This window comes from Chenopodium quinoa, unplaced genomic scaffold, assembly GCF_001683475.1.
Source record: "Chenopodium quinoa cultivar QQ74 unplaced genomic scaffold, ASM168347v1, whole genome shotgun sequence".
NCBI classification, from domain to species: Eukaryota; Viridiplantae; Streptophyta; class Magnoliopsida; order Caryophyllales; family Amaranthaceae; genus Chenopodium; species Chenopodium quinoa.
The window spans coordinates 3,679,213-3,751,301 of NW_018745105.1; the positions used below are offsets into that span (position 1 = coordinate 3,679,213).

A 72,089-nucleotide genomic window follows, 5' to 3' on the forward strand; every position below is an offset into this window, starting at 1 on the left:
TGTGTTTGGGGCCATGTCTTTTTCTTATGGTGGTCGTGCGACGATCTATTTTGGAATTTGTCCTTAATGGTGAGCAGTCAAGTTTGTCTGAACAAGTTGGTCAAGTGGTCGTAGCTAAAGGAGCTCAAGTGTTTCGATTAGTTTGTTACAACAAGTTTAATTTATAAAGTTGTATAATAGCTCACTTAGATTATTGGGTTGTAATTATTGGGATTTTTGGAAGCCTTAACACTTGACAGGTTGTTGAGTGTGGCGGTAATACCTTCGATTTAGGTGTATGCTTCCGCAATTTTATTCAAAGGTTGTTTATTTTTTCTTTAATTCTTGTTAATTATTAGTTAGTAAATCGGGGGTGTTACATGGATACCGTAGGAGATCTTTGTGCTTGCAAGACTTGGCTTTGAAGTTAGAGCTCTGAGTTAGAGCAAAGCACGCGGCAAGGGTAAGAACGTCTTTTCTCTCTTTCTTGTTATTTATGTCGTTTTAGTTATATTAATTGTGAGCATGTCATGGGGTCGGATTTTGTTCCGCGGTGAGTTAGACTCATAGAAACCCAACATAACGCCGAATCAAATAGTTGCTTGTTTCTCTTAAGCTCAATGATAAGTCGAGCGTCAGAGATAGTCCTCTTGCTTCCATCCGGCTGAACATGTTGAATGAACTTCCTCTTCCCTGTCTTAGGGAGGCGGAATTTAGAAAGGTCTATCAAGGGCCATGTTGTCTCCTTTAGTTTAGGATGCAAAGTGGGTTCTTGGTCCTTGACGGACTTGTTCCTCTCATCACGATAATACTTCATGGCCAACTAACCTTTGCTGGAACCAGCCGTCTTTTTGGTCATCAATTCCTTGATTTCACCCTTGAAACTTGCCATGAATTTCATGAGCTCGTCTTGAGTGACAAGATTAGTCCCTCCTGCCGCCTAGGACTGAAGCTGGATGACTTGCCTAGGCCTGATTGATCATTATTTCGTTCCAATTTATCCTTGGAACATATGCATCTAGTTCTGAGTGACCTATCAAGGCCTCATACGTTTTGACATCAAAGTCCTTATCAATATCATGGTCTGAATGGACCTCAACTTCGGCCGTAGGCCATTTGAAATTAGGAGGCGGTACAGACTCTTGTGAAACCATATTAGAGGTACTATCCCCACAGATGGCGCCAAATGTTTCGGGGTTTTCCTAGTCCCTTAGGAGAGTTACGTCACTAATTTTTTATTTTGGCCGTTTGTACTTGAAAAATAACGGAAGCTCCGGTTGGTCAGAGTTCCGCCTCCGACGATAAAGTTAATGAGGATTCAGAGTAAAAAGGTGCAGAAAAATAAATATCTTCTCAGAATCCGAGATCAGGTATTTATCTGTTTTTTAGAATAATAAATGATGTAATGATTGAACGTATCCCCAAAATGGGGGGAATCTCCCTATTTACAGGGTCATTGGAAATTGTGCCCCTGTCTAGGTTACAAAAACCTAAGATTGCGGATTGTGCTGTTTTTTTGCTTCTTTGGGAATTGGGCCTTGAAAGCGCCATTCCCTTATAGGGAATCTGCCTGCCACGTGTCAAGCCTCATTCGGTCCACTTTGGGCTCTTCCTAGGGTGACACGTGTCAGGATCTGAGAAGTCCACGTGATAGGGTAAAAATACCCAAAACAGGAACAACCACTACTACAAAAAACCCCTAATAAGTCGGACTTTTAGAGTCACCTGTACATAAGGTGCGACTTATAAATTTATCGAGTCACCTCGTACTTATTTAGCGACTTGTTAAGTTGGGATTTAAATTAACAAAGCACATAACAAGTCGCCTAATATATATGAGGCGACTTTATAGGCTAACAAGTCGCCCCATATATGCATGCGACTCTATAACTCGACTTATTTGGTGGTTTAAATTAGATTTTCAAAGTCACCTGTACATAAGGTGCAACTCAAAAACCTGTCAAGTCGCTTTATACATATTAGGTGACTCAATAGGTGATTTTTGTTAGCTATGCTCTCACCTAATGAGTCGCCTAATATGTATAAGGCGACTTAATAGGTTAATGAGTCGGACCTTATATGCAGGTGACTTTGAAAATCTAATTTAAGCCACCGAATAAGTGAGGTTATAGAGTCACATGCATATATGATGCGACTTGTAAACCTATCAAGTCACCTCATGTATATTAGGTGACTCGTTAGGTGCTTAGTTGATTTTAACTCCAACTTAACAAGTCGCCTAAGTAGTTAAAAGTGATTCAATATGCTTACATGTTGCACCTTATATACAGGCGACTCTAAAAGTCCAACTTGTTAGGTGCTTTATTATATGACCACTATCTAATAAGTCGCCTAATACGTAAGACGCGACTCGATAGGTTTATTCTTACGATATATTTAAAATAGTTACAATGTCATATATATTTGTAAAGTAACTTTAGCACATGGCAAGAACTTCAACCTTTCAGGCAAAGAACTAGAGATCAAGCATGCTAAGTAGCATAAACATTAACATTATATGAGCTAAAAAAAAGTAGTTGGAAAAAGATGTTAATTTTTTTATGTGTCGCCTCTTTCAACACAAGTGACACCATAGGTTAGCCTATAAAGTTGGAAGCTATTGTATCGGTGGCTGTAAAGTCGCCTTTGAGGCGACTCGTTAGGTCATTTACAGGAGACTTGATATGGGTTTTTTGTAGTAGTGAATGTTCATACTATCAGTAACTAGTGACTAACTTTCACTACCCAATTTGTTGCAATATTGAACAACATTCAATGTCTAACATGTTAGCCTATAAAACTTCCTCCTTCCCTGATTACCTCACATGTGAACCAAAAATTTTTTGGTCCAATAAAAAGGTTGCAACATACTTTGTATATGTATCCTATTACTAATTACTATTCCATGCTTGGGTTGGGGGTAATACATTAAGGGGGTAATAAAAGTCAAACTAAGCAAAATGAATGTCATTGTCTTACATGCCAAAAGAACTGTTAATCTTTTGGCTCATAGCGTGGCTGCCATTGGAAGAGCTCAACCTATTTCGGTTCCCCTAAAGCTACACCACTTTGCTGCAAATGAAATATTTAATGTCTATGCTACTAAGATTCCTGAAGATAACTCTCCTTAGGACTTGCGACTAGTTTATTAGCTATCCTTTTGCGTTTTAAGATAGCTTCTATTTTGTTTTATGCATCGTATTATCTGGTTTTGTATAATTTAACTCTATCTTTTGTTGGATGCTACAAGCATTTCTATCATTAGTGTTAGTTGAAACGAACACTACAAGAGGGGGAGGTGAATTGTAGGTGAGTTCCTAGTGACTACTTTTGCAAAAAATATAAAAGAATATAAAGAAACTTTGCAATGCACACAGGATTTTACGAGGAAACCTTCCAGGGCCCAACTGGAAGTAAAACCTCGACCCTTCTCGGGGATTTCCAAACCGAACCAATCCATTATAATAGGACAAAAACCAAGTTACAAACCTATTATAAAACAGACCTTTACTCACAAGTTCCAGACTGAACTTGCTACATAGTAGGAACCTATCCTACCCAACCCAAGTTCCACACTTGGATTCACTCGTACTATCACAGTACTACATCACAGCTTTTCACTCAAAGCTCACACTCCTGTATGCAATATAAATTTCACACACACACCCAATAACCCAACCAATACAAAATATAGACACCTAAAATATGTTAGCCAAGCAATGCACGAAACCCGAAACTAATAAGACAAGATAAAAAGCTTGACAAACTTACACAAATTAAGCTCAAAGATTTCTTCACACAAAAACTCACAAAAACTTATGAAATGTGATCTCTACTATTTATACAAGATTAACTCGTATAGCAAGTAGGGTTTTTCAAAAGATAAATAAGTTAATTTAACTAAGTCACAAAATATAGTTTTATGTAAATCAATTTATAGAAAATCTTTTCGGAAAATAAGATAAAGAAAGTTATGGAAAACAGAATAATATCTTTTTGTTAAACCGATTTTAAGAAATAAAAACAATTAGAAAATCTTTTCTTAAAATCTATCTTTTATCTTTTCCATATCTATATCTATACTTAGTATTTAAAAACTATAACCAAGAAACTAAGAAGACACATGTCCCCATCCATTCTATTACACTTCTCTAACCATAGTGCCACATGTCATCTTACACTAATAATTTTTTATTACACCATTTTTTTTAATTCTTTCATTAAACTTATACTTCATCTTTTATACACACTTCATTTCTTCCCTTTAATTCAACCTTTTCCTATTCTCTCTTTAATTTTAGCCCTTCCACATTTTATTTAAGCCTCTTTTTCGATTTAAGTTCCAAAATTTTAATTTCTTTAATCATGTTTCCCATTACATATTATACCCTACAATGACTTACTGAATTTTCCTCACTTATCCCTCAATACAATTTTTCTGATTACATATTATACCCTATAATGACTTACTGATATTTTCTTACTTATCTCTCAATACAATTTTATATGAATAACCCGTGCATTGTACGGGCCAGAAGGCTAGTTCTAATTAAATTTGCCAAGCAACTTGTCACGCTTCTAATAAGTTTCGTGCATATCTACTTAACATATTTAACAATAAATCTAGAAGATAAAATCTTAACTACATAAATATTGATGTGCCGCGTTTCTGTAATTGTGGATTACTTGGGCTTCACGCAGACCAGAAGCAAGTTCTTGCTGTCACTTTTGCTCTAGTCTTCAACTGGAACTTCGCAGGCTAAGTTCTTTCCAGAACTTACTATCTTCAGCTTGCTTTCTCCAAGTTCCTGTTAGGGAACATTCCTGTTAAGGAACTCAGTCCTTGTTAGAGAACTCTTCTTCTACTTTGTTTGACTTTTCCTCAAAGGTCTCGTCATGTCTTCTTAGCTTGGGTTACTCTTTCACCACCAAAGTCTACTTCACCTATACTAATCAAACACTTGTAAACCTTTATGAGTTGAGTTTGCTTTAGTTTAAGTTCATCATCATCAAACCTTTAAGCTTCAACAATTAGGTTTGTTAAGTTTTGGGGTTTAAGCCCCCCGTAATGTTATATATGCTATTTCCATTTTGCGTAAACAAAAGATGGTGTGATTATAAAAAAGTTATGTAGTGATGGTATAGTGTGAGGTGAAGAAAGAGAAATCAATACTCTCATTATGGGGGTAATTGTCACACTAGAGGGAGGGTGGGTAACTATTACCTTTATTATAAGAGTAATAATTCCTTCATCTCTCTCTTTTCCTCATAGCACAACACCTTATATCATTTGTAAATACTATGTCTTCCACAACACCACCTCTAATTACTTTTGTTTTTTCAAGTTTGACTTTTATTACCCCCTTAATGTATTACCCCTAATCCAAGCATGCTTTTAGGGGTAATTGATAGCATTTATAAACTATAAATAAAAATTGAACAAGGCAACTGTGTTGATTTTCAACTTTTGCTATTCTTCTCCTATCTTACAAACAGTACATCTTACAAAGCCTGATAACTAAGTTCTTTGATAGTTCATAGTCTTCGTATTATTTATGCTGCAACTACAATATTTTGTTAGACATTGAATGTTGTTAGATTTTACATTTAACGTCGTCAATTACATTTACCTAACAGTACAACTCGAGTACTCAACAATCCTCACACATGTCCAATCACCAGAACAGTCATCAAACCATTCACCACAAAATTGCAATTTTGCCACTAGAGAAACCAAAAACGTTTCTCAATAAGAGAAACCGGGTGCGCCCGAGCCTGAGTGTTGATACTCTTGATTGGGAGGATGAGTGTTGAACCGACGAATATGTGAGCATTCTTTTATCCCACACTAAAAAAGACTAAAGGGGGAGTGTAGTGGGCGGTAATGGAATCCCATATTGAAAGAATTTAAGAGTGACCACTACAATATAAGGCTAAGGGACTACTTCCCTCATTGCCATATGGTTTTGAGGTGGAACCTCCTTGAACTAGTAAAGTGGTGGACTTGCACTCCCTCGTGACGAGTGTGGCTCATATCCGTATTTAACATGGTATCAGAGCTAGCTTCACGATCTCATGATTGGGGCCTTAATGGCTAAAGTATACATGGATAAAAATTATAGACAACTCACATGTGAGGGGGAGTGTTGAGCCTACGAACAACTCACATGTGAGCATTCTTTTATCCCGCACTAAAAAAGACTAATGGGGGAGTGTAGTATTAATGAAATCCCACATTGAAATAATTCAAGAGTGACCACCACAATATAAGGCTAAGGGGCTAATCCCCTCATTACCATATGGTCATGTAAAGTGGCGGACTTGCACTCTCCGATGATGGATGCGGCCCAGACCCATATTTGACAATGAGGGTCAAAACCCCTAAGAAAAATAAAATATTAGGAAGCTCTCTTCACGAGGGAAATTACTTATGCATCAGAAGAAAGTATAGAGATGAGACTATTACAAGGAACAACATTCATACTATCAGTAACTAGTGACTAACTTTCGCTACCCAATTTGCTTCAATGTTGAACAACATTTTTTTTTTTTGACAGAAGAACAACATTCAACGTCTAACATGTTAGCCTATAGGACTTACTCCTTCCCTGATTACGTCACATGTGAACCAAAATTTTTTGGCCAAACAAAAAGGTTACAACATACTTCGTATATGTATCCTCTTACTAATTACTATTAGGGGTAATTGATAGCATTTGCATACTATAAATATAAAATGAACAAGGCAACTGTGTTGATTTTCAACTTTTGCTATTCTTCTCCTATCTTACCAAACTGTACATCTTACAAAGCCTGATAACTAAGTTCTTTTGACAGTTCATACTATTTTATGCTGCAACTACAATATTTTGTTTGTATTCTTGTATGGTAAAAATCACGATTACAATTTCTTGCAATCTAGCTGATGTAATCAGGCATTGAGGCTCTTGTATAACACTGATGAATTGATGATAAACGGATCGAGCATCCAAAACTAACAGACTGCCTGTTGATACTTGTGACAAAAAACAGTATGTGTAGATGAGTTTAGCAAAATCTTTTGGTTGCTGTCTAAACCTTTATACTAAAAAAGCAGTTGCTCTGAATCTGTACATTTTATGCTTCAGTAATCTCTTCACAATACATCTTCCAAAATGTTGATTTTTTATATTTCTTCATGGACTCCATGCTGCTAAGATTTCCTTTTAGAAGCTGTAAAACCTGAAGAGAGAAGATCAATGGAATAGAGTACGAGTTAAAGTCCCTCACAACCATCCGACACTAATCAAGGATTCACTAGGATTTCACTAATGCTTGGGGGTATGTTTGGACTTGGGATCTCGGAAATTTAACAATTATCTAGCTATTGACAATTTGTTTCAAACACATCAAAGACACAATAGTACTAAAAGTCGACTATTATCTCCGGATAGAGGGAGTAAGTTACAAGCTCAGCATGTGTCTGAGTGCCAACAATGATGCGTATATTATCACACATTTATACAATTGTACTTGGTTCTCATAATCATAACTTCTTGTCTTTAACATCACCTTTCCTATTTGCATCATTTGGAGTAAGTTTCAAGCTCAACATGTATCTATGATGCCAACCTAACTGCCAACAATGATGCATATATTATTGTACTCTGATACAATTGTACTTAGTTTCAGCAATTATAATTTCTTGTCTTTAACATCAACTTTCCTCATTGCGTCATTTTGCTTTTGTCACTTTTTAAAGTTCTTATTTCCTTTTCTAAGTTGATTATGTCATGAAAGTTCCACAGTCTGAAAATACAACAAATAGTACCTGATTCATCTGAGGTCGTCTAATTGAAGAGCGTTGTACACACAAGGCAGCAGCTAAAAGCATAAGCTTCATCTGTTTTGAGTTGAAGCGGTTATCTAGAGCAGGATCAATAAGCTCTCTGATGTTATTCTTTCTTAATAACGGTTTGGCCTAGAACAACAGAACAACGAATGTAAAGAGCATCAGTTGATCAGCCTATACTTTACTACTAGTGAACTGAAGTTCAAGTAGATGACAGGGCTTACCCACAACACAAGGCTTTGCTGTGAGCAATCAAGAGCACGGCGACCAGTAACTAGCTCCAACAAGAGCACACCGAATGCAAAAACATCTGTTTTTTCATCAACTATGCCATGCATCATGAATTCAGGTGCAAGATAGCTGTACAAATAGATATCAGGAAATAAATTAACTAAACCACATTAGATGGAATAATTATGCAATAGATGATAAATCAAATAAGCTTTACATAGTTGATACAAATGAACCCAAACAGCTTATTCACTATACCCAAAAGTTCCTTCAAATTTCAGAACAATGTGATGAGTCCATTTATCCGGTAGCCATTTCGCAAGCCCAAAATCACAAATCTGCAACAATGTCATGCATATTTAGACCAACATAATTCTACCCTGACAAGAAAACACAAAATCACACTCGAATTTGTACCATCTCGGAAACATTACCTGGGGTTCAAAGTCTTTTCTGAGCAAAATATTTGCTGCTTTGATATCTCTATGAATAATTCGCCGTTGACAACCATAATGCAGGTACATTAGTCCCTCAGCAATCCCTAATGCAATCTTATACCTAGCACTCCAATTCAATTTTCCCTTTGAACCTATCATATAAATTACCCTTTAATCAAAACATAAATAATAACACACAATTATTAAACATGTAAAAACACAATGATAAGGACAAACCATGTAACAATGAAGCTAAACTGCCAAGATGTGAATATTCAAGAACAAGATGCATTCCTCCTTCAACACAATAACCAATCAACTTCGTCGTATTAGGGTGGCTAACATGAGCCATTATCCCTAGCTCAGTCAAAAAATCCGCGATCCTTTCTTCAGGCGTGCCACGAGCAAGTCGTTTCACAGCAACAACTTGCCCATCACTCAATACTCCTTTAAAAACTTCAGCATATCCACCCTTCCCAATGAAATTCTCTACACAATTACAACTAAACATATTTCAAAAACATACTTGTATATGACAATATAACACATAAAAAAAACACATACAATCTAATAAAAACTAATATTTAAACTCATTTATTAAACCTTGGCTAAAATTTTTTGTTGCCAATTGTAGCTCAAAAAGAGTGAAATTCCTAGAAGGTGAATCAGCATTGCCAAAATAACACCTGTTTGACATTGAAAACATCGAACTCGAATTCGAATTCTCCCTCATACTATTACTTCTCAACCCTGATAACTTGGGCACATTTAGAGACCCCAATGCAGGTAATTGCTTCTTGGATTTAGACCTTAACAAGTCCATAAAACCGCGAAAACGAGAACCCGTTTTCGGGTTTTTCTGGGTTTCATTTGCATCATTGGATGAATTTGTATCAGATTCTACACTTCGAAAATAGTCCTCTAGAACACCAACAGGGGAATTGGAATCCTGCCCTGTTTTTTCCATTTATTGGTTCAACTGAAACCAATATTATCAGTAATTTGAGTTGAGAAATACTGAAATACAGATTGAAATTAAAAATATGAAGAACATAGTAAATTTACCTTGGGATGAAACAGATTTTCAATGAAAGTGAGATCAAACCTACTACTTTGAAATTCAATGTGGTGGGGTACTGAAAATTGAAGAAAAGTTAAGATTATTGGTAGAGTAAAATTTAGACAATTTAATATGAATAAAAACAAACAAACATTAACAATATATAGCAACGTAATAAGTAATTTTGCAAAATTATGCAAGGTAAGAAACGTTATTCAAATAAACAAAACAATAAAATAAAAAAATCAATTGAAATATTTTTTTATCAAACCAAAATAAAGTACAAGAAAAAATGGCACTGTATCTTACGCTAAGAGTTTGGATTTACATTAAAAACAACCACATACAAACAAGAAAGACTTGAACGAATGTCAAGAGGAAAGGTTAACTGGCTTAGTTGATTAAAACGTGTCAGTAACACCAAAAACTTGAGATTGAACCCCGTTCATGCTAACAAGAAGCGGTATTAGTAAATGAATATTCAACCACCAAAATATATAGTTTACCAAAAAATATATGAAGAACAAAAGTCTAAGGATAATAATGAACCTTATTGAAGATGACTGTTTAAGAAGTTGCAATGTCAAGCGTAGTGTAAAAGGGGAAATGAATGGTTGGTTGGTTTATATAATGTATATATTATTATAGTATGATAAATAAAGTATTAAGATAACGGTTTTAGATCTTAAATGAAACTGGAATTCTAAGTTAATGTGGTGTCAAGTAATCGATTACATCAATAATTTTCATGATAGAGAAAAAGGTCCTAAATTATAAAGAAGGATAAAATTTTATAGTTTATGTTAGAGATAATGGAGGGAAATTATTACATAAGATTTGTGTATTTTTCAAGATTAATAGCACTCGAGTGGTCTGATTTTGTAAGATATACTAACACGTCCAAGTAACACCCATTAAATGAAAAAAAAAAAAAAACACCCATTAATTGAAAAAAGAAATGTATACTTTCTGATAAAGAAACATTAAATTTCATCAACAACTAATTAATGTTTGTGTTCTAACTTCTAACGCTTAGTATTAAGCCTAAAATATAATAAAGTTAGTTAAATATTTCCCGTCAAAAAAAAAAAATAGTTAAATATTACAAGATTTGTATTATCAGACTTATCACAAGTTTTATTAAATAATGTATAAATAAAAATTTATAATTGATTTTAGAAATTAAAAATTATGAAAATTTGTTAAAAAAAATAAAAACCTTTTAAATGCATCATTTTGCAGAAAAAAACATTTTAAAAACTTTATTGTAAAAGAAAACCTGAACTTAAAATTTTTTTGTTTAAAACAACCCAGTAACACTAATCCACATAATTAATATCTAATTTCTTCTAATCACTCCATAACTCTTACTTAACTATATAATAATTAAAGTAATTTATAAATATAATAATAAAATAGAAAACCATCACCCCACAACCAGACAACCACCCTTTCCTCCTCCCCTTGCAGCAGCCCCCACCCCCGGCAACCCAACTCCACCGCTGGTCGATCCCCCTCCTTTTCCCCTTTCCCCCGTTGCAACCCTCCCCCTCCCTAAACCCTAGCAGCAGCCACCAATCGCCATAATCATTATCGCATAACCCAATTCCATGTCTTCTACGCCGCAATCACCGCCACAAACAAAGTAGAAAATTGTCGAGGTGTTCTTATGCACTTATCTTCTCTCTCCTCGTGGTATGTTCTTACCCTTGACTATTCTAAAAATTTTGAGGCTCTAGATAATAGAGATGGTGGTTTTCGTGGTTGAGGAGGTGCATAATTGGAGGATTGGGGTTTACGGGTTTGGAAGAAACTCAAGATAGGGTTAGGAAAGGGGAGAATGAAGGGTTTGTGGAAAGCCACCATTGTTGAAGGCATTGAAGGCTAAGGATAGAGAAAAAGAGAGATTTAAAAAGAAGGGGGTTGCTGCCATGATTTAGGGAAGGAGGGAGGTGGTCGTCGGGGATAAGGGATGTTGCCTGGGGAGGGGAAAAGGTGGTTGACCGGTGGTGGGGTGGTGGTTTTCTATTTTTTTAATTATAAATTAATTTAATTATTAAATAGTTAATCAAGAGTTATAAGGTGATTAGAAGAAATTACACGTTAATTAAGTGAATTATTGCTACTAGGTTGTTTTAAACAAAAAAATAATAATTGTTTTGGGTGATTTTGTCCCTCGGGAGAGTTACGTCACAAAGATTGGTCCGGCTGAGCTGTACCTACAAAACAACGGAAACTTCGGATGGTTGGAGCTCCGCCTCCGAAGATCAAGTTAGTAAATTGAAAGGGAATAAAGAGTACGGAAATTTAGGTGGGGATCTGCTTGGATTCCAAGCTCAGGTGTTTCTCTGATGAGAGAGAATGTAGGTGTAATAAATGATTGAACGTGTCCCCAAAATGGGGAAATATCTCCCTATTTATAGGGTCTTTGGAGAATGTGCCCCTATCTAGGTAACTTGACCTAGATTTTAGTGGGATGCGCCGCTTTACGGCGCTCTTAGGGATTTGGGCCCTTGAAGGCCCCCACTTCAGAGGCTTGTCCAAGGGGGCCACGTGTCAAGAGGGTATTGGGCCACTTGGGCCATCCTGAACTCACCACGTGGCCTTCTCTCATTGGTCCACGTGTCTAGGGTATTTTTACCCTAAACATTTGCCCCTCACAGGGGTCACGTGCATATCACGTGGGGCCTGTGATACGTGTTCACCTATCAGAGGTGAACAGTAACGGATAGTAAAATTTGAATTTCAAACAGGGATTTCCCCCGTTTTCACCTTCTATAAATAGAAGTTTATCCCCCCTTTTTATCTCACCTTATTTTCATTTGACTTTTTAGAGAGAGAAAGAGAGAGATTTTAGAGAGAGATCCTCTGCCTCCGTCTGCGTCAGAGTTTTCAGGATTCCCGTGTGCTAGCGTTGTAACACTCGGTTCACCGACTGTAGCTGTTTTCAGATTAATCAGAGCTAAAGTAAGGTAACCTCCTATACCATTTTAGCTTTTCTCCTTTTTGACTTGTATACATTCTTTTCCGCCTGTATACATAGTTTTAGAAATAAAAATGAGTTCTCAATCCACACACTCGGCACTGCCTAGGACACTCAGCCGGTCCCCCGAAACGACTTAGTCTAGAACAGGGGGGTGCCTTTTATGGACTGTCAGAACCGATGTGCTCATCTTCGAATTCCTCTCTCTTTGTGTCTGTGCAGGACACAATGGCCAGAATGAAACAGACGACCAGAAGGTCTAGGAGCCGGCACACTATATTAGTTATAGCCAATGAGGTTGTTCTAGACGGGGAACAGAGGGATTTGGAGGAGAGCGGTTCTGAAAAGGCTCCCTCTACTTCCGGGAGCTCGGGGGTACGAGAGGAAGGCGCTGAGGAAGCCGCCTCCTCTAATGGAACCGGCGATGATGAGGCCGGTGAAGGGTCAAAGGTCGAATCTTCTAGCTCTGACCCGGATAACTTTGCGGCTGACTATCAGCAGCCGCCTAAAGTCGCTGACCACCCTAACCCCAAAAGGATTAGAATGTTGTCGGGTGACATTGCACTACTAAAGAGCGGCTTTAGGGCTTTTAAAGAGAAGCACCCCTTTGGAAAGGGGTGGGATATCATCGTCCCGCCTGTTGACGCGGTAATGGCGTGGGACGATGACATCGATAATGCAGACCATTATTTCGTCTGCTACGAGGCGGTCATAGAAGCCGGCCTCCAGTTCCCCCTCCATACCGGGATTAGGAAAATCCTGAAGGGGTATGATTTAGGAGTTTGGCAGCTCACCCCCAACTCGTGGGTGAACATTTTGAGTTACATCGCCGCCTGCGAGCTCTAGAATATAAATCCCAGTTTCTTCGCCTTCGCTCATATGCATTATTTGAGCAAGGCACCAGGCGGACATGGGGCATGGTACACTCTTTCCACCTTGCCCCAGTATCTGATGAGTTTGGACAAGGTGTCCAAATGGTCCGAGTGGAAAGATAAGTTTTATTTGATTTCTTCTCCAACTCTGAGACACAACCGGACTGTTGATGTTTAAAGGTTTTGATGATGAGGAACTTAAAATACAGCAAACTCATTTAATAAAGGTTTTTCAAGTGTTTGTTTAGTTTAGGTGAAATTGATCTTGGATATGGAAGAAGTAACTGTAGCTAAGAAGACTTGAAGAAGTTCTTTATTCAAGAAGGTTATTCGAAACAGAAGAAGTGTTCCCTCACAGGAACTGAGTTCCCTAACAGGAACGTTCCTTCACAGGAACTTGAAGATGGCTGGCTAAGATCTTTGGAGGAACTTAGTAAGCATGGAGCCCAAGTAAACCTACCAGTATAGGAGCGCAACGCAGCAATGACTTAGTTAAGATTTTATCTTCTAGATTCATTGTTAAATATGTTAAGTAGGATATGCATGAAGTCTATTAGAAGCGTGGCAAGTTAGCTTGGCAAATAAATTAAAATCGAAAAAGATAAAAGATAGAATTTGAGAAAGATTTTCTTTAAATGTTTATTTCTTAAAATCAGTTTGTTCAAAAGATATTATGCTTTTTAACTCAATCTTTCTATCTTATTTTTCTGGAAAAGATTTTCTTCTAATGATTTACATAAAAACCGTGTATAAAGATAAGTTAAGTTTAACTTATTTATCTTTAAGAAAACCTACTTTCTATACGAGTAATACTTGTATAAATAGTAGAGGACAAAAGGAGTTTAGTTTTTGTGTGATTTTATGCGTGAAGAATTTACAGAGCTTTAATTGTAAGTTTGCCAAGCTTATCATCTTGTCATATTAGTTTCGAGTTTCATGCATAGCTTGCCTATCATATACTAGGTGTCATTACTTGTAATTGGTTGAGGTTATTTGGGTGAGAGTGTTTTTGTTATCTTTGCATACAAAGAGAGAGCTTCTGGTGAGAAGTTGAGAAGAATTGTACTTAGGGAGTACAAGAGAAAGTCTAAGTGTGGGACTTAGACAAGGTAGGATAGAATCCTATTCTGTAGCAAGTTTGTTCAGGAACTTGTGAGTAGAGGTTTGATTATAATAGGTTGTAACTTGGTGTCTGCCCTATTATAGTGGAATTGTTTGTGTTCGAAATCCTTAAGGTAGGGTCGAGGTTTTACTTCTAGTTGGGCACTAGAAGGTTTCCTCGTAAAATCCTGTGTGCATTGCAAGTTCCTATTTTATTCTGTTTTATATTTGCAAAAAGTAGTCACTAGGAACTCAACTACAATTCACCCCCCTCTTGTAGTGTTCGTCTCAACTAACAATTGGTATCAGAGCAAGGTTCTCACGTGCAAGCAGATAACTTTGCTGAGTAAGTTCCTGGAGAGATGAATTATAAGGAGAAACTTGAAGAAGGGTACTCAACCCAACGTCCACCTATGTTCAATGGTAAGTTCTGTGCCTAATGGAAGAACAGGATGGAGATCTTCATCAAGGCTGAAAATTACCAGGTTTGGCGTGTTATTGAAACTGGTGATTTTGAAATAACTGCAACCAATGACAAACATGAGGTAGTTTCTAAATCTATTTCTGATTATGATAAAGAAGATTATCAGAAACTTGAACTGAATGCTTTAGCTATAAAGTATTTGCACTGTGGACTTGGACCTCATGAACATAATCGTATCATGGGATGCAAGTCTGCCAAACAGATTTGGGATTTGCTTCAGGTAACTCATGAAGGTACTAACGAGGTAAAACGTTCTAAAATAGATTTATTGATGTCTAGATATTAAAGGTTTGAAATGCAATCTAAAGAAACCATAGAAGAGATGTTTACTAGATTCAACGATATTATTAATGAACTAAACTCCCTTGGCAGGCATATTCCTATTGATGAACAGGCTAGGAAGATCTTAAGAAGCCTACCACAGGATGAACGCTGGAGATCCAAGGTTACTGCTATGCAGGAAGCTAAGGACTTCACCAAGTTTAATATGGAACAACTAGCTGGATCATTGATGACTCATGAACTTCATTTGAGTTCCAATACTGAAAGTTTCAGAAGTAAGAGTCTTGTACTCAAGGCTCAAGATTCAAAAGAATCAGAAGTTGATGAGGAAGAGATGGCTATGCTAGTGAGAAAATTTAAAAGGATGATGAATAACAAGAAGTTCGACAGGAACAAGAAGTACACAAGTTCCAGAAACACAACGTGCTTCAAGTGTGGGTCAAAAGATCACTTCATTAAGGATTGTCCTATACAGGATGGAGAGAAAGGAAAGACAAAAGGCAAGGAGCAATCCAAAGAGTCAAAAGTCTATAAGCCTTACTTTACCAAGGACAATGTGAAGAAAGCCATGCTAGTTTCTTGGGGAGATACAGATTCAAAAGAAGAGGAGGACCAACCATTAGAAGAAACTTCTCATTTATGTCTAATGGCAAAAACTGATGAAGCCGCCAAACTAAAGGAGCTTGAGTCTGAGGCATGGTTCTCTTACAATCAATTAAAACATCTGTCTAAAGAGAATCTAATAAATACTGTTTTGGAAATTCAAGAAGATTTAAAGGAATTATATAGATCCAAACAGAAAAGTGATAAAGCTTTAGTAACTTACAAAGAGAACAGTGAATGGGTTGATAACATGAAGTTTGACATTCAATACTGGTTCTTTAGTCTGTTTGATGATAATAAAAATTTAAAAGAGACTATTGAAAATCTGAAACATGATAACATTCTCCTGAATGTGGAATTGTCTTTATTAAAACTTAGTGTTGATACTCCTAACTCTGAAGTTCCTCCACCTACTGATTATCCGAATTTTGAAAAATTAAAATATGATTTGGAAGATTTAAAAACGGATAAGGCACGTCTTGAGGAGGAACTTGAGAGAGCTAGGAAAGGTAAGCAACCAATAAAGTATAGAGTTCCTGATTGGATTACTAAGGCTCAAACCAAGAGAACTGAAGGTTTAGGTTTTAAAAAGAAGTTCCAGAAAGAAAAGAAGTATGTCAACTTGCCTAGTAGCATTGTTTGTTATTTCTATGGCAATACAGGACATAAGCAGGTTAAGTGTCCTAAGAAAAAACAAAGCACTCAACAGAATGTCAAACATGTAGAACAAATCTGGGTCAAGAAAAATGAATCAACTCCTGTTACACAGGAACCCAAGGAAACCTGGGTTCCTGAATCTAACGTTTAATTCTTCTTGCAGGTTCCAGTGAGGGGGAACAACACTTAGTACCTCAAAAGTGGTTGTTCTAAGCACATGACTGGAGATAGATCTAGATTTCTCTCACTGGATGCCTACTATGGTGGAACAGTGACTTTTGGTGATAATATGAAAGGTGATATAATTGATATTGGAAAGATAGGAAGGTCACATTCCCATGCCATTGATAATGTATTTTTAGTCGAGGGCCTCAAACACAATTTGTTAAGTATTTCACAGTTTTGTGACAAAGGTAATTCTGTTAGCTTTACTTCTAATAAGTGTAGAATCATCCACAATGACACTGGGAACATTATTTTAGAAGGAACTCGTAAAGGGAACACATATGTTGTGGACCTTAACGAGGTTCCTAACAGCAGTTTAACATGTCTTAGTGTTATTGAGGATGATCCTCTTTTATGGCACAAAAGGTTTGGCCATGCAAGCTTTTCTCTACTTGATAAATTAAGATTTAAGAACTTAGTGGAAGGACTTCCTTGCATTAAGTTCCTGTATGACAAAGTGTGTGAAGCTTGTGCTAGAGGAAAACAGACCCAAATTTCCTTCAAGTCCAAAAAGATGGTAAGTACCAAAAGGCCTTTGGAACTCATTCATGTGGATCTCTGTGGTCCAATGAGAATCCAAAGTAGAAGTGGTAAGAAATATGTAATGGTTATTGTTGATGATTTTTCAAGGTTCACTTGGGTTTTCTTTCTTGTAAGCAAGGATGAAATGTTTGATGAGTTTGTTGCTTTTGTAAAGAAAGAACAGAGAAGAACAGGCAATCAATTGATACATCTTAGATCAGATCATGGAACAAAATTCGAGAATTCTAAATTTGATGAATTCTGTACTGAGTATGGCATGGATCATAACTTCTCTGCCCCAAGAACTCCACAACAAAATGGAGTGGTGGAGCGCAAGAATAGGAGCCTTGAAGACATGGCAAGGACAATGCTGATATCAAGCAGGCTGCCTAGGAACTTCTAGGCTGAAGCAGTAAACACAGCATGTTATATACTTAACAGAGTATCTGTTAGGGCCATCATCAACAAAACTCCCTATGAACTTATGAAAGGGAGAAAACCTAATATTTCCTACTTTAGATCTTTTGGATGCAAATGCTTTGTTCACAATAATGGTAAAAGAAACTTGGGAAAATTTGATAAACGTAGTGATGAGGCAATATTCCTAGGATATTCCTCGAACAGTAAAGCTTACAGAGTCTATAATAAAAGAACTATGTGTGTTGAGGAGTCTGTACATATTATATTTGATGAAACTGAACATTTGGTTGATGTACATGATTGTGATGATGATTTCGAAATTGGACTTGTGCGTAAGCAGAATCCAGATGAGGAACCAGCATCACTGTAGAAGCAGCAAGTTGAAATTGCTGAAGTAACGAATCCTGAAGCAAATACTGAACCAGAGATGGAGAATGCACCAGGAACTCCACTTCAAGAATAGACTGATGACCATAATGAAGACCAGAATGTGGAAACACCTGAAGAAGTCCAAACTGAGATCCATGAACAAGTTCCTACTGAAGAACCAGTCAACAATAATGAAGAAAGATTGTATCCAATCAAAGATTTCACTCCAAGGCCCTGGAAACATCAGAAATCACATCCAGTTGATGCAATCATGAGTGATATTACAAAAGGAACTCAAACCAGATCTCAACTTAGGAACTTCTGTGCATTCAATGCATTCCTTTCCTCCATGGAACCTAAGAATTATGTTGAGGCTTTAACTGATGCTGACTGGATTAATGTTATGCAAGCTGAACTAAATGAATTTGAAAGAAATAAAGTTTGGCATCTGGAACCTAGACCAAAAGACAAGAAGTCCATTGGACTAAAATGGGTATTCATAAACAAACTAGATGAACATGGTATTTTTGTCAGGAACAAAGCAAGACTAGTTGTACAAGGTTTCAACCAGCAGGAAGGAATAGACTATGAAGAGACATTTGCACCAGTAGCCAGGTTAGAGGCTATTCGTTTACTTATTGCTTTTGCTACTTATATGGGATTTAGGCTGTACCAGATGGATGTCAAATGTGCTTTCTTAAATGGATACTTGAATGAGGAAGTCTTTGTGGAACAGCCTCCTGGATTTGAAAATCCAGAGTTCCCAAACCATGTCTATAAGCTTGACAAAGCTCTTTATGGGTTAAAGCAAGCTCCTAGAGCATGGTAGAAAGATTATCTAAGTTCCTTTTGGCTAATGGTTTTAAACGTGGTAAAATTTATAAAACACTGTTTTTAAAGTCAAATGGAACTGATATCTTAGTTGTACAAATTTATGTTGATGATATTTTATTTGGTGCAACTAACGAATTTCTATGCAAGTATTTTGCTGACCTTATGAGTGGAGAATTTGAAATGAGCATGACTGGAGAATTAAATTTTTTCCTTGGTTTGCAAATCAAGCAAACTGAAGAGGGAATTATGATTCATCAGCAAAAATATATTAAGGAACTGATCAAGAAATACAAGTTGGAAAATGCCAAAACCAATAATACTCCTATGGGAATTTCTACTAGATTGGATGAAGATCCATCTGGAACTTGCATAGATCAATCTATGTATCGAGGTATGATAGGCTCACTACTCTACTTAACAGCTAGTAGACCTGACATATCTTTTAGTGTAGGTCTGTGAGCCAGGTTTCAAGCAAATCCAAAGGAGTCTCACCTGACAGCAATAAAAAGAATTCTAAGATACTTGAAAGGAACTGATGACTTGAGTCTCTTTTATCCCAGAAGTGATTCTTTTGATTTAAATAGTTTTACTGATGCTGACTATGCAGGTGATTTGGTTAATAGAAAAAGCACTTCAGGTATGGTACAATTTTTAGGTCCTTGTTTAGTTTCTTGGGGTTCCAAGAAGCAAAACACAGTTGCTTTATCTACTGCAGAAGCTGAATATGTGGCAGCGGCATCATGTTGCTCACAAGTTCTATGGATAAAACAACAGGTCAGAGATTTTGGTATTATTTTCAAATGTGTACCTATTTACTGTGATAATACTAGTGCTATATGTATTTCTAAGGATCCAGTTCAACACTCAAAGGTAAAACACATCCACATTAGGCATCACTTTCTAAAAGATAATGTGGAGCAAGGGAATATAAAGTTAGAATTTTGTCAAACTGAAAATCAAATTGCAGACATTCTAACCAAGCCCTTGAACAGAGAAAGCTTTGAGAAATTGAGACTGGAACTTGGGATGATCAAGCTGAAGTACTAGCCTCTGAAGTTCCAAGATATGGCAAAGTCAAAAATAATGTAAATAGAGCAAAAAGAGCATTTAACACAATTATGGTGTGCTAAACATAGCTGAAGTGTCACCGTTGTGAATCACTGAAGGTAAGTTCATTAAACGCTCAATTAATTTTGCCAGTAGTAATGTACATTGTATATGTGTAGAAAACGTGTTCCAATTGCGTATTTATAAACAGAAACTTCATTTTTGTAAATTAAGTGAATTTGGAAAGAAAAGGATTTTTGGTAAATTCATCCTGCGCATTTTATTTTCGAAAAATTAATTGAATTTGTTTAATTAATGACTGCACAGTAAACCCCTTAAAATTCCTTACACCACTTCATTAAATATAAAAGGCACTCACAACCACCTTACATCATCACGCTGCCAAATCAAATTTACTTCATTGTGAAAAAATTTCTACACTCTTCTAAAACCTCTTGAAGAAGAAAACATGGCCATAATCACATTCCTCAGAACATCTGAAAATTCACACAACAACCATCCCTCTGAGCAAGAAGAAGTTTCATCACTTCCGATTGTTTCTTGCACTGAAACTCAAATCATAAACCCGCCTTCATCCACCATGCAAAACCCTAACCCTGAACAGTTGGAGAACATTACCAAGTCGGTACTTGACAAATTGAAAGAATGGAAGGCAAAGAAAGGTCAAGAAAAGACTCTGGAGGATCACATTGTGGAAGTTGAGGAGTTTGCTCGCAACTTGGAAGAGGAGAGTTATGAAAAAGAGAAATCAGAGGACGAAGAAGAAATTGATCAAGCTGAGCTTGAATCACAAGCAGGAAGGTATGTTGTTGGTCATCGTATTGATTTAGATTGGTGTAGAAGTGCTAGGTTTCTAGAATTTGTTGATTTGATTAAGTTCCAAGGATGGGAGTATTTGTTGGTTAAAGTTTCTGATAATGTCATGTATCCGATTGCTATGACTGAGTTCTGTCAAATTTTTCAAGCAAAATTGGGAATAATTACTAGTAAGGTTGGTGGTATAAATATTGAATTAGATGTGGAGACATTTAGCAAAATTCTGAAAACCCCTATGGAAGGGTATGAGACTTACACTAAGGGTAAGTCAAGTGTTAAGGTTGGGAATTATTTAAGTGGGGACATAGTTGAAGCCCTTGGAGGAAAAAGGGGGAAGAACATTATGAGTCATAATGATCTGAGTCCTTTAAATAAGTTATTGTTCAATCTTGTCAAGAAAACCATCTTGCCAAGAACTGCAAAGAAGAGTGAAGCATTTTTAATGGACATGGCTGTGATTTTCTGTCTGTCAAGGAGAATTAAAGTTAATTTTCCCTCACTTATGTATCAGCACTTCGCACATTGTGTTCCAAGTGGAACAAAAGTAGGATATGGTGCTATTTTGTCCACTGTGTTTGAAAGTCTTGGAGTGCAGTTGAAAGGAAAGTATGGGGGCTTGGATGAGAAGCCAGAGGATGTGATTAATGCTGATACTCTAGCTGGTCTGAGCTTAGAGGTGGTTCAAGGAAAAATTCAGAAGTTAGAGAAGGGTGAAAAGTCTACAGGGAAGAGAAAACAGAAGGAAGTGAGTGACAAACCTGTAAGAAAAAGCAGGAGGCTATCTGCAAGTGTTTTGCTTCAGACCAGCATGGAGAAACCTTTGGAGCTGGATGCTAATGAGAAAGTACTTGAGGGGCAAGTGGCTGAACTGACGGATAGAATGGATAGGGTTGAAATTCAAGCCAAGGAATCAGCTGGAAAGGTTCAGCTTCAGAAGCTGGAGAAATTGGTGCAGGAGCAGGGCAAGGCACTAAAATAACAGAAGAAACTTGTGCAGGCACAAGACAAGGCTCTGAAGGAACAGAAGGAGGAGTTCCAACAGAAGCTACAGAGTCTTGAGAAAAGGCTGGAAGCTCTTATTGCACAACAAAAAGAAGACATCAAACAAATTCTGGACTTCTTGCAGAATTAGCCGTTTCCCTCTTAGCCTTTCTAAAACTAGCCTACCTTAACTTCCCTTAGCAGTCATGAACAATTTCAGTTTATGTTTTTAAATGCTTGAACTTTTTCTTTGGTTTGTAATAATTTTTATCTAGAAGGATGATAAATCTTTTGATTTTAATGAATGCTTTTGGAACTGTCTATACATGTGTGCTTTAGTATGTTATGAATGCTTAAACAGGAGAGTGGAACTTTCCTAAGGGAAGTTAGCAGCGCTGTCTTCAGTTTCCCACACTCGAAGAATTGCTTGTGGGGCTGTGGGTAGATGCTTAATAAACTTGAAAAAGCAGGACTTTTTGATAATGCCAAAAGGGGGAAAAGAAGTAGCAAACATGGAGGCTGAAGTTGTTCTGGGTTCCAGTTGATAAAGTATCTGAACTTTCTTCTGATATGATGCTGATAGATTAGTTTACTTTCTGTTTTAGTTATTTTTGTCTAGTTTTGCTTTTAGTTTCTGTTTTTAATTCAGTTGTGAGTTTACTTTTTGTTTATAAATAAAAAATACAAAAATAAGTCCTTCTATTTTGTTTTAACTTTCTCTAGAGTTTGCTTAAGTTTGTCATCATCAAAAACAGGGAAATTGTTGATGTTTAAAGGTTTTGATGATGAGGAACTTAAACTACAGCAAACTCATTTAATGAAGGTTTTTCAAGTGTTTGTTTAGTTTAGGTGAAATTGATCTTTGAGATGGAAGAAGTAACTGAAGCTAAGAAGACTTGAAGAAGTTATTTATTCAATAAGGTTATTCAAAATAGAAGAATTGTTCCCTCACAGGAACTGAGTTCCCTAACAAGAACGTTCCTTCACAGGAACTTGAAGATGGCTGGCTAAGATCTTTGGAGGAACTTAGTAAGCGTGGAGCCCAAGTAAACCTACCAGTACAGGAGCGCAGCGCAGCAATGACTTAGTTAAGATTTTATCTTCTAGATTCATTGTTAAATATGTTAAGTAGGATATGCATGAAGTCTATTAGAAGCGTGGCAAGTTAGCTTGGCAAATAAATTAAAATCGGAAAAGATAAAAGATAGAATTCGAAAAAGATTTTCTTTAAATGTTTATTTCTTAAAATCAGTTTGTTAAAAAGATATTATGCTTTTTAACTCAATCTTTCTATCTTATTTTTCGGAAAAGATTTTCTTCTAATGATTTACATAAAAACCGTGTATAAAGATAAGTTAAGTTTAACTTATTTATCTTTAAGAAAACCTACTTTCTATACGAGTAATACTTGTATAAATAGTAGAGGACAAAAGGAGTTTAGTTTTTGTGTGATTTTATGCGTGAAGAATTTACAGAGCTTTAATTGTAAGTTTGCCAAGCTTATCATCTTGTCATATTAGTTTCGAGTTTCATGCATAGCTTGCCTATCATGTACTAGGTGTCATTACTTGTAATTGCTTGAGGTTATTTGGGTGAGAGTGTTTTTTTTTATCTTTACATACAAAGAGAGAGCTTCTGGTGAGAAGTTGAGAAGAATTGTACTTAGGGAGTACAAGAGAAAGTCTAAGTGTGGGACTTAGACTAGGTAGGATAGAATCCTATTCTGTAGCAAGTTTGTTCAAGAACTTGTGAGTAGAGGTTTGATTATAATAGGTTGTAACTTGGTGTCTGCCCTATTATAATGGAATTGTTTGTGTTCGAAATCCCTAAGGTAGGGTCGAGGTTTTACTTCTAGTTGGGCACTAGAAGGTTTCCTCGTAAAATCCTGAGTGCATTGCAAGTTCCTATTTTATTCTGTTTTATATTTGCATAAAGTAGTCACTAGGAACTCAACTACAATTCACCCCCCCTCTTGTAGTGTTCGTCTCAACTAACACGGACACTCCGCCGGTACAACACAGAACCGACTCTTTTGGGAAGGAAATGCCCTCTCCCAGAGCTATCTACTAAGGCCCGGGAGCAAATAATAGAGTCGGGCTTCTTTGAGACCACAACTAAGCCCATGGGGGATGGGACTCACATTATAGTTCCCTAAAACTGGATCCCCCATTCGGACTATTTCAAGGACGAATGCTTCTTGTCCGCCTGTGGGTTAAGTCTCATGTTTCCCAAGGGTAGATCCACTTACATCCGGAGTGCTTGTTATTTTATTTTTATTACAATCTTTACACACTTTCTTCTAACTTGAATTCTATTCATGCAGCCGACGCCTTGAAAATGGTCGATCCGGCAAAAACTCCGGCTAAGTCGGCGGCGCTGCTGCGCAAGGAGGTTGCTCTTGCCAAGAAAGCAGCCGTTGACGCCAAAGAGTCTAAAAAAGGCAGGGTAAGACCGCCTGATTTTGTATTAATATATATATATATTTTTAAAAGGCAGTTTGCTGGTTGGGTATACTTAACCACTTTCATTTTGCAGGAATCTGCAAAGCGTGTACCACGATCCTTCTCCAAGCTTTTCAAAAGGCAAGGAGAAGATCTAGAAAAAAACTTCGGCTGCAAAGGTAGCCAGAAAAGACCCTCCCCGGTCAGACTCTTCTGCCAAAACTGATCGTCCCACGACCGGTGGAAAATCTCCTGCTGCGATGAATATTCTAAGCGAAGGCTCAGAGCGTTCGCAGCAGAAAGCGTCGGATGCCTACACAGCATCGAAGGGTGGCACGCCACCTAATGTTGCAGCCAGTGCGGCAACAACCAGGGAGGAGCAGAAGACTATGCCCCATCCGGATACTCAAGGTAAGGGAGAGATTGAAATACTTTGGCCACTTGACTTTATGAGAGTCAAGGCTAAGGTAGACCCTTCCGGGGGTTCAGTCAGCAGCTGGCAGCGAATGAATGCCAACTATGCTGCCTCTTACTCACAGAGTACTACTTTTGGTGCAGATCTAACATCCGACGAGCTGTATCTTGCTGGTTTCGCAAAACGGATGGTGAGGAGCCTCACCCGGTTAGAGAAGAACTCCATACGTGATCTGCAGGTAGTGGACTTTGACCGGATAATGGGACAGCTGGCTGAGGTAAAGGATCCCACAACCCTGATATCTTTTCTTTATTTTAACTAAGTATATCATAATCCGGCTGCTCTTTTCTCAGGTAATGCTGAGAGTGGACGGACTTCGGGGCCCCTTCAGGCCGAAACAGGAAGACGTAAATGACGCCAAACGGAGGGCCCTTGAAAACCTCAACTCTGCTGAATATGCTAATTATATGTGTGATTTAAAGATTAAAGCAATAGAGTTGAAACAGGATGAGCTGATCCGGAGCTTGACGGCTGCGAACGATGAAGCCACCAACCGGGCTGATGACCTTGAGCAAAAGCTGAAGGATGCCAAATTTGAGCTCAAGGCATTAGAGGATGCCGATAAGGAAAACTCCTAACTCCGGGCAGACGTTTCCCGCTTGGGGGTTGAGATTGTCACTCTGCGGAACAAGCAGTCGGACGAGCTCGCCCAAGAGCAAAAGCGGCTGATGGAGGAAAATGAGCGGGATAATGCAGCCCGCCTGAAAATCACTTGAAGCCTCCTCTACCCAGATATAGACTTTGAAGTCTATAAACTCAGGCATGATTACGCCACTGAGGTGTATGATGCCCAAGTGCTGGGTGAGGCTCCTCCCCCTCGCTTCCGAGATTGGGCTGCCGAGTAGGGATATGAAGTCTCTGATACTGAGGAGCCGGCGGCGGATGAGCGAAATGAAGGCCCAACTGGCCAAGATCAGCCGGAGCAGCAGCATCCACCTCATCCCTAGGCGAGCCTCCCCACATTCTGCGGCAGTATGCCAATTAGTTTCTTTGCCGGCTTGTATGTCGTGTAGTGTTGTATCTTTACCAACTATGGAGTTGGGTTAACAATTTATTTTTCTTTCTCTCTTCACCGGATCTGACTCAGGTTAACACTTATTCTGGCCTTTGTGCCATTTTGAATATTAATGAAGTATTCTGACTCAGTAGGTTGTTTATACATGTTTGCGTTTGAATTTTTCAATTTGAATTTCGCGTATATTTGCAATTCTTTAATATTTTGCCTAACTTAAAAAAGCATGCGGCAATTTGCGATCCGAGTGCTCTTGCCCCTGGATGGCTGTGTGGTTGGTTTTATTTCAAATTGATTGATTGGCTTGAAAACACTTTATACTTAGAGAAGTATGGAGTGTTTTTAGGCCAATCAATCACAATGGTGATTTCCCTAAACCAAGTGCACAGCCGGCCATTAGAGCGGGTGCTTTGAGCCTCTTACCCATGCGGTAATATTCCGTCTGGGGTTATTATATAGCCATTACACAAAATCATTTGCCCCAATTGGGAGAGAGAGTGCAACTTTGGAATAAATAATCTAAGTGAGAACTTCAGCCGGTAAACGACTAATGCCTCGGGGCATCCGGTATTTGGTAACTTAACAGTTCTCTGTAGATTATTCTGGTCAGACGGCTACGAGGTGACCAATTTGGTTGTTCGATTTTCGCTGTCTGCATAGGTACGTAGAACCGACAAACAATCTGTTCTCTGCGACGATTGCACCCAGAGGGGTGTCGCGGTACGCCATTGTCCATGTTGGGACAGACGGTTTTATAAAATAAGCAACCATCCGGCCATTTGGCCTTTGGTCTCGTTTGAGACCGGTTGTGTAGCCACTAAGCGTTTTTGTACTTAGTTTTCTTAAGTTGGCCATTGGCCACACGATATCATGTTTATATTAAGTGTCAATTAAGTTGGTTAAACAATTTGTCCGTCTGGGTATTACCCAGGCGGTAGGGTAAATATAACATTAAATTTCACTAAGTATCAAACTTTGTTGATTAAACTTGGTAATCCGTCTAAGTATTAACTAGGCGGATAGATAATTATATAATTGAATCTACACTAAGTGTCAAACTTAGACAGTCAAACATGAGTTCCGTCTGAGGATAACCCAGGCGGGTAAGTAAATATAAGAATAGAAAAACAATTTTGCAAACAAAGTCTGATTTCTCATTGATTGACTTACTGTTTACAAAAAATTTACATTTCTCAGAAGTAGTACTTTTTAAGTTATCTACATTCCAAGTTCTAGGCACACGTCGGTCGTCTGGAGTTTCCAGACGGTAGGTGCCATCCCTGACTTCTTCATAAATCCGGTAGGGGCCTTCCCAATTAGGAGTTAGCTTTCCAACCTCATTGGCCCTACCAGTTGCCTCCATTTTTCGTAACACAAAGTCGCTAAACTTTCAAAGGACGCTTGTATACTTTCTTGTTGTAGGTTCTCGTCATTCTCAGACGGTATATCTCATGGCGCAGGGCAGCATTGCCCCTGCGTTCCGGGAGGGAGTCCAATGACAGCCACATGGCCTCCCAATTTGCCTCTTCATCATAGAGGATGACTCTGAGATTCGGCTCGTAATGTTCAATGGGCAAGACGGATTCAGCACCGTATACCATAAGAAATAGGGTTTCACCGGTTGCCCCTTTGGCAGTAGTCCGGATGGCCCATAGAACATGAATTAGCTCTTATGCCCATAAGCCACCGGCTCTTTCAATTTTCTTCTTAATGCCGTCTGAGATGAGTTTGTTGAAGGCTTCAACTTCGCCGTTTGCTTGGGGTCTGCCGACTGATGAAAAACAATGTGAGATACCCTGATCTTCAAACCAAGTCTTAAGATGAGGTGTTTCAAACTGAGGGCCATTATCAAACACCATAGACATAGGTACCCTAAACCGGGTGATGATGTTCTTCCAAATGAAAAAGATGACATCCTTTGTCTTGATGTTCTTGACCGGCTCAGCTTTCACCCATTTGGTGAAATAATCCACAGCCACCAAAATGTAGCACTTTCCGCCTGGAGCAGGCGTATAAGGACCCAAGATATCCATGCCCCATTAAGCAAACGGGACTGGGCTGTGGATGGCCGTCAGATCAGTAGCCGGGCGGTGAATAAGCTTGCCAAACCTCTGGCATTTGTCACATCTCTTCACCAACTCTTTAGCGCCTGCTTCAAGAGTAGGCCAAAAGTAATGTCGCCTGGCTCTTACAGCTAGGGACCTGCCGCCTATATGAGAGGCACAGTACCCAGCATGCAATTCTTCAAGAACTTCTTTCCCCTTTTCTAGGGTAACACACTTCAATAGAGGTTTAAGGAAACCCGCCTTGAAGAGCTCTCCGTTTCTCAGCTCGAAGTTTGCTGCTCGCTTCTTCATGACGGCTGCTTCCTGTGGTGAATCAGGAAGTATGTCGTCTGCTAAATATGCCCGGATGCCATCCATCCAGGTAGAGCTTCGGTCCAGAATTCCAATGGGCTCTTCATATATACTTCTTTTTTCAAGAACTTCCCAAAAGACTGACCGAGGCGTATCACAGTAGGCGGATGAAGCCAATTAAGATAACGCATTCTCCTGGTTATTATCCGACCTGGGCACTTAAATCAGACGGAATTCCTCAAGTGCCCCGGCCTCCTCTTTGACTGACTGAAAGTATTTGATCGTAGCCGGATGAGTTCCCTCATATTTTCCCTCATACTGGCTAACGACAAACTGTGAATCAGAGTAGGCGTCAATTTTAGTTGCCCTTACTGCCTTACACATGCGAATTCCGGCTAGCAGGGCTTCATATTCCGCCTCGTTATTTGAGGCTTGAAACTTAAACCGCAGTGCATATTCAAATATGTCCCCCTCAGGGGACTCATATATAATTCGTGCACCGCAGCCGTTCTTCGTCGAGCTCCCATCTACATACACTTTCCAAACCTGATCTATGTTATCCGGTTGAACCGGTCGCGTCATTTCAACAATGAAGTCGGCAAACATCTGACCTTTCACTGCCTTTCTAGGTTCAAAAGTGATTTCAAGACTTTGCATTTCAATAGCCCATTTCAACATTCTACCGGATGATTCCAAGGTAGACATTGGCCACTTGAGGGGCTGGTCGGTGTAAATTACCACCGGATGGGCCAGAAAATACGGCTTCAATTTCTTGAAAGCCATATACAGAGCAAGGCCAAATTTTTCAACCATGGGATACCGGAGCTCAGTATTTTTTAGAACATGGCTAATGAAATAGACCGGGAGCTGAATGCCGTCTCTCTCAGCAAGGAGAACAACACTAAGGGCATGATTTGAGACGACTAGGGACATGTATAACGACTCGTTGCGCAGAGGGATAACAAGCCTTGGCAAAGAGTGCAGGTGCTCTTTCAGCTTTTGAAAGGCCGCCTCAGCATCATCCCCCTATTCAAATCTAGTCTTCTTCCTGATTTCTTGGAAGAAGTAAAGGCATTTGTCACCTGACCGGCTGAGGAACCTCCCCAAGGCCGCTAGGAAACCGGTTAGTCTTTGCGCTTCCTTGACAGTGAGGGGTGACTTCATGTCAATTACCGCCTGTATCTTCTCGGGGTTAGCCTCTATCCCCTTTGATCAATCAGGAATCCGAGAAACTTCCCAGACTCAACACCAAAGACGCATTTCTTAGGATTTAACATAACCTTATGTCGCCTGAGTGTGGTGAAGGTTTCTCAGAGATCAGCAAGGTGATCCGCCTGCTGCTTGGATTTGACTATCATGTCATCAATGTACGCCTCCACATTCCTCCCAATTTGATTAATGAAGACCGTATTAATCATCCGTTGGAATGTAGTCGGCGCATTTTTCAAGCCAAACGACATCACAGTGTAACAGAATAACCCCTGATCAGTGATGAAGGTCATCCTCTCTTGATCTTTCTTCCACAGGGGTATCTGATGGAATCTAGAGTAGGCGTCCATGAAACTCATCAAGGCATGCCCGACTGTCGAATCGACCAGACTGTCGATCTTTAGAAGTGGGTAACTGTCTTTAGGACATGCCTTGTTGAGGTCTGTGTAATCAACACACATACGCTAGGTACCATTCGGCTTCTTTACAAGCACAACATTCGCCACCCAGTCGGGGAAATAACATGGCCGAATGAACCCAGCGTCCAAAAGCTTTTTTACTTCGGCAGCTGCCGCCTGACTTATTTCCTCGCCGTGATTTATTTTCTTTTGTCGGATGGGCTTCTTTTTAGGATCCACGGAGAGTTTGTGGACATCAAGATCCGGGCTTACGCCTGGCATCTCTTCCACCTCAAAGGCAAAAATGTCTTCGAATTCCTGCAGCAGGAGGTGCAGATCTGCACCCAATTTAGCATGAGCAGCCGTCCCAACCTTAACCGTACGCTCCGGACGACTGTCGTCCAGAGGTATGTCAATATGGTCTCCAGCAGGTTGGGGACGGAGCTCCGCTGACCGCTCCCCGGTCAGTGATTGCTATTTTTTCTCTTTTTTCACCTCCGCCAGCAGCGGTGCCTTTCTTTTCTTTCCGGCTGATGATGGGACTGGGGCTGGGTTGACATCCTTGACATTGTTAAGGTCTATTGGTTCCTGCCCTTGGCTATCTGGAGCCATAGTATCCTTGACGGCTGAGAGGTAGCACTCCCGGGCCGTCTTCTGATCCCCATTCAAGGAACCAACAGAACCGTCATCCTTCTCATACTTGATGAGCATGAGAGAAGGGATGATACAGCCTTGGCTTCGTTGAGGGTGGGCCGGCCTAGAATAATGTTATAGGCGGTCAACTCCTCAACGACCAAGAACTTGACGACCAAGTGTTGTCCTTTTCCTTTCTCACCTAGCCGGATTGGTAAATCAACCCTTCCGACTAGGTAAACCATCCCACCCCCAAAGCCAACCAAGGGGTGGGTAACCGGATGCATGCTGCTGACGTTGTATTTCAGCTTTTGCAGGCACCGGAGACTGATGATGTCTGTTGAGCTGCCGGTGTAAATAAGGATTCGTCCAACCAGCTGGTTGGCAACCTTACATTCAATGACGACCGGGTCGTCATGCGGACGACGAACGCTGCCCCTGTCCTTCTCAGTGATTAAAACGTCTGGGAAGGAGGAGTTGGCAGACGCCTGCTCGTCATCATCTTTGTCCATCTTTCGAAGATGGACTTGGTGCCCCGGATGGTAGGGCCACCGCATGAGAACCCGCCTGCTATGGTGTAGACTTGCTCCTTATTAGTGTCCGAACTACTAGCAGGCTGGGGTGTCTTAGGCGACTGCCCTGGGTTCTTCTTATTAGACCCTTTGTACATGGAGGTATAGGACTTTAACATCCCTTTGTCAGCCAGACGGTCCAACGCCCGTTGAAGGCTGAAGCAGTCGTTGGTGTCATGGCCAACTTCCTCATGGTATTGGCAGAATTTATTTTTGTTCCTTGATTGAATGGAACTTTTCATTGGATTCGGCTTCTCTAGGGACAACCATTCCTTTATCTCCATGAGGATGGAGTTTCAGTCCTTGTTAAACTCGTACTTAGGGACGTACAGTTTAAATTCTTTCTTCTTCTTCTGAGACGGTTGGTCAGAATCACTAACCGCCCAGATTTCTTTTCTTTTCTTGCTCTCTTCTTTCTTCTTGGCCGGCTGAGCAGGCCGGCTGTCTTTCTGCTTGTCAGACTTCTTAGAGTCCGACTGGTTACCATGCGAGCAGAGGTCGGTTGCTTGAATATAGCTTTCCGCCTCCCTCAGGGCCGCCTGTAAAGTGAAAGCTCCTTTTCTGACTAGGTTGAACTTAAAAGTCGACCCGTCTCTCAGACCCTTGAAGAATTCTGTAAAATCCACCTCGTCATACAGTCCTTGGATCTGGATTCTGATCAGATTGAACCGCCTGACATAGGAGCGCAGTCCTTCTCTCTCCCCCTACTTAATGGTGCTCAAGTCAAGACTTGTTTTCTTCGCAGGGATGTTCATTGAGAAGTTGGAAGCAAACAGGAAGGCAAGCTTCTTGAAATTATCAATGGACCCGGCTGGCAGGTTGCCAAACCATTGTTGGGCAATGCCCTTCAATGTAGCCGGGATGCATCGACACCAAGTGGCATCATCCAACCCTTGCAAGTACATGAGGTTGGTGTATGCCATGAGGTGATCTTCCGGGTTGGTGGTACCATCATAGGTACCTACCAACACATTTTTAACCTTGGACGGCTGTGCCGCCTCGGTTATCTCCTGGGTGAAAGCAGAAGGTTGTTCACCCAGGCGGAGCAGACGAAGCTGCCAGTCTAAAGGTTGGACGTTGTTGTACGCCGCCTGTCCTCCAAAGAGGGCTGGCTGCATAAAATAAGGAGGATACTGCCCATAGGCCTGAGAAGGTACATACGGTACAGTCCCAATCATCTTAGGGCCAGAGTGGACGGTATTACCGCCTGTCTGGCTCTCATGCAAGGAAAGTGCATTCCCTGCAGAGGTGTTGTTGAAGTTGTCTGGAAAGTTCGATGTAGAAGCCGACTCAGACAACTGCTGGTTCCTCTTGCGGGTGATGATCTCTCGGGCATCATGAGTTGTTTTTTACTTCCCACCGGCTGTTGAGTCCGGCGAGGGTTGTTGGCATTCCTCTTAGGCAGTAGAATTTTGGACCAATCAATGGTCCCGGCTGCCTTCTCCTTTGGATGAGGAGTTGGCTGCCGATCTCTGACTGACTTCCCCTTCTCCAGAGGAGTCTTTTTTACCGCCTGACCCCTACTCGGGCCAGCCCGGCTCTTAGATATCAGTTCTTTGATTTCACCCTTGAAACTTGTCATGAACTTCATGAGTTTGTCTCGGGTGACGGGAGCTGATCCACTTGTCGTATGGGTTTCCCCTTCCGGCTACCCAGGGGGTCGATTTGTACCCGCCTGGCTAGCACCCCGCTCAAGAGTGTCTCTGGGCTGGATGCGCTTGGTTATCAGAGAGCCATCATCGGCTATATAAGTTTCAACCTGAGGATCTTCGTCCTCTTGATCAGTGAAAACTTCTGGGTCGTCGCCTAGACGCTTAGGGGTGGTACAGACTCTTGAACCATCTTCGAGGTACTCTCCCCACAGATGGCGCCAAATGTTTGGGTGATTTTGTCCCTCGGGAGAGTTACGTCACAAAGATTGGTCCGGCTGAGATGTACCTACAAAACAACGGAAACTCCGGATGGTTGGAGCTCTGCCTCCGAATATCAAGTTAGTAACTTGAAAGGGAATAAAGAGTACGTAAATTTAGGTGGGGATCTGCTTGGATTCCAAGATCAGGTGTTTCTCTGATGAGAGAGAATGTAGGTGTAATAAATGATTGAACGTGTCTCCAAAATGGGGAAATATCTCCCTATTTATAGGGTCTTTGGAGAATGTGCCCCTATCTAGGTCACTTGACCTAGATTTTAGTGGGCTACGCCTCTTTACGGCGCTCCTAGGGATTTAGGCCCTTGAAGGCCGCCATTTCAGAGGCTTGTCCAAGAGGGCCACGTGTCAAGAGGGTATTGGGCCACTTGGGCCATCCTGAACTCACCATGTGGCCTCCTCTCATTGGTCCACGTGTCTAGGGTATTTTTACAAGACTTAGTCTAGGGAATATTTCAAGCGTTAATCTCCTAGCTTGAACTCCACTGTGATCATACACTATAGTACGGTGGCGTCCAAAAGGGAAGAAGATAGAGCAAAAAAGTCGCCAAAAAGTTTTTTAGGAACTTGTAAACCGTTCACAGGGTGAAGGTTACACCCCTTAACGATCCAAGAGATCGTCAACTCCATAAGGTCTTGAACCAAAATAGGGTTCGGGGATGAAGGTACAAATCCAACCTAAAAGAGATTGAACCTGCCCTAATAATAGGCCTCTACTTTATTCTGATCGTATTCATGTGCGCTTTCTGAATAGGGTTTGTTTGGCCAAGCTTCTGAAAAACAACTTCTGTTTCCCAGAAGTAGTTTTCCAGAAACTATTTCTAGGGAAACACTTGTAAGAAACAAATTTGTTTGGCCCATAAAAAATCAGAAGTGATTCTTAGATTGAAAAACTATTTTACCTTGTTTGGCCCATATTAGTTTATTTTTTAAAAAAAAATTATTTGGGAGAATAAACTAGTATTAATTTCTTGTACATTATTGTTAATAGTAGGTTTTTTTTTATTTTATTTCTTCATTATATTTTTTTTAATTTTTGGTTAGCAAATTGTTTATAATTGCTTGTAAGATAAAATTTTAATTTAAAATTTTGAACAATTCATAAGTCTAAATACTTAGATTTTTAAATTTCATATTAATAATTCATATCCTAAAGTTTCATACGTTCATAATTACAAACATAATGTCTAATATAATTATTCCTAATAAAAGATCCAATAATGTTACAATCAACGACTCATTAGAGAAGTTGCAATATTGTAGCGAATAGACTCCATACTAAAATCATCCATTGATCCATCATGTTCTTCAAGAGTAGTTACCGGGTTGCCTCCAATATCCACATCCCCTTCAACTTCAGGTATATAATAAGGATCTGCATTACATTTATCAAATTCCCAATCTTCAAGCGCGTGTCTTCTTATACAGTTATGCATAGCCATAGTAGCTGCAACAAGTTTCTTTTGAGTTTCCAATGGAAAGCTGGGCATAATTGATAATATCCTCCATCTTTTTTTCCAGACACCAAATGTTCTCTCTATAACGTTTCTCAACGACGAATGTGAATAATTAAAAACTTCATATAAACCATTTGGAGGTTGTGTTGAATGACGAAAATCAGGAACATGGTATCGTTCACCTTTGAAAGGAGCCAAAAATCCTTTCATATTCGGATAACCCGCGTCAACAACGTAATATTTTCCTGTACATTGTATAATATTAGATAATCACACCATAGTATATAATAATGGTAACGATTATACACATAATAGTTTCATAAATATACACCTTCGGGTGGATGAGGGAAATATTTCTTGGGGTCTTCCATTGCATCCTTTATGATTCGATTATCATGAACAGATCCCGGCCATCTAGCAACAAAATATGTAATAACATGTCAAAGTCACAAATTGCTAACACATTTTGTGTAGGGATACCTTTGCGCCCTATGTAAGGGATTTTATCCTCCTCCGAAACAACACATGGAATATGAGTTCCGTCAATGGCACCAATACAATCCTTGAAATGTGGCCAATATTTATAATTATTTCGTATCTTGGTTGGAACCTCCTTGAAGTTTGGATCAGAAGGTCTTACAATATCTTTAGAAAATCTTCTCATTGCTTCAAGAACTTCATTGAATTTTCTACTTATCGTTTCACCAGAATGTTTAAAGCGATTTTGCGTATTACGATTAGATTGAAATTGTGCACATAAATATATGAATATTCTGAGTGCTTCTTCAGCAGGCATGGTTCTAGTTGACTTTAATCCATATTTATCCACTAATAATTTTGCAAGACTATAAAACACATGGGGTTCCATTCTTAATATCCTATAACTTTCACCTGATATAGATAAAACCTCTTGCAACCATTTCCATCCAGAACATAACGAAATCCTAGTAGCTTGTTTAATTAAATATTTAAGATAGTATTTGGTAAGTATCGTTACACCTATGGCAACATATAACATCATTTGTTTACCCCTCAGTTGTTCTTGAAGTACTAACTCTTCATCGTCTTCTTCGGAGGAGGAGGATTCATCCATTACATCATCATAAGCACTTCCATTTGAACTAATCTAATTAAAAAAACAAGGAACCAATTAAAATTGTTTACTTTAAATTAAACCTTATATAACAAAGCAACTATAAAAAGCTAATATTACTCAAGAAAGTATAATGATAATAATATATAACAAATACTAAGAAAATCAAAATAACTGACATAAATAAGAAAGTTAGTCTGTTACAACACGGTAATTAAAGAGAGTAGCAATAAAAGCATAAATACAATGTTTCATAACAAATAAAAAAAAAATAACGTTGAGAAGACTTTTTTTCTCCCTTTCCAATTCTTTCTCAAGCCAAACACTCCGTTATATTTTCATCAGGAATACCAACAAACATCTCTCTATATTCTCGTTTCACAAATAAACGAGTTCCTAACATATAAAGCTCACTTCCTATTTCAACCCCTGGTGTTGTAGCAAGCAATGTTAGAGACTCTCCAATGCTACAACGAGGAAGGTCAGTTCTTTTTGAAGTTATAGTAGCACTAGATTGAGAAAAATTCTCTATCGCACCAACAATACGTTTTAGCTCATTTTGCATGAGCTTAGCTGTGCTAACTTTAGATTTCTTTCCTTTTTGTGTTTTTTTTCCTCTTTCTTCCGATGTTGTATTGACTTTGGTCTTGTCAATGCTTTCACTTTCAAGTTGTTGAGATATTGTTTCATTGATACTACCATCCATAGTAATATCCACTTGCTCCTCATCTTCTATTTCTTCGTTTCCTATGGTAGACGAGTCTTCTATTTCAGTATCATCTTGTGAATAAGGGTTCCATGAAGTTGTAGCAGAAACGATTATTTTAGCAAACATGATCTCTAACTCTGTTAAATTTTGGGTTCCAGCTTCACGAAATTTAGCAACACCCGGACTGGCCTATACAAATAAATAAATGTAATTAGTTACGACTAACTACTTGAGAAAGGCAATGTAGAAATCAGATTATTGTTTTGCTCACCTGTTCTTTAAGTGCCCACCACTGATCGGATGCAACAATTGCATTTTTCTCATGATCCCATCCTAACCCTGTCTCCTTTCTATGAGATTCTTCCATGTAGTGTACTTCGTTTTTAATTTCTCCCACTTGTTTTTTAATTGTTTCTGGTCATACATTTTAACGGACCTTTGTTGAAACTTTATAACAACATTATTCCAACAAATTTTGCTAAAATGAATGTGTGGTCTATTCCCTGCATGGACCTCTTCAGCACAAACCTCACAAAAAATCTTAGTTGTTTCATCAGACCAAGTTGCTTTTGACCTCTTTACTTGTTCGTTAATCTAAAGACAAGAAAAACCATGAAATGTTGTGCATTACGCATAAGCTTCACCAACCATACACACAACATAACAATGTAATCTGCCTCCCAATGTCACGCTTTATAAATTCTACTAGCATTATATTGACAAACCTTACAACATACAAGCATTTCTCATAAAACAATAATTTAACTTAGACATCATATCAACCATTCCACTATCACCATCAAAAGTAATTTGGTACCAATACAAGCAATTTGAAAATGAAAGAATTCAATTCGAATAATGCTCTGTTTGGATACAAGAGTTTTATTTAAAATTCTAAAACAATTAAGAAAACTTCATAAAACAAAGAAATTGAAATAATTAGTCAAACCTGTTGAAGCTAAAAAAAGAAATAAAGAAGAGAAAATAGTTTTAGAGAAACCAAAATAAAATGATGGTCACATTCCACACACTTGCATAAACGGATACATTACATAATTTAGAATGCATAAACATAGCCTACCTAACCTCCCACTAACAACATACTCCTAATTAATTTATCCTTTATTGATGACTAAATACACGTAACAACTAATCCTAATAACTAGCCATAATTGATTTGAATCAATCATCCAACAAAACCATGTCATTTGAAATTCTCTACGGAACTACCCAAACACTTGTCATATTAATCCTAGTTCATCCAACTCAAATTTTTTTTTTTTTTTTGAAACTACCCAAACTAGTTTCATTTTTGTATACTGATTATTAGTTAAATTAATTAATTTGTTATTAAAGTTCCTAAGTATTGCCAAACACCATGGATACTTTGAAATTATGGATTTAAAAGTTTTGTTTTCCCAAACAAGTAAATTGGAATTGAAAGCATGGATTTCAATTTCCAGAATTGAAATACATAATTTGAAATGAAACGCCTAAATTGAATCAAAATTGAAAATTTCAAGATCTAAATTCTGGACCACTTCACTAACCTCATTGGCAGAACTTCTTGTTCTGACATATTGGGATGATTTGGATGAGGAGAACCACTGAGATTTATATCTTTCTCCTATTTCAAAATCAATGCAAAGAAATTAGAGTTCTACTCACAAAAGAGAAGAAATTTCCATAAGTAAAAAAATTAATACCTTATTATTGCTTGGTTGTGTCCTCTTGGGTGGACGAAATGGTGGCGCCGGTGGTCTAGGAGGACCAGATTGCATGTCATCGGTGATGATTTTTGGCCTTAAGGGTTGAGGGGTTTGTGTTTCAAGAGAGAGAAAGAGCTGATGTTTGTGAGAGAGGAGAAAAGAGAAGAGGGGTTTTTTTTTTTTAATGGGATATAAGAGGTCTTTTTGTGAAATATTAAGGATATTTTTGGCCAACAAAAAGTTTCATTAAATGGGAAAATAGCTCCCCGAGAAACTGATGTAGAGAAGCTCAAAATTGGTGCTTCTCATTTTGCCCACTCTAGAAGCTGTTTTGGGCTTCTTGAGAAAGTGTTTCTGTTTTTTAAAAAACCCTTGTTTGGCCCAATTTCTATTTCTTAGATAAAGAAACCCTTGTAGAAACTAGTCCAAACAGTTACTAACATGTAATCAGTAGGTTTACCCTAAACCTGTTTATCTATGTTGGTTGAATTTAATGCACAAATAAATCTATTATTGGCGATCACTTGAATTATAATCAAATCAACCCTAACAAGATTATTAATTATCTTATTAAAGCATGATTACAAGTACCAAATTCCCTTTAAACATGCATAAAAGGTGTGATCAAGCAATGACAATAAATATCAAGCAACATAATAATAACCATAATAATTATAATCATAATAATAAAATAATCATCATCAAAATAATTATAACAATTATCATAATCATAGAAATAAACATGTTCATGTTAAAGCATAATAATAGCAAGATCCTAGACATGATACTAACAAGATTAATAACAAACCCTAGCATGTCACTAAACAATAAAAATCAAATCTTTAACCCTAACATGATACTAACAATCATAAATATTAGGAAGAACATAAAATGCATCATACTTTTAATCATACTTGATATTAAATTTATCCTAGACATGATACTAGGAATTAAAATAACAATCTAAGCATAATTTCTACTTCATAATATCAATTAAACCATTAAAGTACTTACTTGGATGCCTCGTACCTCTTTCTAATAACAAAATACACACATTAGTAACTTCAAGGAAAATAATAATTAAAACAATTAAATTAAATAATGGAAAGAGAGATTAGGGATAAACCCTCATAAATTAAAACCTTTCACGTCTAGGGCGAAGGCAACTTCGAATATGGCTAGGTTTTTCTAGATCTAATGAGTGCAGAATTTTGTATTTGAGAGAAAACTAGTTTAGAAAAAGAGAGAGAGAGTAATCAAGAGAATCTTGATGAGAGTTGATGATAATACAGAGAATAAGAATTGATGAGAATTGATTATTGATGATGAATGTTGATGATTAAAACGAAGTTTTTACGTCGTTATTTATAAAGAAAATCATCGAAAAAGATAAAATATCAAAACAGAGTTTGGGCAAATAAAATCTGATTAGCGCCAACTCTGGCTATTGGCGCCAGACGCCAACATTAGCGCCAGGCGCCAATGCTAGCGCCAGACGCCAATGCTAGCGCCAGGCGCTACAGCTGGTGTTTGGCGCTGATCTGGAAATTCACGCGTTTTCTTAAAATCAGATAAAAATTGCCGTACAGGAAGATAAAATCGTATTTCCCTCAAAATATGTTCTTTGATTTTAATTAAAACTCTGAAAAGTCAACAAAAGTCAATTTATCAATGCTAATTGAATTAGGAATAAAAAGAACCTTCTAGAAGAATCTAGAAGACTAAAACCATTCCTAATTGCATTAGGAATGATAAATCATATTAGACCCTCCCCTAGATCACTGGGCAGCATATGAGGCTCAAACCGGGCCCAGTTCAGTAATTTGGTCATAACTTCCTCAATATTCATCGGAATTGGGCTTATAATATATCGTTGGAAAGGTCTTTTCAAGCCCCATCCAACTTCACTACTATTGGACCCATATCATGGACCACCCAAACTGGATTGGATGTTTTATTAAAATAAGTTTTCAAAAACAGAGAGAAGAGAAAAGAAATTAATACTTTCCGCAACACTAAACTTTCCACACTTTCGCTTCATTCGATTATGATTCGACGTGAGAGGTACTCATCACTGGGTTTGGTTTTGGGGAGACACAAATGGGTGTCTACAGAAGCCCCCACTTTAACTGAGTTTGGAGAAACGCAAGTTTCGAAAACAAAAGTCAAAGTATCGATAGGGACGGAGAATGATTTAGAACGTTCTGCGATCCTAAATCACTCTTGTAACGCCAATACCTGCAAAACTATCGTTAGTTAATCAGATAAAAGAGTTAAGAGACGCGTATCTTGCACCGTCGAGCACACGTCTCTGAAGTAACCGATTTTCTGCCGCTTTACTGTTTTGATGACATCCTACTAAGAGAATGTCATCCCGCTTGAAAATCGCTACGCTTGTAACTGCTTCCAATATTGAAGATTGCTTCGCCTGAAACGCCCCTCCTCCGCTTTGATAATATTCCACGTCCAAGGGAATACTATCGAAGATTGATTCGCTTGAAACAATCCTCTTTGCTTTGACAATATTCCACGTCCAAGGGAATACTATCGAAGATTGCTTCACTTGGAACAATCCTCTTCCACTATGATAATATTCCACGTCCAAGGGAATACTATCGAAGATAACTTCGCTTGAAATCATCCCCTTCCACTTTATGACCATCTTCCACTATGATAAATGCTCATTTTATTAAAAAGGGAAAAAGAAAGAATCTACAAAATTAATCTAAGGGAAAAGAAAGGTGCCTATGCTAGACTCATTGGGGAAAGGAAAAAAAATGAAAAAGAAATAGAAAAAAGAGGTCACGAAATATCGTCGTTGAAGCTTGCCTTATGCATTTGTTTCATCATTACCCTCATTTTTTTTATTATTGTCAATCACATGGCTCAAACTCGATTCAACAAGCATGGATGGAAGAAGGTGGGAAGAATGGATATTGTGATATGATAAAGATGATGTAGACGGAGAGATATGAAAAATTAGGAATAGAGTGTACCCCCCCAACTCAAATGACGGAAAAGACCGACTCATGCATGAACCTAAGACATGGTCATGGTGATATATACTCGAAGTGTGTGCTAAGAATAGTGAGTGTAGGTGGTACATTAAGACTCGTGTCATGACCATGTGGCTAGACTATGTGACTTAGTGTCTAGACTCAATTAATGACTTAACAAGGTATGATTAATCAGAATTAATTAGCAAACTGTTTAATTAGACACAAGGTGATGACTCGAGCAATAAACCGAACTGTCGCCAAAACGACAGGACTGGCGTCGCATTGTGTAGTGTAGCGCCAGACGACAGAGCTGTCGCCAAGCGCCACACTCCACAGAGTGGCGCTACAGTTCAGACTTTGGCGCCAATGCTGGAGCTTCAATCTGAGACTGTTTTCGGTGTTATTAATCAACAGGGGCATGCCTAAAGTCGTACAAGGTCAATTCTGATTAAAATATTAGACTTTATTTACTCAAATTAATTAATCAATTAATTAATTAGGCAAAGTTCTTTAAGTCATTAATTCACTTAATTTCAACACAAGTCAAACAAACGGTTAAGGAAAACATATATCATATGCACAACAAATAATGCACAATTAGTCAAGTAGGCACAATATGATGCAATGAGTTTGCAACCTAACCATGGCTCTAGTTCTCTAAAGTTCGAGATATGGTTTAGTCAATAGAGGGTCCATGGTTAATTGTCAGGATGCACCGCGCGGAAGCCTAACCGTGAAGGGTTGGCGCGAGTAGATGGGACACCGCGAGTTTTAGAAAAACTCACTTCCATGGTTTGGTGAAATCAACGATCTCGGATGTATCCTTTGTTGCTCAGAGCGTTCAATCAGGTAGATGGAGCATGAATTCCCAGAGGGTTATGTTCATATGTAGAACACATGTGGGTTTTAGAAAAGTGAGAAAAACTCAATCAGGAAGTAGGATCGAGCAAACAATGCGAAAAACTAGTCGAAATTAGAACGCATATTTCTGGCTCGGTATTGGAAGAATTTGGCGCCAGCAAACAGAGCTTGGCGCCAGGTTTTAGCTGTAGCGCCTGGCGACAAGCCTGTCGTCTGGCGCTACAGTTAAATGTCTGGCGCCAATGCTCTGGTCGCTGACGCTAATTCCTACATGCCTCAGCAGCTTTCAGTGATCGATAAAATTTTCCAGTTTTGCGCAGTGTTATTTCGGTCCTAGTTATGAAAGATATTTCTCAAATTTCCTACGTGTAAAATCCTATGTTTTAATTCATTACGGATGGTCTTTCCAATGAGATCTTTTTTATGCATATGACAATAATGTTAATCAAAATTACGCACACGAAATACTTAGAACGTTTCGAGTCTCATCCACTCATTCTAAATCATTGCCGAAACAAATTCAGGAATTAAAATAGAAATCCTCCCCAGTGGAGTCGCCAAAAACTGTAGGGGATATTTCAAGTGTTAATCTCCTAGCTTGAACCCCACTGTGATCATACACTAAAGTACGGTGGCGTCCAAAAGGGAAGAAGATAGAGCAAAAGAGTCGCCAACAAGTTTTTTTAGGAACTTGTAAACCGTTCACAGGGTGAAGGTTACACCCCTTACGATCTAAGAAATCGTCAACTCCATAAGGTCTTGAACCAAAATAGGGTTCGGGGATGAAGGTACAAATCCAACCTAAAAGAGATTGAACCTGCCCTAATAATAGGCCTCTACACTACAAGAAAAATGTCTTTTCGTAGCGATTATTTTGTAGCGATTGTACATTCGCTACAATATGCAAGTATGTTTTTGAAATAATTAAGGAAGTCGTAGCATTTTACAATCGCCATGGTTTTCCCATAAAAAATCAATACGGAAAACATAATAATACATATCCACACTATATTTACACATTTATATAATTTTGAGAAATCGTATCATTTACAATCGCCACTAAATCCTAAAAATCGATACGAAAAGCCTTTTCAACACTAGATATATAAATATTGTTTGACAAAGAATACATAAAATATGTCATAGCTTATTGGTGAAACATTTAATATAAGAGTTTGAGGTTGCATGTTTGAATCTTGTAAAGATCATACACATGTTTTTTTTTTTTTTTTTTTTTTTTTTTAAGAAAATGAGATAAACATTTATAGCGATTGTAATCGCTACAATAATCACCACGATTGGATGTAGTTTTTCGTATTGATTATTGAGGCCAACCCTAGCGATATTGAAAACCACTACTAAAGGCTAAGGCAACGGGGGATATTGTATCGAATGACCATTCGTTGGGAAAGTTTTTTGTTGCAATTACAATCGATACTAAAGGTTAAAATAATCGCTACAAAAAGGTTATTTTCCTGTAGTGCTACTTTATTCTGATCGTATTCATGTGTGCTTTCTGACTAACATGCAATCAATAGGTTTACCCTAAACCTGTTTATCTATGTTGGTTGAATTTAATGCACAAATAAATCTATTATTGGCGATCACTTGAATTATAATCAAATCAACCCTAATAAGATTATTAATTATCTTATTAAAGCGTGATTATAAGTACTAAATTCCCTTTAAACATGCATAAAAGGTGTGATCAAGCAATGACAATAAATATCAAGCAACATAATAATAACCATAATAATTATAATCATAATAATAAAATAATCATCATCAAAATAATTATAACAATTATCATAATAATAGAAATAAACATGTTCATGTTAAAGCATAATAATAGCAAGATCCTAGGCATGATACTAACAAGATTAATAACAAACCCTAGCATGTCACTAAACAATAAAAATCAAATCTTTAACCCTAACATGATACTAACAATCATAAATATTAGGAAGAACATAAAAGGCATCATACTTTTAATCATACTTGATATTAAATTTATCCTAGACATGATACTAGGAATTAAAATAACAATCTAAGCATGATTTCTACTTCATAATATCAATTAAACCATTAAAGTACTTACTTGGATGCCTCGTACCTCTTTCTAATAACAAAATACACACATTAGTAACTTCAAGGAAAATAATAATTAAAACAATTAAATTAAATAATGGAAAGAGAGATTAGGGACAAACCCTCAGAAATTAAAACCTTTCACGTCTAGCGCGAAGGCAACTTCGAATATGGCTAGGTGTTTCTAGATCTAATGAGTGCAGAATTTTGTATTTGAGAGAAAACTAGTTTAGAAAAAGAGAGAGAGAGTAATCAAGAGAATCTTAATGAGAGTTGATGATAATACAGAGAATGAGAATTGATTATTGATGATGAATGTTGATGATTAAAACGGAGTTTTTACGACGTTATTTATAAAGAAAATCATCCAAAAAGATAAAATATCAAAACAGAATTTGGGCAAATAAAATCTGATTAGCGCCAACGCTGGCTATTGGCGCCAGACGCCAACATTAGCGCCAGGCGCCAATGCTAGCGCCAGGCGCTACAGCTGGCGTTTGGCGCTGATCTGGAAATTCACGCGTTTTCTTAAAATCAGATAAAAATTGCCGTACAGGAAGATAAAATCGTATTTCCCTCAAAATATGTTTTTTGATTTTAATTAAAACTCTGAAAAGCCAACAAAAGTCAAGTTATCAATGCTTCTTCTAGAAGAACCTAGAAGACTAAAACCATTCCTAATTGCATTAGGAATGATAAATCACATTAGGCCCTCCCCTAGATCATTGGGCCGCATATGAGGCTCAAACCGGGCCCAGTTCAGTAATTTGGCCATAACTTCCTCAGTATTCTTCGGAATTGGGCTTATAATATATCGTTGGAAAGGTCTTTTCAAACCCCATCCAACTACACTACTATTGGACCCATATCATGGACCACCCAAACTGGATTGGCTGTTTTCTTAAAATAAGTTTTCAAAAACAGAGAGAAGAGAAAAGAAATTAAAACTTTCCGCAACACTAAACTTTCCACACTTTCGTTTCATTCGATTATGATTCGACGTGAAAGGTACTCATCACTGGGTTTGGTTTTGGGGAGACAGAAATGGGTGTCTACACTTAGTTTATTTTTTTTCTACTAAGATAATCAATTTAAAATTTGATGAATACAATAAATAGAGGGAGTATGTCCGAGCAGCTAATAGAGAAACGGGTCGTTGACACATCCAAGAGAATTATGAAAAGTTGACAAGTAGAGTCATAAATTATTGAATTTGAGAATTTATATTTGAGGTGTTCATTCTGGTGAGTTACAATGACTGTTAGCTGTCTAATTGAAGGACGTTCACCAAGAACTCTAATCTTATAATCTTTCTTGACCTCACATCCACATTCATTAATCACTACGCTAAGAGAAGAAGAGAAATGTTCTCAATTATTACCACAAGAAAGCCGCCTCATATCTCTCGATGAGAACCCAGGCGAGTCTCGTGTCATTCCGAGTTATTCATTCACACTTATAAGTCCGATTTAGGACAGGGCTCATTCCGGGGAGATACTTCGATCGTTAATGCTTTTAAATTTAATTTAATGCCTGATGTCAAAAAATAAAAAATAAAAAATCTCGTATATATTGGTGATGCGATGCCGAACTCGTGAAATTTCATATAGTGCTATAAAAAAAATGATCTAAACTGAGAAATTTGAGTATTTCAGATCGTTTTAAATAGGCCTTGAACTGTTAAGAATCCTTTTTCAAAAACCGGCCTAACCCAAATTTTTTAAAAAATTAACGAGTCGTTTGATTTGCATGGGGTAACGGAATCGGAATGGAATGAACAAAGGGAAAGAAAGAGAATGGAATGGAAAACCCTTAATTTGGTATGTTGTTTGTTTTGAAAAAATGAGATATAAGCCACCAGTCCCACCACCACACAACCACCCATTTTTTTTCAAAATCCACTTTTTCAACCACCACCTTGCCAACTCACCACTCGTCGAACCTCCCTCACCACTCGCCGCCGTTCGTAGAACCACCCTACGCCTTCGCTACGGGGCTACCCCTCCCCTCCCCCGTTAAACTTCCCCACCCTAGTAAAACCCTAAAAAACTCCTTCCATTCCCCCTGTAAAATCGTCAGCCGCCTCTCCCCCTAATAGGGAGGGAGAAGAGCTGTTAGGGCTTTGCGGGGGGCTGCGGGTAGTTTTAAGGAGGAGGGGATAGATTTGCGGGGCAAGGGGAAGGGCAGCGAGGGGCGAAGGAGGAGCGGCGAATGGTCAGGGGAGGAGCGGCGGTGCGGTGGCTGATTTTCCAGTGGTGAGGATAAGTAAGAGGGTGGTGCTATGGTGGTGAGGTGGTGGCTCGGAATAGGAATGAAAATACCTAGGGGAATGGGGAATCAACTCGGAGGGATTTAGGGGAATGAAGAGGGTAAAGGGAATGGGAAAAATGGCCTAACAAACAACAAAAAGGGAATGAGGGTAGTTGATTCCCATTCCCTTTGATGAATATCCCCAACTAAACGACCCCTAATTGAAATGAACCAAATATTTGAAAATCGTTAATGATCCTTAGGCATTTTCAAGCCGAATCGTTAAGACCAAAATGTTACCCCTTAATCCGTTATGTTTGAACCGTTTACAATTCTAATCCATTGTGACCAAAAATTTTACAACTCGTAACCTATTATGACCAAACCGTTTATGCGCAACTTGTTTCCCCCTTTTTCTCTATCTCTTTCTACACCCCTCGTTTTCTCTATTTCCTTTAGCCCACTAATCAATCAACCCAACTAGTTTTATGACCTTTATAAGTTGTGAGTTTATGATCAAAACCCTTCATTCTGACATGCTGAAATTGAAGAAAGAAAACACATATGAAAGTTGGAATTATTACAGAATTATCGGAAGTTGGATTATTTAAAGTAAATTAGGCAAAATTGGGATTATTAAAATTAATTTTTCTAAAAAATAATTTTCATTCAGTTAAAATCAGTAATTTTGAAGAAGAAATATAATATAAATTAGTAAAAATAGTTTCAGTCAGTAAATTAATTTCTATTATGTCAAAGTAATTTAATTTCAACAAAAAATAATTTTATTTCAATAAAAATAATTTCAATTCAGCAAAAATAAGGTGAATTCAATGGGGCAATATTAAATTATTAGCCTTCGAAAACATATTAGAACTATTTTACTTGAAATAAGCCAAATAATGAATCTAAATCTCATATTAGTTTTGGTCTAAGGGCCTGTTCCGATTTACCGAAATAAACTAAACTGAATATTTATAAGAGAAGGAAATTAGGAAATAAATTGTATTGAATTGAATTGGACTGAAAATAAGCTGAAGAGAACAAACCCTAAGTGAGTCACTACTCACTTTGCTACTAGCTCCATTAGCTTTTTTTTAATTAATTTTTTAATTGACCTCAAATACATAATAGAGCAACTTTTTACGCAAAAACGATAATTTGTAGTTAGAAGGTGGCAAAATCTAACTTTTTGTGTGTGTTTTTGTGGGTGGTTAAATATAAAGAAAATTAAAGTAGAATATTCCCAACTTTGTCTCGTCCATTTAAAATAATCCCAACGTTGATCCCAACTTTTGATTACATTTTGACTTCATAATTAGATTAAATGGACCACAAATATCCTAAACTAATGTTTTATTTAACAAAAAGTAATGATAGTGTACAAGTCAAAATTATAATCGGGCATGTGGAAAAAAATAAAATAAAATTGGATATCAAATGGGAAAGCCCAAAGTATAGAAACAACATACTTGAGACTCTCTTAACCAAACTACTACAAGAACTAAAAATGGGATTGGGTTTACTGACACTATGAACTCCTTGACAAAGTATGTAAACTAGCCATAACTTAGGGCCTGTTCTGATTTACTGAACTGGACTAATTAGAGCTAAATTGAAATACACTTAACTTAACTTATTAGAGCTAAACTGAACTGAACTTATTATTATTATTATTATTATTATTATTATTATTATTATTATTACTATTACTATTACTATTACTATTACTATTACTATTACTATTACTATTATTACTATTACTATTACTATTACTATTACTATTACTATTACTATTACTATTACTATTACTATTACTATTACTATTACTATTACTATTACTATTACTATTACTATTACTATTTACTATTACTATTACTATTACTATTACTATTACTATTATTATTGTCATTGTTGTACTATATGTAAAAAGTATGAAACTTGGCTATAATTATCATTAGAAATATCATTAGACATAAAGATAAACTGAACTAAACTAAACTGAAACTGAAGAGAACATGCCCTTAGTACATCTATATTAAAAGTTATTGGTATTATAAAAATTAGTAGCCAAACTTAATAATTTGAATCAATCAATACTATATACTAAAGTAATCACCATGATTATCCAAAAATACACGTGCCAAGTCCACAACAATAATTTTCTCGCCAATATTTTTTCCTCTCTAACAATAATAATATAATTAATTTTTAAAAATAAAAGCGAATATGCAGCCTAAAAAATTAGAATAATAAAAAATACTTTATATAAATTGTTTTTTTTTTTAAATCTTTAATCTATAAAATTTATATTTCAATTCCTTGAATCTTTAATCGTTAAAATGTATTTTTCGTTTCCTGCTAAAGGATATTTACCCATTTTTAAACTCATAACTTATAAGTAAACTACAAAAGAGAGGTACTCTATTCTTTCAATATATATATATATATATATATATATATATATATATATATATATATATATATATATATATATATATAGAGAGAGAGAGAGAGAGAGAGAGAGAGAGAGAGAGAGAGAGAGAGAGAGAGAGACTCTACATTAACTTATCACATCTATAATAATTTGATAACACAATTAAATATTTGAATGTATACACAATCTATAAACAGATAAAAGCTTATAATCCCTCCATTTTAAAACCGTAGCTCAACTTCTCAATGACATGTATGCCGATGCAAATCTTTTGATAAATTATATATTTAATTATAAAAGAAAAAATGGAAATTAAAAACTCAACCTTTACACTTTTTTTCCCTTAAAAATCTAACTTTTTAATTATTCCATAAACATTCAATCTTTACCCCCATCTTCATCTAAAGAAAGTGCAAATGCTAGTTTTTAGGTGAAAATTGGATTTTTAATTTTTAAAATTGTGTCATTTTAAATTGTTGTGTTTGCGCGAATCAAAATCTAAATTACTACATCCGGATCGTATTACATGCAACTTTAGAATTTTTTATATATCACAAATAATACCCCAAAGTTGCATAGAATATGATCCGAAAGTAGTACATATTTTTCGGGTTGCTTTCAGATTGGGTCAGATCGGGTGTGATTTTGACCCCTCTACTTGAAATAAGCCAAATAATGAACCTAAATCGATCTCAAATTAATTTGGGTTTTATAGAGTCACTATTTAGGCTTTTTTTTTCTCTAAATATCTTTAATTTCGTAATGAAAAAAACTTCGAAAATCACATATTAATAAAATACACATTATTACGAATCTAACAAAACCCCACTTGATATATATATATATATATATATATATATATATATATATATATATATATATATATATACTTACTCCGTTTTTATTTTATTGCACCATTAGGACTTTTACACTATTCAATTAATATTCTTTGACCATCATTTGTGATTTATACATTAGAAAAAATATAGTTATGTGGGATCTAGTTAGATTCATATCGATCTCTACTTTTCAAATATCAAATTTTTACAATTTTTACAAAAGTATAATTGAAGATATTGATAGCTAAAGTAATGCATTGGCAAATATGAAATCACTAATAGTGCAATAAAAAAGGAAGTATATTTTTTTGTATAAAGGTTAAAGTTTGGTCAAATTTGACATTCAGCTCATATAAGATCAGACCATAGAAGATCATATATGATGAGATCAACTTATATATGTTTAGATGAGCAAATATAAGACAAACTAAACAGGGCCTTAATTTGATCATAGCTCCACTAGTTTGGGCCAGCCCAATGATTCTTGCTTGATCTAAATTTGGATACGAATATCCTCAATTATCATCAACATATGATTAAAGCCAGGTTGACATATAAATAACACGGCTTGAAAAACTACTCCTTTTTGGCCAAAAATACTGGGGTAATATGCTAGAAAAAATTGGTTAACACAAGGTGATCGAAATACAAGATTTTTTCACGAAACAATGAAAATAAGAAAAAGAAAAACTCAAATTTTCAGGCTATGTAATGAACTTGATCAATGGGTTGAGAACCCAACTGATATTACTCGTTTATTTTTTAAGGAATTTTCAAATAGATTCAACTCAGATCATACATGCTCTCGTAATATTTCCATTCCTTGGATACAACCATGTATTACTAGTGAAGACAATCTAACCTTGACACAACCTTTTTTAGATGAAGAAATCAAACAAGTCTTCTTCGATATGTCTCCGTATAAAGCTCCAGGTTCAGATGATTTTGGGCATAAATTTTTCCAATATTATTGGCCTATCATTGGAATGGATATTTGTAAAGCAATAAAAGGTTTTTTTTCATAATGGTATTTTATTAAGACAACTTAATCATACGATTATTACACTAATTCCAAAAACCGACAATCCAAATAAGGCACATCAATTTCGCCCTATTAGTCTTTGTACTACAATTTATAAAGCAATAACTAAACTTCTAGTAAATAGAATTAAACCATTCTTAAAGAAAGTTATAGACCATATCAAAATGCTTTTGCCCTGGAAAGAGCAATCCAAGGTAACGTTTTGTTAGTCCAAGAAATCTTAAATATGTTTAATAAGTCCAAAAATAAGTCAGGATGGTTAGCCTTGAAATTAGATATGGAAAAAGCCTATGATCGGGTTGAATGGGATTTCCTATGGGCTACTTTAAAAGCTTTTGGTTTTAATGAAACTTTGATTACATGGATTAAGTCTTGTGTTACTACGGTTTCTAACTCGATTTCTGTAAATAACAACTCTACAGAATTAATCACTCCTACTCGAGGGGATCCTTTGTCCCCAGTTCTCTTTGTTATTTGTATGGAAGTTATTGCTCGAAAATTACTTCATCGATCATTAGATAAATCTTCTGGCATTGGTCTCAAAGTTACCCCATATGCTCCGATCATCCCTTGTTTACTGTTTGCAGACGATAGTTTATTATTTTGTCAGGCCAAATCTAGAGTATGTGCTAATCTTAGGGATATCCTTAATGAATTTTCTTTAATGTCCGGCCAAATGATCAATTTCCATAAGTCCTCTATCGTCTTTTCAAAGCTAGTAAATAACTGTAGAAAAGTTAATTTAGCAAGTTATTTCAATATGACTCCTAAATCATTCCTTGGCCGTTATTTAGGGGTCCTTTTTAATTCCTCGTCTTTTACTAAGCAGAATTTTCATCACCTTTTAGCAAAAGCAGAAAACAAATTGAATAACTGGTCTGTCAACTCAGTTTCTAAGGCAGGTAAAACTGTTTTAATTCAAAGTCATTTGGAAGCTCTTCCTTCTTATGCTATGACTACTGCGCGTCTTCCTAAAACAATCACTAAATATTTGGATCAAATTAACCGTAATTTTTTTTGGAAACAATCTCCGGATAAGAATGGCCTCCCCATGATTTCTTGGGACAAAATTTGTCAACCCAAAAGTCAAGGAGGTTTAGGTTTAAGAAAAACGGAAGCAATCAACTCTGCTCTCCTTGCCAAATTAGGTTGGAAATTAATCTCGGATCATAATAATTTATGGGTTCGTAGTATTCGGGCTAAATATTTAAAACATAGCTCTTTTTTTGAATGTAAACCCCACGCTAAGGACTCCTGGATTTGGAGAAAAATTTTACAAGTTTGCCCTCTTCTTCTTAAGAGGCTGAGATGGAAAGTTGGTTCGGGCTCTAATATTCTTTTTTGGCTAGATAATTGGTGTTCTTCTACGAATTTAATTACTTTATTAGATTTAAATATTTCTGATATTCAAAATCTAGACCTTACAGTTGATCAATTTATTACTGAAGATCATTCTTGGGATATTGCAGCTCTATCTTTAGTGGTACCTCCTCACATATTTCAGACCATTAAAGGTATTCCTTTGCCAGTTAATGATACTTTTGATGAACCCGGCCTGTTGGGGTTTTTCTGGTAATGGAGAGTTTACGGTAAAGTCAGCAACCTGGTTAGCTCATAACTTTAATTATCCTGCAAAATGGGAATTTTCTTGGATTTGGAAACTTGATATTGCTCCAAAACTAAAGATATTTATTTGGCAACTGCTACTTAATGGTCTTCCAACTAGAAATAATTTGATTTACCGTAATATTAATGTCCCTCATATTTTCCCCTTTTGTAATTCACATGCTGAAACACAGGATCATCTGTTTCTCAATTGTCCATTTATTAGACAATATTGGGATGCAGATATCGTTAGTCATTGGATGGGAACTCAAGTTAATACCCCGAATCTCCTTACTATTTTTCGGGACATTCGTCATAATGTTAACCTTCCTGTAAAAAAGATTATTGTTTCTTTATGGAGTATATGGAAAGGTCGTAATGCTCTTATTTTAGTCATATCCCCTCTACTATTATGAGTATTTATTCTAGAGCTTTCAAAATATTTACAGAATGGAATATTCGTTCTCATCTTGATTCTTTTAATGACATTTTCCCCAAGACCCATTCTCCTCTTTACCATAAAACCATCCAAGTAGCTTGGTCCCTTCCTGCCCCTGGTGTTTTCAAAATTAATTTTGATGGTTCCGTTTGTAATAACTTTGGGTCAGCCGGAGTTGTTATTAGAGATTATATAGGAAATAATGTTGTTAGTCGTTCTTATAATCTTGGTACCTCGACTCCTATTATTGCAGAAGCTACAGCTCTGTGTAACAGTCTTCTCTTAGCTATTGAACATAATATACGAAAACTTTTTATTGAAGGTGATAACCTTTTAATTATAAATATTTTGCAGGATAAAGCACGCCGTCCTTGGAAAATTCAATTGCTAATGAATGACATTAAGAAGTTGTTGGCTCACTTTGAGGTTGTTTCTTCTTGCCATGTGTATCGAGAAGCTAATCGTGCAGCAGATTATGTTGCAACTATAGGTCATCAAATTTTAGGCTATGTAAATATTGACCCTAATGTAGATGCTAATTTTTCTTATTTTATTTCTTTAGATAAGTTAGGGTATAGTCTTGAGAGAAGACTTACCTAACTTTTGTATTTTTCTTATAAAAAAAAAAAAATATATAAATAACACGGCTCTACTCTAAAACACATAAATCTTGTTTTTATGTGTACCAAAGTCAGTGTAACCATCAAACACGCTAAAATCTGTCAGAAAAATGGCAGATGTTGAGAAAATTCAACAGGAGATTCAACAGCCATTGATGAAGCCTAAGGAAATCACCTCTTCTGATGGCAGAAATCAGGACAAAAATGATGGAGGTCATCCATGGATGGTCTATCTTAGCACTTTTGTTGCTGTTTGTGGCTCTTACGAGTTTGGAGCTTGTGTAAGTTAATACTGTACAACTGTACACGATGATTATCGGGGATAAAATCTTGGTTTATGTAGCCGACCCCATTTATTGGATTAATTAAGGTTTATAATGAATTGATTTTGCAGGCAGGTTATTCATCTCCTACTCAGTCTGCCATTACTGCAGAACTTGGTCTTTCTACTGCTGAGGTTTGAGCAATATTTTTTTTTTTTTTTTTTTTTTTTTTTTTTTTTTTATGTTTAAATTCATAATTTGGGAATTTTGCAATATTTGCTAGCAATATTGGGTTTATAATTAAATGTTTATTATAGTAAGTGTATTTACATGATTGACAATAGCTTCAGCTGTTGTATTATGTTCGTCTTGGTGTTGATTGATGGGTTAATTCGAGTCAGAATGATAGAGGATCATTAGAATTGTTTACAATTTGAACAAGAACACAAACACCATTAAAATTGAGTGGAGAAAGAACTATCAAGGTTTAATGAATGTAGATTTCTGTTTTAGACCTTTTGATACTTCTGATCTATAAGATTGAAAACCTTTTAATTGTTCCCTTTTCTTGTTAAATTTTGTTTTGTTCAATTACTTTCATACATAAAGACATTAATGTCAGTTCATCTTTTCACTTCAAAGGCCAACGATGATTTGCATTGTAGTGGACTAGTGGTCTCCATAATAGGACTTCACCCTTGCACATGAGTTGAGATACCCCGGCAAAGGCCAATGATATTTGGCATTGTAGTGGACATCATAATTGGAAAACATTGTTACAAACCCATGCACACGAGCAAAACATTATCACACTACCAAAGACCAACTATATTTTGCACTGCAGTGGATGCCTAAACTAGCAGTAATTGACGCATTCTTTTGACATGTTTTTATTTGTTCTCAAATTCTACAATTCATTGTTCATTATATGCAGTTTTCACTTTTCGGTTCTATATTGACTTTTGGTGCAATGATTGGAGCTATCACGAGTGGACCTATTGCAGATTTTATTGGGAGGAAATGGGTATGAAGTAAAATAACATCAATTAAACATTATTTGGGTGAACAATATGAAGATTATGAACTAACATTTTCATCTGGTCATTTGAACTCCTGTGAATTTGGAAATTTTGGCAGGCAATGAGAGTGTATTCTGCTTTCTGTGTGGGAGGGTGGCTTTCCATTTATTTTGCCAAGGTTCAACTTCAAAGCTTATTATTCTCTCTAATTTTAAGTAAATTTGGCTATTAGAAAAATAGATTACCAATAAAGTTTTCTTAAATAAACCAGAGTTCTTTAGCATTGGATGTAGGAAGACTATCAGGAGGATATGGAATGGGTGCGTTCTCCTATGTGGTATGTATGTTTTGGAGCTATATCATCATACAGAAAGTTGCTGTTCTACATATACTTGTGTTCAGATATATTTTAATGTGCTAGTTACCATGACATGGAAACATAATAGGTACCTGTTTACATTGCGGAAATAGCACCTGTAAATCTCAGAGGAGCACTCACAACACTAAACCAGGTACTTTTGTACAGTAGCAAACAAAATAATGCATTTTTCTCATTTCTGACCATTCAAATTCATTGGTTTACTTGAATACTTGCATCGTCTATATCAACGTTTATTATCAACATTATCTACATTAATTCAAAGTTTGGATCTATATCAAAGATTTTTGTGGATGACTATACGGATTAATCACTTTTGGTTCATGTAGCTGACCCGCTTATGGGATTAAGGCTTTAATTGACTGATTGATTGATTGAATACAAAGTTTTGATCTACTCACTTTTCCTAGCTTTACAGGTCATGATCTGTACTGGAGTCTCAGTGGCTTTTATAATAGGAATAGTAGTACCCTGGAGGGCTTTAGCATTAACTGGTAAAGACATAGGGAAAAATACAGTGCTTATTTCTGAGTTTGGTTTGTAGACTAATTTGGTTAATTTAATGCAGGAATTATCCCATGTGCTGTTCTGCTTTCGGGATTATTTTTCATTCCAGAATCTCCTAGATGGTTGGTAAGAATACAAAAGCACATTGACAATTGGGTATAAAATGCAATTGGAATAAGAGTATCGATTCTAAGTAAATACAGGCAAAAATAGGAGCTAAAAAGGAGTTTGAAGCTGCACTTCAGAAACTCCGTGGCAAAGATGCAGATATAACCCACGAGGCTGATGAGATTCAAGTACTATATGCTTAAAATCACTTTATTACTTATACTATAAATGTTAAACTGCTAAGAATTAAAGTGATTAACTCATAATTGTATACTACGTCTTTCAATTTACAGAATTACATAGAAGAGCTAGAAAGGCAGCCAAAAGCTACTATGTTTGACTTGTTTCAAAAGAGATATCTACGTTCTGTCACAGTAAGACTTCCATCCTTGCTATATTTTGTGAGCATAGTAGTGTCAATTCTGTGATTCTACAATTTTTCAGAATAAGTACTTGTTTAACTGTTCTGTGATGCCAGATAGGGGTTGGATTGATGGTTTTCCAACAGTTTGGGGGAATTAACGGTATCTGCTTCTATGTCAGCAATATTTTTGAGATGGCCGGTAAGCAATCTTTATTTAAGAAATTGCAAGGAAGACAGAATTTTTTTTTTTTTTAATTTTTTTTTTTATAAATGAATTGTGCATATCCACTATCTACCAAATTCATTCTGATTCATATTTACATAAGTGCAGGATTTTCACCAAGCATTGGTACTATAATATACGCTTTGCTGCAGGTTTGAAATGCACTGTTCATGTTGTTTGTTAGATATTAGTTTGTGTGACTGATCCAATTATTAGTAAATTTCTGCACTACAGGTTGTGGTTACAACTATTGGAGCGACTTTAATCGACAAAGCAGGAAGAAAACCACTGCTTTTGGTAAATATGTTCTGTATTATTTCGCATTATTTGTTACCTTCTCTGATTAACTAGGATCTTATCTCTCTTTTTATAGGTTTCTGCAGTTGGGCTGGTTGTAGGTTGCATATTGACTGCTATTGCATTCTACCTCAAGGTAACTTATAGAAAAAATCAAACAGAACCTGCTTCAAGTATTACATAAAGTGTGCTAAATTTCTTTTTTTTTTTTTTTCTTTTTATTTATTTATTTATTTTTTTCACGAATCAGGCTCATGAGCTATCAGAGAAAACAGCGTCAGTACTAGCAGTAACTGGCATACTGGTAGAGCATTTATCGGCTTCAAGAAATTTTTTGTAAATCTGTCAATTAATGTGGATGAAATGATGAATGGAAGCTAAAGCCGTATGCTATTATCTTAATCTCCATTTAGGTATACATATCAGCCTTTTCAGCAGGCATGGGAGCAGTTCCTTGGGTTGTAATGTCAGAGGTGATGGCATACCACAAAAATTACTACTATTTCAAATGTAAATTTCAGTCTGTATATCTAAAATTTGTGTTTTTGGCAGATTTTCCCTATAAATGTGAAGGGAGTAGCTGGTAGTCTGGCAACACTCGTCAACTGGTTTGGTGCTTGGGCGATTTCCTATACGTTTAATTTTTTGATGGAATGGAGTTCGTGTGGTATATTCCTATGCCTAATTCTGGATTATGTTACTTTGAGTTAAATATGTGGTGTTTAAGCTACTACAAATCATTTTATGACATGTTTGTTTGATGGTGTATCTCCTCAGGTACCTTCATTCTTTATGCAGCAATCAATGCAGCAGCGATCGTTTTCATTGTCATGGTTGTACCTGAAACAAAAGGAAGAACTCTTGAGCAAATTCAAACGGACATTAATGCTTAAACTAGTGAGGAAACAAGCACACCCCATTTTCTAGTGAATCAGACGAGTTAAATTCTTTCAGGAGAATAAACAATTGTAGCATAAATTTGTCATCCTTGGTTCTTTGGAAAAAAAAAATCTCTTTATTTATCATTATGTCTTATACATTGGCAATACTTGTCATTCTTTTTGACAAGTAGATTGATCCATAAAAGTGCATATAAAAAGGATGTATCTAATTGTCAAATGTCAGTCCTTCATTCTCAATTGAGTATTTCACCCATTAGACATAATACCAATCATTTATTGATTAGTAATTCATCATTGTTGAAGGGTCAACTCAAACAAAAATTTTAAGCTCCCTCATGTAAGACCATAAGAACCTTTTTGGGCATGAAATATGAACGCAGCATTAGCATAAGTAATTGTATACCCAATGCTACACATATATATAGAATTTAAATCTTGAGAGCCACAGCATAAAATGAATAAAAAACATACACACGCACAAATTTGGATCATTAGATCATCAATTTGGGAGAAAGTTCAACTAACTAGTGACATTCAAAGGACAAAAAAAACCTTGCGGTAGTCCCTCTCCTCAAGACCTCAACACATTCACCATGAACCTAACTTAATAGTTTGTCTCAATCTGTAACTCAAAACCCACATTGCAAGATAATACGGAGTATATCATAATAATAATTGTATATATATTACTTAGAGTTTAACAATAATAAATTTAGGAAAAACTTCCTTGTTATCGAGTATGTTGTAGTCCCTATGACCTTATTTATTATTTGCTCAATTTGACTTCTCACTGTCTTCAAAATGCATTTTAAAACACATATATACTTCCTTCGTTGCTAAATAATTGACACGTTTGAATTGTTTCACTGTTCAAATACTAACTTTGACCATCGTTTTTTTAATAACATAAAATACACAAATTTTATCATGAAGTATATGGTTAAATAGGTTTTAATATAAAGTTTCATAATATCGACTTTTTTTTTTTTTTACTAAGCTAATATTCAATCATATTTCCTCCGTTTATATTTAGTTGACACGATTAATTTAGGCACATATATTAAGGAGAGGAGACCGAGAGAGTGAGAGAAAATGATAAAGCAAGTGAAGTACTGTAGACACCTAAAAATGTCTTCCCAAAACCAAACCCGATGATAAACAACCTTTCATCGCCATTATTGGCCGGGTTGAGTATTTAATCTTGGAGTGCTTAAATCCATATTTCCATTTTATAAACCAACCCAATTCATAGCCCATTTTCTCAAACCATAACTTATTTTCCTCTTTTCTTGCTTTTAAACCCAAAATAATTCATTTCGTGTCCTTTAAAATCATTCATTTCGTGTCCTTTTTATAAAAACATTTAGTCCAGTTTATTTTGGTCCATAATCTGAGTCCAATGATTAATTAGTTGGATGGAGATTGAAAAGAGCTTTCCAACGACATATTATAAGCCCAAATCCGAGTTATAACGAATAAGTTATGGCCAAAATACTAAACTGACCCAAATCGAACCGATGCCCATCTTACCTACGACCCCATGATCATGTGGAGGGTCCAAAAACTTTAATCCCATCCCTAAACCAATTAGGATTAACTGGAAGCTTTTATAAGTTTCTAAAATATCTTAATTATTCTTTTTGAAAGGATAAGATTAAAGAGTTTGAAATTAATAAAACTTTTCCTTTTGAAAGTCCTAATTTTATCCGAATTGAAAGACGTTCAAAGATAGACAGATATTATTTTTGCGCCTTATATTTTTTATCCAAATATTATATGGTTGGATAGCCCTTGAAATTATCTTTCCAATGATATATTATAATATCAATTTCGAGCTATAACAGAAAAGATATGAATGAAATATCAAACTCTATCCAAAACTGAAACTATCCCACTATTTCGTCCATATCTTTTATTATACAAAGGATTTTAATATTATTTAAATTGTTTTAGAAATTAAACCTAAAGATCTTTCAAACGATATCTAATTTATCTTATTCCAATTTCCGGATCAAAAGATATGATAAAAACAAAAATCGCAAAAACTGCTGTCCATCGCACGAGTTTTATCCGATTCGAATTCTTATCTTATCTTAATTCTTTGACCCTTCTTTTTCATTATAAATAGAGATCATATCACCCCTTTTTCAATGATCAACAAGCTTGATCAAAATTTCATTCTCTTCTTCCTCTTTAGCCTAAACACTAGCCTCCCCACTCTTTCACTATTCCTTCCTTTAAGCACTCGATGGAGTCCATACAATACCTGAATTTCTATACTTTAACCAAGGCGTGAAAGGTATAATTGACTGAGGGTTTGGACCAAATCAACTCTACTTTTAATTTAATTGTTTCAATTTGATTTATATTTTTATTGAAGTTACTAACAGTTTATTCATGATGTAGCAATTTAAGGAAACACGGAAAGTGAGTAATTAATCACTTAAGTACTCTTATTTTTATTCTTGTTGCTAGTATCATGATTAGGTTTATTTATATTTTATTTGACTAACGTTATTATTGTTAAATTGATTCCAATATTAATGCTTATTCTATTATATTTATTGATCCCCATATTGCATATTAAAGGGAATATGTAATTGAAAATCACGCCTACTAAGATAATTTGGACGATCGGTTAGGTTCCTCTTTAATCTTGTTATTTAATCAAGTGATCACAAATATTTTAGAATTATTTGTTGCATTAATATTCAACCAATTTAGCATAATAATAGATTGGAGAAAATTGAATCTTTGTTTGAATGCCTTTGAGATCGCAGGAATCACTTTTCACTATAAGAATCGAGTAGAGGCCAATACGGGCGAATGTGACTCCATGACTCACTTCGTACCATCATCCCCGATCCTCCTTTTGTGGTTCCGAACCATACGGAGTTAGTAATCTCATGGATTATGAATGGGGTGTAACCTTCACGGGTCAATCGTTGTTGCCTATCATTGTCCCATATCGTGGTTGCTTTTTTATGATCCGTGAACGGTTTACAAGTTCCTTAAAAACTTGTTGGCGTCTCCCTACTTTCCTTGTCCCTAATCATATATGTCAATTCCCACTTCCTATGAGAGCCAAGCATATTCACACATGCTTTAATGTAGGCGCACTTTGAGCGACGCCTACAATTTGGCGACTCCACTGGGGAGGATTCTTGGTTATTTATCGATTTGAGTGATCGATATTTAATTGAGATGAGTGGATGAGACTTGAAAGATTCTTGAATTGTATTCTTGCAATTTAATTGGCATTGTCACATATGCATATGCGTTTTAGCTTACCTATTTTTCCACAATAGTACGTGTTCTACATATGTGGCTAGACCGGGGGATTTAAGCTCTATCAACCCAAAAACGCTCATGGCAATAATGGTTCATCTGAGTTTTTAAATCCACCCAAACCATGGATTCGAGTTTGATTTCATCACGAACTCGCGGAGCCTCCCGTTGGCATACACCCTCAAGGGAGGCTGCCTTGCCAAGGGACTCATTACTCCTATTGGACCTCTTCAAGATCCCCCACTTGAAAAGAGATTGCCTAGTTGAAATCCCAATGTGCGCTGCAAGTACCATCAAGGTAGGGGTCATGCTACTGAGAGCTGTTGGAAGCTAAAGGAGGCTATCCAACATTTGATTGATGATAACAAGCTTCCCATACCTCCAGTTAACAAGAAGAACGAGTGATGATAAAGCAAACAACGCAAGACAAGAGGCGAGCTTCAACGACGAGATTTCATGACATCTTTTTTCTTTTTCTTTATTTACCCTTTCCCCAATAAGTCTAGCATAGGCACCTTTCTTTTCTCTTTAGATTTATTTTGTAGGATCATTATTTCTTTTCCTTAAATAAAATGAGCATTTTATTCTCTTACATATGATCATCTCATTATATTGCATTAAAAAAAAAAAATTCATGTCAAACTAAGCACAAGGTATATCAATGATTAGAGGCACCCCTTGTAGCCCATCATATCACCTTTCACCCTTCAATTATACATCCTTTCTTCATAAACCACTTTGAGCCTCGTCTAATGATAGACCTTTCATCTTTCAACCCACATCTACCTAACCTTGGGATGGGATGGTGTGTAACTTATGCAATCTCAAAAGCTTGAGTGACTTCAAAAAATTAAAATAGCAAAAATGAGAAAAAGCAAATAATAATAATAAAAGTATACAAAAGGGAAAGTGTTCCAATGTCTTTGATACGAAAGTATCTTCGATAAGAACACGTCTCAGATTACGTCTCTTATCGAGTGCTCGGTACCGTGCCTGAGAAACATGAATTCCAAGTGAGTGATAGACCGCATGATCGGGATTGCCCACACTTATAAAAATTACAAAAGCAAAAAAAAGAGAGCAAAATTTTAATAAATAAAGCAAAAAAAAGAGAGCTAAAAAAGAGTAGAAACTCAAGCATAAAAATACAAATATTCAAAAGCGAGGTTGCACACCTTGGGGGCTTATCGAGGGTTTTGAGCCTTTATCCCCTTCTTCTTCAAGCCTTTAGCCTAACCACGTTACAACCCTTAAAAAGACCTTTTTGAGGTATACACACACTTGTGCGAGTTTCGGCTAGAGCTACGTTCGGCCTGATTACTAACGGATACGTAGGCAACCTCACATCGAGGTGCGGCCGTAATAAACATGCATTCATATTCACACTCACACCATGATCATATCAAGGGATCCCTGTGCTCATCCCTATTCATTTAGAGCTAGACTTGGGGGCTTGATCCCTACATCATTAGCTTACCTAGCTTAAAGAGTCATCATCATTTGACTCTTCTAAAAAATAATACTTTCCCACACACTTAGCCTTTGCGGCATAACTTTAGTGTCACTTTCACACACATCACAGATACATGACCAAATATACCTTCCCTTAGGAACCCTTTGTCATGGAATCTTAACACAACGTTGAAGCATGCCTTGTCATATTAACATCACTCATCAATTATCATTGCATATTGAAGTATGAAGTGCTTAGCCTCCGTGCCTAAGTTACCTAAATACTTTCATTATCGAGTCAACTAGGATAGTCTAAGACGTTATAATCCTTGTACTATGAGAAACAACATTCGACTATGCTCATTCAACATGCATTTGAAAACTTCGATTCTTTTTTCGCGTCTTTCTTTTTCGGGAGAAAGTCGGTACCCTCCACAAAAATGATATAAAATTTTTGCTTTTTTGCATTTCTGAGTCACATTGAATCAACACTATGCACACACAGGTCATGAGTCACATGTGTCATTTCACTTTGAGTCGAGTCATCCTCGAGTCAATCACAGCGAGTCAAGTTTATACCTTGAGTCATGTCAAGTCAATAAGTCAAGCAACGCTAAGCCTTAGGTCAACCCTAAGATAATTAAAGAAATTGGCAAAGTTCTATAGTAAAAAATAAATACAGGTGCAGCAGAATAGGGAAGACCCTACTCCAGCGCCAGATGAAAACATCTAGCGTCTGGCAACATTTTTTAGCGCCTGGCGCTAGATCCCAGTGTCTGGCGACAGAGTCAATTCTTGGGGCCAGAGATATTTCAGCAGAGGCAGAGCTCGAAGCCTCTCAAAAAGATGATTTCGACCTCATACAACAATTTCGGGTTCCTTGGTACGCCAGTTAGCCCCTATAAGAAATTTGACATGATTAAGTAGTTAGTTTGATTACAGTCACAATAAGTGATCGACCTGATGAAAGATCGTCTCACTTAGATTAAAGCGCCTAAGCGTTGGCTTATCACGGACATAATGGTTCACAAGCAGCAAACCGCCGACGTACTGGCATAGCGGAAGCGAAGTTCAAGCGAGCTTTAGAGATCGACAAGTGTTGGTCTTCGGAAATTTTTCTTCAGAATATTATCGCAATAAACATCGAAGCTCTTTTGTTCAAAGACTTGTGGACATTTCTTTCAAGCTCTTTTGTTCAGAGACGCGTGGACATATTATTCAAGCTCTATTGTTCAGAGACACGTGGACATATTATTCAAGCTCTTTTGTTCAGAGACGCGTGGACATATTATTCAAGCTCTATTGTTCAGAGACACGTGGACATATTATTCAAGCTCTATTGTTCAGAGATGCGTGGACATTTATTCAAGCTCTTTTGTTCAGAGATGCGTGGACATATCATCAAGCTCTTTTGCTCAGAGACGCGTGGGCATCATATTTTCAAAGCTCTTTTTTTCAGAGAAGCGTGGACATATCATAGAAGCTCTTTTGTTCAGAGATGCGTGGACATATTTTTTCAAGCTCTATTGTTCAGATACGCGTGAACATTTCCATAAAGCTCTTTTGTTTAGAGAGGCGTGAACATTTCATTCAAAGCTCTTTTGTTCAGAGTCGCGCGGACATTTCTTTCAAGCTCTTTTGTTCAGAGACGCATGGACATATCAAAAAGCTCTTTTGCTCGGAGACGCGTGGGCATCCTATTATCAAGCTCTTTGTTAAGAGACGCGTGGACACATCATTCAGAAGTTCATATTAAAAAAAATAATAAAGTAGCTCTATTGTTCAGAGACGCGTGAACATATCCAAAAATATAGAAGCTCTTTGTTGAGAGGCGCGTGAACATATCTAAAAAAAAAGAAGCTCTTTGTTCAGAGACGAGTGAACATCGAAACAGCAAGATGGCGTTCCATAAATTGTGGAGAGTTGTCACAAACAACTGAAGGTGATTTCAAGCGAAGTTGTCTTCGATCATGTTCCCTTAGACGTGGAAGATGGTCATAAAGCACCTGAGGATTGTTTCAAGCGAAGCAATCTTCGATAGTGTTCCCTTGGACGTGGAATATTATCAAAAAAATTGAGGATTGTTTCAAGTGAAGCAATCTTCGATAGTGTTCCCTTGGATGTGGAATATTATCAAAGCAAAAGAGGATTGTTTCAAGCGAAGCAATCTTCGATGGTATTCTCTTGGACGTGGGATATTATCAAAGCGGAAGAGGATCGTTTCAAGCGAAGCAATCTTCAATATTGGAAGCAGTTACAAGCGTAGCGGTTTTCAAGCGGGATGGCATTCTCTTGGATGGAGGTCATCAAAACAGAATACAACAGAAAATCGGTTACTTTCAGAGACGTGTGCTTGACGGTGCAAGATACGCGTTTCTTAACTCTTTTATCTATTTAACTAACGCTAGTTTTGCAGGTATCAGCATTACAAGACTGATTTAGGACCGCAGAACGTTATGAATCATTCTCCGTCCCTATCGTTACTTTGACTATCGTTTTCGAAACTCGCGTTTCTCCAAACTCAGTCAAAATGGGGGCTTCTGTAGACACCCATTTGTGTCTCCCCAAAACCAAACCCAGTGATGAGTCCTTTCACGTCGAATCATAATCGAATGAAGTGAAAGTGTGGAAAGTCCAGTGTTGCGGAAAGTTTTAATCTCTTTTCTCTTCTCTCTGTTTTTGAAAACTAATTTTAAGATAACAGCCAATCCAGTTTGGTTGGTCCATGATATGGGTCCAATAGTAGTTGGATAGGGCTTAAAAAGACTTTTCCAACGATATATTATAAGCCCAATTCCGATGAATATTGAGGAAGTTATGACCAATTTACTGAACTGGGCCCTATTTGAGCCTTATGTGCGGCCCAATAATCTAGAGGAGGGCCTAATATAGATTTATCTTTCCTATTGCAATTAGGAATGGTTTTAGTCTTCTAGATTCTTCTAGAAGGTTCTTTTCATTCCTAATTCAATTAGCATTGATAAATTCACTTTTGTTGACTTTTCAGAGTTTAATTAGAATCAAAGAACATTTTTGAGGAAAAATACGATTTTATCCTCCTGTACGGCAATTTATATCTGATTTTAAGAAAACGCGTGAATTTCAGAATCAGCGCCAAACGCCAGCTGTAGCGCCTGGCGCTAATGTTGGCGTCTGGCGCCAATAGGCAGCGTTGGCGCTAATTCAATTTTATTTGAGTCGGAACTCTGTTTTGATATTTTATCTTTTTGGATGATTTTCTTTATAAATAATCTTGTAAAAACTCCGTTTTCATCATCAGCAATCACGAATTTTCACCAACTCTCATCAAGATTCTCTTGATTACTTTCTCTCTCTATTTTCTAAACTAGCTTTTTCACAAATATAAAAATTTTGCATTCATTAGATTTAAAAACACCTAGCCATATTCGAAGTTGCCTTCGCCCTAGACGTGAAAGGTTTTAATATTTATGAGGGTTTGGTCTCAAATCTCTCTTTCAATTATTTGATTTAATTGTTGTGTTAATTATTATTTTCCTTGAAGTTACTAACGTGTGTATTTTGTTATTAGAAAGAGGTACGAGGCATCAAAGTAAGTATTTTAATAGTTTTATTAATATTATGATGTAGAAATCATGTTCAGGTTGTTATTATGATATTCCTAGTATCATGTCTAGGGTAACTTTAATATTAAATATGATTGTTATGATGCCTTTTATGTTCTTCCTAATATTTATTCATGTTAGTATCATGTTAGGGAAAAAGCTTTGATTTTTATTGTTTAGTGACATGTTAGGGTTTGTTATTAATCTTATTAGTATCATACCTAGGATCTTACTTTTGTTATGCTTTAACATGTTAATGGTGATTTATTATTATGATTATTTTGATGATTATTTATTATGTTGCTTGATGATTTCATTGCTTGATCACACCTTTTATGCATGTTTAAAGGGAATTTGTACTTGTAATCACGCTTAATAAGATAATTAATAATCTTGTTTAGGGTTAATCTGATTATAATTCAAGTGATCGTCAATAATAGTTTTATTTGTGCATTAAATTCAACCAACATAGATAAACAGGTTTAGGGTAAACCTATTGATTGTATGTTAGTCAGAAAGCGCATTGAATACGATCAGAATAAAGTAGAGGCCTATTATTAGGGCATGTTCAATCTCTTTTAGGTTGGATTTGTACCTTCATCCCCGAACCCTATTTGGTTCAAGACCTTATGGAGTTGACGATCTCTTGGATCGTTAAGGGGTGTAACCTTCACCTCGTGAACGGTTTACAAGTTCCTAAAAAACCTTGTTGGCGACTCTTTTGCTCTATTTTCTTTCCCTTTGGATGCCATCGTACTTTAAAGTATGATCACAGTGGGGTTCAAGCTAGGGGGTTAACGCTTGAAATATTCCCTACACTGTCTAACTAACATTTTTCTGCAGGTATCGACGTATACATAGTGATTTAGGATCGCAGAACGTCTTAAATAATTCTCCGTCCCTATCGACTACTTTGACAATCATTTTTGAAACTGACGTTTCTACAAACTCAGTCAAAGTGGGGGATTCTGTAGACACCTAAAAATGTCTCCCCAAAACCAAACCCGACGATGAACAACCTTTCATCGCCATTATTGGTCGGGTAGAGTATTTAATCTTGGAGTCCTTAAATCCATATTTCCATTTTATAAACCAACCCAATTCATAACCCATTTCCCCAAACCATAACTTATTTTCCTCATTTTGTGCTTTAAAACCCAAAATAATTCATTTCGTGTCCTTTAAAATCATTCATTTTGTATCCTTTTTATAAAAATGTTTAGTCCAGTATATTTTGGTCCATAATCTTAGTCCAATGATTAATTAGTTGGATGGGGATTGAAAAGAGCTTTCCAACGACATATTATAAGCCTAAATCCGAGTTATAACGAATAAGTTATGGCCAAAATATTAATCTGAGCCCAAACCGAACCGAAGCCCATCTTACCTACGACCCAATGATCATGTGGAGGGTCCAAAAACTTTAATCCCATCCCTAAAACAATTAGGATTAACTTGAAGCTTCTATAAGTTTCAAAAATATCTTAATTATTCTTTTTGAAAAGATAAGATTAAAGAGCTTGAAATTAATAAAATTTTTCCTTTTGAAAGTCCTAATTCTATCCGAATTGAAAGACGCTCAAAGATAGACATATATTATTTTTCGTGCCTTATATTTTTTATCCAAACATTAAATGGTTGGATAGCCCTTGAAATTATCTTTCCAATGGTATATTATAATATCAATTCCAAGCTATAACGGAAAAGATATGAATGAAATATAAAACTCTATCCAAAACTGAAACCGTCCCACTTTTTCGTCTACATCTTTTATTCTACAAAGGATTTTAATCGTATTTTGATTGGGCTAGAAAGTAAACTTAAAAATCTTTCCAACGATATCTTATTTATCTTATTCCGATTTCTGGATCAAAAGATACGATAAAAACAAAAACCGCAAAAACTGCTGTCGATCGCAAGAGTTTTATCCAATTCGAATTCTTCTCATATCTTAATTCTTCGACCCTTTTTTTCATTATAAATAGAGGCCATATCAGCCCTTTTTCATTGATCAACAAGCTTGATCACAAATTCTATCTCTTCTCCCTCTTTAGCCTAAACACTAGCCTCCCCACTCTTTCACTATTCCTTCCTTTAAGCACTCCAAGGAGTCCATATAATACTTGAAGTTCTATACTTTAACCAAGGCGTGAAAGGTATAATTGACCGAGGGTTTGGACCAAATCAACTCTACTTTTAATCTAATTGTTTCAATTTGATTAATATTTTTATTGAAGTTACTAACAGTTTATTCATGATGTAGCAATTCAAGGAAATGCGGAAAGTGAGTAATTAATCACTTAATTACTCTTATTTTTATTCTTGTTGCTAGTATCATGATTAGGTTTATTTAGGGGTGAAAGTTCGGTATTCGGTTTGGATTATACCCCAAACCGAATCCGAACCGAATTATTTCAGTTTTGGATTTTTGAAACCGAATCCAATCCGAATTTGGATTCAATCCAATCCAATCCAAACCGAAATAATTCGGTTTTGGATATTGAATCCAAACCGAACCGAATTTCTTTGGGATGTTTTTTTGGGCCTTGAATTCTGGGCTGTTATTGGACAAATAGTTTTGGGCCTTTTAAAGACCTAATTTTTGTACCTGTTCCTGAACAAAACATAAATTTTTAGACAAAGCTTCCACCACCACAATTAATGTCATTAATTACAATACTTAAGTTTGTCCAGCCAAAATAAAAATTACAGACAGTCAAACACAACAATAGTCTTAAACATAAAATGACAGTATGGCATATTGGCTGCAGCTTCGTTCAAATCTGGCATTAGCTTCTTCTTCTTGGAAGGGTACTCTTCATGCATTCAATAAAGCTCAACCAAGTTTGGGTTGATTGGATCAGTAATTTTCATATTCTTCAAGTCTAACATTCAAAAAATAAACAAGTTACATAATATATATGACATAATGAGAAAAAAAAATGATAATTAATCATTATACTACAAAAATAAGGCTCATAAAATAATGAATCTATCAAAAATAACATAAGTACTCACCAATTTGAACATAACAGAACAAAACATCACTATAAAGATTGAACAAAACATCACCAATTTGAATGGAATCAATTCGAACATAATAACCCAGAGATAACTCAAAATTCCCAATTTGAACATAATAAATTAATAACTCAATTTCACAATTCGAACATAATAAATTAATTTCCCAGAAATAACTCAAAATTCCTAATTCGAACATAATTCAAATTCCCAATTCAAAAAAACAAATGAAAGAGGAAAAGAGGAGTAAATAAAAGAATCCTTACCTTTGAGTGACTGAGAGAGGTGATGGCGACAGAAGGTGGTGGCGCGTCGCGGATTGAGGGAGTATGAAGTCTACGAACACCAGATCTGAAGAAAGGAACTGATATTCAACCAAGGAGACAATATACGGTGGCCGGAGTGAAGGAAATGAAGGGTTTTGGTGAGGAAGTAGAGGAATTGAGGAGTGAAAGTGGCCGGAAGTCAGAAAAATGAAGGAGAAAATTAGGGTTTGCTATATATATGTAGGGGAATTGGGCTGGAATCTATATGGGCTTTAAACATTTCGGTTTTTGGTTTTTTAGGACCCAGAAACGAATCCAAACCGAAATAATTTAGTTTCAGGATTTTGGAACCGAATCCAAACCGAAAACCAAAAAAACCGAACCGAATTTCTAGTTCGGTTTGGTTTGGATCGGTTTTCGGTTTTTATCCAAACTACTTTCACCCCTAGGTTTATTTATATTTGGTTTGACTAACGTTATTATTGTTAAATTGCTTCCAATATTAATACTTATTCTATTATATTTATTGATCACCATATTGCATGTTAAAGGGAATATGTAATTGAAAATCACGCCTAATAAGATAATTTGGACGACCGGTTAGGTTCCTTTTTAATCTTGCTATTTAATCAAGTGATCACAAATATTTTAGAATTATGTGTTGCATTAATATTCAACCAATTTAGCATAATAATAGTTTGGAGAAAATTGAATCTTTGTTTGCATGCCTTTGAGATCGCAGGAATCACTTCTCACTATAAGAATCGAATAGAGGCCTATATGGGCGAATGTGACTCCATGACTCACTTCGTACCATCATCCCCGATCCTCCTTTAGTGGTTCCAAACCATATGGAGTTAGTATTCTCATGGATTATGAATGGGTGTAACCTTCATGGGTCAATCGTTGTTGCATATCGTTGTCCCTTATCAAGGTTGCCTTTTTATGATCCGTGAACGGTTTACAAGTTCCTTAAAAACTTGTTGGCGGCTCCCTACTTTTTATTGTCCCTAATCGTTTATGTCAATTCCCACTTCCTATGAGTGCCAAGAATATTCACACATGCTCTAACGTAGGCGCACTTCGAGTGACGCCTACAGGTACACTTAAAAAGCAAGGTATAAAACTTACCCAAAAAAGAAAATGTGTCAACTAAAAAAAACTTTCTAAAAATGAATATGTGTCAATTAATAAAAAACGGAGGTAAGTATATATCTAAGGTCAAACAAAAGTGTTACCTTGAGTGCAAAGTTTGATTATGTCAATTATTTAGGTACCCGAGGGATTGTATATCTATTTTTGTTACACCCAAATTAAAATTTTTATTGACATTGACTTTTAAGGGAAGTTTGACTAAAACTTGACTCTTTTTTTTTTTTTTGAAGACGACTAAAGCTTGACTTAATTAAAGGTGATTTGATTCATTACAACAAAAGGGTCTAGCGTTGTGTTAGCGGGTTTCACTTGAGGCCAATTAACAAGTGTAATATTAGGCCCAAGTAAAAGGTTCATATCCTAAAAGGAGCGTGGCCTTGTTCAGTAAGACTTATTTTGAAGGAAAGCTTTGGCGTCAAGTGCTAGAAATCGTTACTGGTTGAAGGAAGACCAAAACCAGATTTGTCTTCTTCATATTCAATTATATCTTTTTTTTACAAAAATAAATGTAATATCGTTTCCAAAATGAATGCATAAATGAATCATCCAAACCAATATTCAACCACCAAGCATAAATAGTGAATAATTAAGAATTTTACATTTACACGCTATAACCTTGACAACTTTGAGTGAATTATAAGGAAAATCAACCAATAAAATCTCATATTAAAATATAGCAAATCCTACATATTACACAATCATCAAACCAAAATGCTACTTATAGCTTAAACATATATAGGCCATAATTAATTTGGAGTGATTTATTAAAAGTGTATAAATATGAGTTATGGAAATAAGAAATTTGGCGAAACAACTTGAATTATGCAATATTCTTAAGGTTCAAAGGGAGCAAGTTCAGGGCGCTCATCAAATAACTAATACTTGTAGGACTGGTTTAGTGAAATTTTCTTCTGTTTTGTAATTTTGTTTGTACGTTCTGCTGTTGTCAAAAAAAAAAAAATGTAGGATTGGTTGCAAAATATATTCACTACATGCCCAAGTAAGGTAGAGTAAACAAATACTCACCTAACACCATACTTACACTGTAAAATGTTTTTCCAAGAGGCTTAGACCGATTAGTGTATCATTTCATTAGATAGTTAATTTATAGGGATAAATATATTGAATACATATTGGTTACATATTTTTACAGATTAAATGGGTCAAAGCAATTTAAAAATATTTTAATCATTCAACTTTTCAACTTTGACCAAACTAAATACTAATAATGGCTAGTCTATTGGTTTGCAAGTAACATCTCTTTCTTTAAAGTTGAAATCAGTGACTCCAATTGTGCCTAAACACTATTGGGTGAAAACTTAATTTTGAGTAATAAAAGTTGATTTTTTTTAAACAACTGAATTAATTATTTTATACAATCTATATTATATAAAAAATGCGTTCCTAAAGAAAATGTGAACTCAAGTAAAAACTCCAACGAGTTAACCACTAAGCTATTACCATATTACATGTCATTCAATAAAATTTAAATATTAATAAAGAATTGTATCATGGAAATAATGTCGTAACTCCGAAGCATCGCCTGGGCCTAAAACTAGTTAATCATTATTCTAAAGTGTAAATCAAGAACATTCAAATACAATAATACAATTGCGAAAATGAGATGACACAATGACAATAGAATTGACAAATGGAAAAATGACAAAATATAATTGACAAATGACAAAATGCCACTCCTTGCCTTGGAGTTTTAATAATTAGTCTTAAACCCGTGCGATGCATGACTGTTTATTGTATTATAATTTTTTTAATTTAAAAAAAAAAATCTAAAGCCCAATTAACTTGCTCCTATTACTCAACTATGAAGCACGCAAAACATGGCATTATTAGTTAAATCCTTAATTGGTATAGAAAGTATTGAGAGGTGTGGATAAATCAGAATACTGAAATTTTATCCTGTGAGAGGTATGGATTGCAGGACCTAAAGTATAGCAGAATAATGAAAAAAAAATCCACCTGAAATTTTATTATAGCAATAGTATCAAAATCAATTGCTCGTAATATTTATACCGTGGAAATTAAATTGCCAACAACAAACATTAAATAAATACTACATTTTCTATTAGTCTTCAATATCCAAATTAAAAAAAAAGAACCAAAAAAAAAAAAAACTATAAAGAAAAATTCAATATCACCCAAATGTATTCTTGATTTGAAGAATACCTATTTATAAAAAATATATAATATCATAACCCATCACCAAACAAAACACTCGAAATTAAAGAATAATAAAATTTCGAACATACTAATATGTGTGCATAAAATTACCCTTACTTTTAAAACAATTGGTTATGAATTTATAGTGTTACTAAC

General features: G+C 36.4%; 4 protein-coding genes across 6 annotated transcripts; 1 reads left to right on the top strand and 3 right to left on the bottom strand.

Annotated features, from left to right (window-relative positions):
- Positions 1-6,733: 6,733 nt before the first annotated feature.
- On the bottom strand, positions 6,734-10,172 carry LOC110709996 (receptor-like cytosolic serine/threonine-protein kinase RBK2). Of its 3 annotated transcripts, none has more exons than XM_021888254.1 (9): positions 10,088-10,172; positions 9,544-9,614; positions 9,082-9,457; positions 8,716-8,967; positions 8,476-8,630; positions 8,300-8,379; positions 8,035-8,170; positions 7,790-7,939; positions 6,734-7,200 (listed from the first exon to the last, which is right to left on the bottom strand). In XM_021888254.1, exons 3-9 carry the CDS (start codon positions 9,443-9,445, stop codon positions 7,096-7,098), a joined length of 1,242 nt encoding a protein of 413 aa, XP_021743946.1. In that variant the 5' UTR covers positions 9,446-9,457; positions 9,544-9,614; positions 10,088-10,172; the 3' UTR covers positions 6,734-7,095. The 3 variants fall into 3 exon arrangements, with proteins under 3 accessions (XP_021743946.1, XP_021743948.1, XP_021743947.1); XM_021888256.1 differs by lacking the exon at positions 10,088-10,172 and adding an exon at positions 9,867-10,039; XM_021888255.1 differs by lacking the exon at positions 10,088-10,172 and adding an exon at positions 9,848-10,039.
- A 23,779-nt stretch (positions 10,173-33,951) lies between these two features.
- On the bottom strand, positions 33,952-34,851 carry LOC110709993. Its single transcript, XM_021888250.1, has 2 exons — positions 34,568-34,851; positions 33,952-34,481 (listed from the first exon to the last, which is right to left on the bottom strand). Exons 1-2 carry the CDS (start codon positions 34,605-34,607, stop codon positions 34,009-34,011), a joined length of 513 nt encoding a protein of 170 aa, XP_021743942.1. The 5' UTR covers positions 34,608-34,851; the 3' UTR covers positions 33,952-34,008.
- Positions 34,852-35,483: 632 nt separating this feature from the next.
- LOC110710003 lies at positions 35,484-38,123 on the bottom strand. The gene is made up of 4 exons (XM_021888265.1): positions 37,745-38,123; positions 37,589-37,665; positions 36,310-36,632; positions 35,484-36,227 (listed from the first exon to the last, which is right to left on the bottom strand). Exons 3-4 carry the CDS (start codon positions 36,403-36,405, stop codon positions 35,643-35,645), a joined length of 681 nt encoding a protein of 226 aa, XP_021743957.1. The 5' UTR covers positions 36,406-36,632; positions 37,589-37,665; positions 37,745-38,123; the 3' UTR covers positions 35,484-35,642.
- A 14,845-nt stretch (positions 38,124-52,968) lies between these two features.
- On the top strand, positions 52,969-57,206 carry LOC110709979 (sugar transporter ERD6-like 7). Its single transcript, XM_021888236.1, has 18 exons — positions 52,969-53,208; positions 53,322-53,384; positions 54,125-54,214; positions 54,328-54,387; positions 54,481-54,546; positions 54,656-54,721; positions 55,007-55,082; positions 55,157-55,221; positions 55,299-55,391; positions 55,497-55,577; positions 55,682-55,766; positions 55,899-55,942; positions 56,025-56,087; positions 56,164-56,223; positions 56,338-56,391; positions 56,501-56,560; positions 56,640-56,754; positions 56,865-57,206. The coding sequence occupies exons 1-18, from the start codon at positions 53,038-53,040 to the stop codon at positions 56,978-56,980; spliced, it is 1,428 nt and encodes a 475-aa protein (XP_021743928.1). The 5' UTR covers positions 52,969-53,037; the 3' UTR covers positions 56,981-57,206.
- The last annotated feature ends 14,883 nt before the right edge of the window (positions 57,207-72,089 follow it).

Excerpts from the sequence above, each read along its gene's own strand:
- LOC110709993 (XM_021888250.1), bottom strand. The coding sequence starts at position 34,607 with ATGGAAGACCCCAAGAAATATTTCCCTCATCCACCCGAAG. Across the intron at positions 34,482-34,567 it reads TTTCCCTCATCCACCCGAAG|GAAAATATTACGTTGTTGAC; the intron begins GTGTATATTTAT and ends TACAATGTACAG.
- LOC110710003 (XM_021888265.1), bottom strand. The coding sequence starts at position 36,405 with ATGGAAGAATCTCATAGAAAGGAGACAGGGTTAGGATGGGATCATGAG. Across the intron at positions 36,228-36,309 it reads GGTGGGCACTTAAAGAACAG|GCCAGTCCGGGTGTTGCTAA; the intron begins GTGAGCAAAACA and ends TTATTTGTATAG.
- LOC110709996 (XM_021888254.1), bottom strand. The coding sequence starts at position 9,445 with ATGGAAAAAACAGGGCAGGATTCCAATTCCCCTGTTGGTGTTCTAGAG. Across the intron at positions 7,940-8,034 it reads AGCAAAGCCTTGTGTTGTGG|GCCAAACCGTTATTAAGAAA; the intron begins GTAAGCCCTGTC and ends CTGTTGTTCTAG. Across the intron at positions 7,201-7,789 it reads GACGACCTCAGATGAATCAG|GTTTTACAGCTTCTAAAAGG; the intron begins GTACTATTTGTT and ends TTCTCTCTTCAG.
- LOC110709979 (XM_021888236.1), top strand. The coding sequence starts at position 53,038 with ATGGCAGATGTTGAGAAAATTCAACAGGAGATTCAACAGCCATTGATG. Across the intron at positions 53,385-54,124 it reads TTGGTCTTTCTACTGCTGAG|TTTTCACTTTTCGGTTCTAT; the intron begins GTTTGAGCAATA and ends CATTATATGCAG. Across the intron at positions 54,215-54,327 it reads ATTTTATTGGGAGGAAATGG|GCAATGAGAGTGTATTCTGC; the intron begins GTATGAAGTAAA and ends AAATTTTGGCAG.